The 53,050-nt window shown below is 36.1% G+C and overlaps 2 long non-coding RNA genes across 2 annotated transcripts; one reads left to right on the top strand and one right to left on the bottom strand.

Moving 5' to 3' along the window:
- The first annotated feature begins 23,024 nt into the window (after positions 1-23,024).
- LOC148780538 (uncharacterized) lies at positions 23,025-37,049 on the top strand. The gene is made up of 2 exons (XR_016041731.1): positions 23,025-23,250; positions 36,743-37,049. It is a non-coding gene; the product is annotated as an uncharacterized LOC148780538 (long non-coding RNA).
- On the bottom strand, positions 23,755-26,334 carry LOC148780539 (uncharacterized). Its single transcript, XR_016041730.1, has 2 exons — positions 26,035-26,334; positions 23,755-24,070 (listed from the first exon to the last, which is right to left on the bottom strand). It is a non-coding gene; the product is annotated as an uncharacterized LOC148780539 (long non-coding RNA).
- Positions 37,050-53,050: the final 16,001 nt, after the last annotated feature.

Here is a 53,050-nt window from a genome sequence, read left to right on the forward strand (position 1 = left end):
TTCCATCTAAAATGATGGAACTTAAAATAGGAACTTGATTCCTCAAACCGTATTATGCCTACCTCCTTATATTTATATTATATTTGTATTTGTATTATATTTTATAATTATGTAATGTAAGTTATTTTATTATATATATTAAAAAATAAATATAAATTATACTATATTATATATTATAGGATGTTCTAAATAGCATGTTTAAATTATTACCATATATTTATTTTATATTATTATATTATTAATTTAATTATTTTTTAATTTTATGTGTCATTTTATATTATATATATATTTAATATAATATAATACATATTTTATATTATGTAATCAATATTTACAATACAATATATACTATCTATTGTTTTATGTCTAATATATAAATAATATTTAATATATAATACTTTAACACTATTTAAATAAACATGATTTTATATTTTAACAGGCTGTCGGTACCTAGAACTTCTTTAATATTCCAGTAAATTATCAAACATATACACTAAGAACTTCTTCAAATAACTTCTTTCTTCCCAGTAAAGCAAGAGATCACTCAACTTAAACATGGTGAGTCGACTCAAGGAAATGTAAATTAATCAAAAAAAATTACAATAGTTATGGTCAAAGTTCAAATATTCAGATAGGGCTCGTGACTTGGCCCTTGAGGCAAGTAACTCAAGAGAGTCCATATGTGGACTTGCATGAGTACCAGGCATGAAAATGCCTAAAAGATATGCAAAATACAAAATAAAAATTTTCAAAAACTTTTCAAAAAAAGGAAAGGGATAAATGGAGAGAGAGAGAGAGATATTTTGTTTTTTTTTCAGTGGTGGAGAAGGGAGAGAGATTAACTATTGGGTAGTGAGATTGAGAGAGATGAAACAAGAGGATTTCCATTGTACATTAATAGAGACTTGTATGTATTTCTGGCGTAATATCTTCTTTCCTTTTCTTTATAACCAAATTAAGAAGGTACATTCATTCATACATGGTTTGTAACCCTACAAGTTAGGGCTTATACATAATTCTATATACAGAAAAATATTGGGAAATACAGTTTGCTCCCATGTTGTCACAGCACGGTTTTGATCTACTAGTTTGATCTTACTTGGTTAGACAAAGCAATTTTTTTTTTGGGAGAAGGAGTTTTCTGATCTAGGGTTGTTTGTTTTCACACCGTCTTGTCAAAATACTGCTGGCCACTGCAAATAATTTTTCGGTGCTATATATTTCCAGTGACCTTGTTTTTCTCGCGAAATCAGAGATTAAGTTATAGTTCTGTCTTAATCCATCGATTTTATGCCTTGAAACCCCATCCTCAGGCTTCCTCCATTGTATTCAAGACCACTCCAGTCACCTCTACCATCTCTATGTTATTCCAATACCTCCGAAAAATATTTGTACAATGTAAACGGGGCAAACTCACCTCGCCCACAGGGTGAGTCTGAGTAGACTTGGCCGAGTCTCAAAATGTTGATGGTTAGCATTGTTGGACTGTAGATCGCTACTGGGCCAAGTCCAAGTAGACTTGGACGAGTTTCCAAATGTTGATGGGTAGCGTTGTTAGACTGTAGATCGCATAGAGCTAGAGCTTTTCCAAAACGATTAGCTTTTTATTTGTCCTTGTTTTTCCAAAGCCATGTAACCCAATTCATAGAGAGATGAACAGAGATCCTTCTCCAAAGCTTTCTTTTTTAGAATCTTGGAGAAGTGGCCCTAGATATCTAAGAAATAGAGAAGTTATCCACTATCTATTGAAAAATAGGTTTTTTCTTTTTAAAAAATATTAAAGATAAATAATAATTATTATAATTTTTAAAAAATATTAATCAAGATAAATAAATAATAAAATATATGGTATACGTGAGGCCCCATAGCCACACATTCAACGACGTCCAAAAACCCAATTATTTCGCCATTAAAGAACTTCCCTTGCTTATATATCCATGTCGTGAATTCATGTATATGCACATAAATGCTCACACCTGGCTTTGAATTCATTTTGAGAGAGGGACCTGCTATTATATTTCGTAGTTTGCACTAGCATTCAGGTGCTCTTACTCGATATCTATCGTCCATATTTCCATGGTCACTAGAGTTGAGTGGCGGTTCTACCCAAAAAAATTTGAAGTGGCTGTAAAATTGGGCAACGTATTACAAGTTGTCTTTGGACGGCAGATGTTGGGTTTGAGTACCAATTCCACACTTGTAATGTGTATGAAATATTTTTGTAGAGAAGAATGTGGAAGGATATCAACCATTCTTTCTTTATTCAATTGTGCTATAATTAGCCTATTTACAAGATCTTTCATTATTTTGTGTTAGCCTATTTACAAGATCTTTCATTATTTTGTGTTTATATCATGCGATTTTCTTTTACTCATGTTTTATCCTGTATCTATATCCTCTGAAGAAGATAAAGTTACGCCTCTTTCGTGGATATAGGCTGAACAGCTGAACCACGTATATGTATCTGTCTTTCTTTATTTTTCCCATCTATTTTCTAACATGGTATCAGAACAAGTCATATGGATGCCCTACTAAATTGTGCCAATAGAGATAGCTGCTGCCTTCGTTCTTGTGCTCGCAAACATTGCTAGTGAACCTGCAATCATCCACGGCTTTTCTCTCTTTAGAATAGATACCCCACAGCCTTTCTCTCTCTAAAAAAAATCCCTCGGCCTTTCTCACTCTAGAAAATATATTGTTAAAGCTTCCTCAGCAAAGCCTGTGTTTTGCAAAAGTTTTTTTTTTAACGAGTTTCTTTTTTGACGATATTTACAAAGCTTATGAGCTCTACCAAAGCAGAGCAACCGCAAGATCGATATCCAAAAAATAAAAAATAAAAAATAAATTGGCGCAGCCAAATTTTTTCATTGCAAACACAGTTCCTCTAAATGGAAGTGTGCATCTTTAGTTGATGCTCGCGAAATCATCGCTGCTGCGAATATGTTGAGGAGGCCGCGCAGCCCAACTCTGCCATCTGAAAGTGTGCTCGGGTTCAGCTGATAAAAAATGGGAAGAAGATAGCAGCCGTTGTCCTGAACAATTGTTGCTTGAATTACATCGCGGAAACTGATGTGGTACTGATTGCTGGATTTGGGCGTAAAGGTCACACCGTCGAGATATTCCTGGTGTGAGGTTTAGAGTGGTGAAGGTTTTAGGTGTTTCACTATTGGCTCTCTTCAAGGAAAAGCCAAGTGATTTGCTTTCATAGCAAATCCTTATACTAATAAAAAAGTGGTTGTCCATGTGGGAATGAATCTCTTGAGTTTGATCGGACAGGTCAAACACCATTGAGCGGGCTTCTATGTGAAGCCAGCCTCACACATTGATATTTGATCGGACAGGTCAAACACCATTGAGCGGGAGGTAATCGCTGCTCTGTGAAGCTAGCCTCACATGTTGATCTACTAAACGTGAATAGCAGGTGGATCGACTCTGAAGTCTAACGATTTGTTATTTTGGTGGTTTTCTCTTAAAAAAAGGTTGTAATCTTTGGCTGGTACGTGGCTATTCATATTTTATTTGTTTTTTTTTTATACTATGGATGAAAAGAATAAAGTAGAACCTGTTAAAATTGTGGTGCATGAATCCGAAAGTAACACCTCTATGAAATTAGCTTAAACACTCTTCAATGGTTTTAATTATTTATCTTGGGCCAGAGCCGTCCCTCTTACTCTTGGTGGTCAGGATCGATCAAAACTCGAGCATATTAATGGTAAAAAAAAGGCTCCGAGTAGTGATGACCCTGAATACGAAGATCGAGAAACATATGATCAACTAATTATGTCATGGATATTAAACTCAATGGATTCTAAGATTGCTGAGATATTTACTCATGCTGAGAATGCTAAGGATCTATGATATTCTATAAAAGAATTTTATGGACAACAAAACAATATTGCTCAAATATTTGAATTAAAACAAGAGATATACCAAACCAAGCAACAGAATAAGGCTGCTACTGAATTGTTGGGTATTCTCAAACCTATGTGGGATGAATTATCTATATATTGCCCTGCTACTATTGATATTTCCACTATTCGAAAGAGAGCTGAGCAGGATAAGATCTTTCAATTTCTTGCTGCTCTCAAACCCGATTTTGAGCAAGTAAGGACCTAAATTTTGATGTCATCTGAATTGCCCAACTTCTCATCAGTTTTTCTACTATATTGTGTGAAGAAACTAGGAAAAGAGTGATGAATGTTGAAGTAAAAATTGAAATTGAGAGTAGTGAGAAATCTGCTATGACTCTTGTTAAAAAGAAGAAACATGCGAATAGCAACTTTGAATAGAGATCTCTAGGAGGATAGCATGGTAGGGGAAGGAGTCGTGGAAATAAAGGAAGACCACCTTCCCGTTGTGAGCATTGCAAACATCTTGGCCACATTAAGGATAGGTGTTGGGTTCTCTATCCTCATCTTAAACCTGCACGTGCCAAGTTTTTTGAAAGGTCGTTGGCTCATAGTGCGTTTTTCGACTCTCATATTTTCATTGATAAACTTACCCAAATTCTTCAGCAATTGGGTAAGAATGGTGCATCCTCTTCTCACGATTTCTCATCTAATCAAGGTAATCAGTTTGCTTTCGTGTCTTCCTTCAGTTCTAATACTTGGGTGATTGACTCAAGAGCAACTGACCATATGACATGCAATCTTTCTTTCCTATCTCAATTTCAACAAGTGGTCAATAAAACTCCTGTATCAATTGCCAATAGTTTTTTAATTTCTGTTCATGGCACTGGAAGAACAAATTTCTTTTCTAAAACCCATAATTATGACGTTCTTTATTTACCTTCTTTTCCTTCTAACCTATTGTCAGTTAGTAAATTCATTCAAAATTTGAATTGTGATATTATTTTTTCTCCTCATTCCGTTATCTTTCAGGACCGGGTCACGGGGATGAAGACTGGTGAAGGGAAAATGGATCATGGTCTTTACCTTTTCGATCAAAAGAATTCTGCTATGATTGCGAAAGTTAATAATGGTAATATTGGTAGATTATGGCCCTCTAGAGTTGGACATCCCTCTGAAAATGTTTTGAAAATTTTGATGTCAAACTTAACTCTAGGATTTTATGATTATGAGGTTTGCAAATATTCCAAGTTGGCTAGGTTACTTTTTAAATCTTCAATGCATGATTATGATGAACTTTTTTACTTGATATATTCTGATGTATGGGGACCAGTTCTTGTTGAATCCTATAATGGCTACAAATCCTTTGTGACATTTACAGATGATTATACTCGTGTCACTTGGGTACATATGTTAAAAGCTAAAAATGAGGTTTTCCCTATGTTTAAAGAATTTCATAATCTTATATCAAATCAGTATAATGTCAAAATTAGGATTTTTCGCTCAGATAATGGAACATAGTATGTGAATAATTCATTCACAAACTATTTCTCTGATTAGGGCATTATACATCAGACATCTTGTATTGGAACACCTCAACAAAATGGTGTGTCAGAAGGAAAACCGCCATATTCTTGAAGTTACTAGATCTCTATTATTTGAAATGAATGTACCAAATTTTATTGGTATGATGCGGTCCTAACTGCTTGTTACCTTATTAATCGACTTCCGAGCAAAATTCTCAAGAATAAGTCTCCTCTTGAGTTATTGAAAGGAAAGAAAATTGACTTGTCTCCCTTACGTGTGTTTGACTGCATTTGTTATGTATATAATATTGATCAACACAGGGACAAACTTGATTCTAGGGCTACTAAGTGCATATTTCTTAGGTATTCCTCTACAAAAATGGGATACAAATGCTACAATCCCACAACAAAAAAAGTGCACATCTCACGAGATGTTAAATTTGATGAAAGAGAATCTTATTTTCAAAAATCCCAAGAAAACATGATTCAGGGGGAGAATTTAGGTAAAATTCTATTGCCCATTCCTAGTAATTTTTTTTTAGGTGCAAACAAATAAAGAAAGAATTAAGACTAGAAACCATTATGTCGACGATAGAAGAGAGGAAATCCAACAAGAAGAAAGTGAGAGAGAAGCTAATCAGATTGGTGAAAATGAAGATGTTACTCATGAAGATGTCCCTGTGGCCCGTCTCCCTGATCACGCTCTTGCTCTTCGAAGGTCTTCTCGTATTTCACAACCCCCTTCTTCCTTAAAATATTTTGTTACTTTTCATGTTGTTTCGCATCCTATTGAAAGTCAAATTTGTTATAAAAAATATCTCATCTAAATATTGCACCTTTCTGAGTTCTATTTCCACTCATGAGCCAAAAAACTTTCATAATGCTAATTCACAACCTGTGTGGAAAATGACCATGAAAGAAGAGTTACAAGCCTTGGACAAGAATCAAACTTGGGATCTTGTTCAACTCCCTAATGGGAAAAAAATCTGTTGGTTGCAAATGGCTATTTAAAATTAAGTATAATAGTGATGGAACTATAAAAAGACACAAGGCTAGGTTAGTTGCTAAGGGCTTCACGTAGACCTATGGTGTAGACTACAAGGAGACTTTTGCTCCAGTCGCAAAAATGGGTACGATTCGTGTCCATTTATCTGTTCCTGTGAATTGTGGATGGTCTTTATATCAAATGGACGTTAAAAATGCCTTCCTTCAAGGAGATTTGATGGAAGAAGTCTATATGGATCTACCTCCAGGTCATCCACACGAAGGAAAGCCTGGTCTTGTTTGCAAGCTAAAAAAGGCCTTCTATCTTTTAAAGCAATCTCTGCGGGCTTGGTATGATAAACTTAGAACTGCTCTCCTAAGCATTGATTTTAAAAGAAGTTATGCTGATTTTCTATATTCACTAGGAAGAGTAAAAATGAGACAATTATAGTGCTCATCTATCTTGATGTTATTGTCATTTCTAGAGATGAAAAAGAAGGAATTTCAAACTTAAATGGTTTTTTCACAAGAAATTTGACATCAAGGATCTTGGGCAACTTAATTATTTTTTGGGAAATGAAGTTGCATATTCAAAGAAAGTTATTTTTCCTTCATAAAGAAAATATGTGCTAAATTTTGTAAAAGAAACTGGAAAATTGGGGGTCAAACCAGTCGAGACACCTATCAAATAAAATGCAAAATTAACTAGTTCAGGGGGAGAATTACTTCATGATGTTAGCTGTTATCAAGGACTAGTTGGGAAATTGATTTATCTTACTATTACAAGGCCTGACCTTACTCATGCTGTTAGCCTTGTAAGTCAATTCATGCATTCACCTCGAATTGTTCATTTGGAAGCGGTTAATAGAATACTGAGGTACCTAAAAACTACCCCAAGAAGAGTTATTTTAATGCAATGTAATGGAAATGTTGATATTCTTGGATATATTGATGCTGACTGGGCTGGTAGCCCTGACGATAGAAAGTCCACAATTGGTTGCTGTACAATGGTAGGAGGAAATTTGGTCACTTAGAAGAGTGAAAAACAAAGTGTTGTAGCTCACTACAGTGCTGAAGCTGAATACAAAGCCATGACATCAACAATAAGAGAGTTGATTTGGTTAAAATATCTTCTTCATGATATGGGCTTTTAGACAAAGTTACCAATGAAGCTATTTTGTGACAATCGTGCTGCTATCCATATTTGTCTCTAATCCGGTCTTCCATGAAAGAACAAAACACATAGAGATTGATTGCCATTACGTTCGAGAGAAGGTTCAAGCTAAAGTCATAGACACTCTGTTTTTTCGAAGTGAAGATCAATTGGCAGACATATTTACTAAAGCTGTCACAAAGTCGAAATTCTCTGAAATTTAGTCCAAGTTGGGATCCTTTGACATTTTTCAATCCCAACTTGAGGGGGAGTGTAGAGAAGATTGTGGAAGGATATCAAACGTGCTAGCCATGCCAGTTGTGCTTGGTCAGCGCCTTTGATTATTTCCTTATCCAGTTGTGTTGTAATTAGCCTAGTTACGGGATCCTTCATTGTTTTAGGCTTGTATAATGGGATTTCTTTTTACTCATGTTTATCCTGTATCTATATATAAGGGTGAGGAACTATTGTAATCCTATGAAGATAAGGTTGTGCCTCTTTTATGGATGTAGGCTGAACAGCCGAACCACGTATATGTCTTTGTGTTTATCTCTTTAGCCTTATAAATAAATTATAGTATAGTATTGTTTACGATAAAAATTTGACAGAAGATATATCGGATTTTAACACCTTAAAATAATAAAATAGATATAAATAAAGTGGTAGAAAACGTGGTACTGATCAAATTCAGATCTGAGGCTAGATCTGCCCGAAAACGAGCAAATCTACTCTCAGATCTGTGGCAGAGTAGTAGATCTCTAATGTAAAAGGATTAGATGTAGAATTGTTGTGCCCTAAGTCTAGTTTTGATCTAGTATTGTTGTGCTCTAAGTCTAGTTTTGATCTAGTGTTGTTTCTCTTAGGTATGGAGGAGAATTTCTTTAGTTTTCTAAGGATTTTGGGTTATCGTTGAATATGAATTATGAGGTTTTCTCTAATTTTTTGGGATTTTTGGAGATTTTTCCTAAATTGTTTAGGATTTTTGGGGATTTTTCCAAAATTTTTAGAAATTTTCCAAGGGCCTGTTTGGATAGGAAGAAATTAGAAATCTTAGATATTTGAAATCCAAAGAAATCTATGGATTTTCAATATCAAGGATTTTTATTATGGATTTCTCAAATCTCTTGTTTAGATAAACTATACAAAATTTATGGATTCCTTGCAATCACTTCCATGTCCATTGTGCTTTATACAATTTCTCTCTCTAAAATTTTTATATGCTTCTCTCCAAAACTCAAAATTTGGGGTAGTGTATCTATAGAAATTTTGAGATAGTTTATCTCTCTAAAATTTGATATGGGTTCTCTCTCTAAAATTTAATATACTTTCTATCCAAAATTTAAAATTTGAAATTGTCTATCTAAAAATTTTGATATAATTTCTCTCTAAAATTTTTAGGTGCTTTACTCTCTAAAATTTAATATAGTTTCTCTCTTTAAAATTTTAAGATACTCTCTCTCTAAAAGTTAAAACTTGAGATAGTTCCACTCTTCAATAATTTTGAGATAGTTTCTCTCTCTAAACGTTTTTAAGTAGTTTCATTCTCTAAAATATGATATAGTTGTTCTCTCAAATTTTAAAATACTCTCTTCTAAAAGATAAAATTTACAATAATTTCTCTCTAAAATTTTTGCGAGTGTTTTTTTTTAAAACTTTTTTTATGTACTTTCTCTCTCTAAAATTTGATATAATTACTCTCTTAAATTTTAAGATTCTTTCTCTCTCCAAAACTTCAAGTTTGAGATAGTTTCTCTCTCTAAAATTTTGAAATAGTTTCTCTCTTTAAAATTAGATATAGTGTCTTTCTAAAATTTGATGTACTTTCTCTCTCTAAAGTTTAAAATTTGAGATACTTTCCCTTTCTAAAACTTAAATTTTGAGATAGTTTCTCTTTAAATTTTTTTGAGATATTTTCTCTCTCTAAAAATTTCATGTATTTTCTCTATCTAAAATTTGATATAGTTTATCTCTCCAAAATTTTAAAATACTTTCTCTCTCTAAAACATAAATTTTGCAATAGTTTCTCCCTACAAAAATTTTGCGATAGTTTCTATCTCTAAAATTTTTTAGGTAGTTTATCTCTCTAAAATTTGATATAAATTGTCTTTAAATTTTAATATATTTTCTCTCTCTAAAATTCCAAATTTGAGATAGTTTCTCTCTAAAACTCAAAATTCGAGATAGTTTATTTATCTAAAAAATGAGATATTTCTCTCTCTAAATTTTTTTGACAGTTTCTCTTTCTAGATTTTATAATAATTTCTCTCTAAAAATTTCATAATACTTTCTCTCTCCACAATTTTAAGAATACTTTCCCTCTCTACAATTTTAAGAATACTTTCCCTCTCTTAAACTTAAGATTTGATATAGTTTCTCTCTTTAAAAATTTGCATGTACTTTTTCTCTCTAAAATATGATAGTTTCTCTCTAAAACTTAAAATTTGAGATAATTTCTCTCTCTAAAATTTTGAGATAGTTTATCTCTCTAAAAAAATTAGTACTTTCTCTCTCTAAAATTTCAACATACTTTTATCTCTAAAAGTTAAAATTTGAGATAGTTTTTCTCTCTAAAATTTTGAGATAGATCATCTCTCTAAAAAAATTGGTACTTTCTCTCTCTAAAGTTTTAACATACTTCTTTCTCTAAAAGTTAAAATTTGATATAGTTTCTCTCTCTAAAATTTTGAGATAGTTCATCTCTCTAAAAAAATTTGGTACTTTCTCTCTCTAAAATTTTAACATATTTTATCTCTAAAATTTTAACATACTTTCTCTTTCTAAAATTTTAACATACTTTCTCTCTCTAAAAGTTAATATTTGAGATAATTTATCTCTCTAAAAATTTTGAGATAGTTTCTCTCTTTAAAAATTTAGGTAATTTTTTTCTCTAAAATTTTCATACCTACGAATTACTCCTTATGTTTTGGGTCGAGGGAGCCAATGAGTGAAATCCATGGGCCTTGGAAATGCAAAAAAACAGGTTTTGGTGGGGAAATGAAATCATGGAAAAGTAGGTCTTATTTCCATGATTTTGACTTTCCTGATTTTAAGTATCTTAGTCATTAAGCAATCCAAACGGTAGATTTTGGCAAAATCCAAGATGTTAGGAATCCATACCTTAAAATCTATGTACCCAAACAGGCCCTAAGGTTTTCCTATTTTTGGTATGTTTGGATAATTTCCTTAATTTCAAAAATTTTTAAGATTTTTTTTCATCTCTTTTTCTCTCTCCTTTTGGGTTAGGGAAATGGGGTATTTATAAGATTCAATTGGTGATTTTTCCTAAATTGTTTGGAGTGTTTTTTCGAAATTTTTTTGATTTATCTTGAAGTTTTAGCCTTATCTAATTAAAGAAAACATGTTTACTACATCATCAGATGCGTTGACTGCATCATCAGCCCACGTCTGGGCCTGTCGAGCTCGTTGCAGCCCGGCCCGCAACCCGATAGTTGGGTCTCATAGGGACTAAATTGTCATTTATTATATCATTTTATCCGTATATCTGATTGAGGTAATTCTTGGACCGTTGGAAAGATATTGGGCTATACTTCAAATTGAGATAGGACTTGGATAGTTTTAGGGTAATTAAATAGGGTCTACTAGGATAATGTAGTCCGAATGGTTCAGAAAACCATAGAATTTGCCAGATTTTAAAATGGGGTGTCTATAGTTGCTCCTCTTTGGCACTCCTTGTCATTCGAGAGACAGGTACGTGGCAAAGAAGTAGACACTTTGACATTCCCTGTCTTTCGAAGGGCAGTGAACATCTTTGCGCTACCGAGCTTACCCACTTAGGGCATTTTTCCTCCTAAGGTTTTCGGTGTGAGATGTCGGTGAGTTATACAAGCTTGAAACTTGAGTTGGATTTTCTAGCCATGCCACTAAACTTCAGGGGGTTTTGTAGTTTGAATTTTTAATCCTGGTATTTTCTTTGATCTCCTTATGGTTTCTTAAGGTTGTCTATAGGACAAATCTTTCTATAAGAAGAGACTTGTCTAGCTGAATCCGAAGTGAGAGACGAGGCAGCAAAGCGGAAATCACAGTAACATGGTAATCATCATATACGGGTGTCCAAGCTCGTTCATTTTTTAAGACTTTTTTAAAATTTTTGAAAGTAGGGGGGGATTTGAAATAGAACCAGGAGCAATGACATGTTACGATTTTAACAAAGAACTTAAAATTTTTGGAAAAAACAAGACATATAGTGAAAATTTTGAAAAGAGAAAGATATTTCGAAAAACAAGGTTGGTCAGCTGATTTAACTTCTGCAACCATAGAACCCTCTACGCAGTTTACCGTTATGCAATGATGGATCATACACCCGACTCTTTTACATCAATACGGGGATAAACGGAATCCATCGAACAGGGTGGCTGTGCCTTATATACACCTGACCTTTTTGTGTTATACGGGGCTAGATAGTACTTGTCTCGGCTCTTTTACGTCGGACGAGTTTGACATTTCTCCATCGAACAAGGTGGTTGTATCCTAGATACACCCGACCTTTCACGTCATACGGGGATAGATGGTACCTGCCGCGACTCTTTTATGTTGTACGAGTTTGACGTTTTTCCATTAAATAAGGTGATTGTGCCCTGAATACACCCGACCATTCACGTCATATAGGGCTAAACGATACCTGCTCGGCTCTTTTACGTCACACGAGTTTGACGTTTTTTCATTTAAACAGGGTGGCATATGGGACTAGATGGTATATGTCTCGGCTCTTTTACATAGCACTAGTTTGACGTCTTTCCATTAAACAGGGTAGTTGTCCCCTGAAACAGGGTGGTTGTGCCCTGAATACATCCGACCTTTCATATCATATAGGAGTAGACGATATCTGCCTCGGCTCTTTTACGTTGCACGAGTTTGACGTCTTTCCTATCTCGTCTCTTTAACGTCGCATGAGTTTAACGTTTTTCCTGTCTCGACTCTTTAACGTTGCACGAGTTTGATGTTTTTCCTGTCTCGGCTCTTTAATGTCACACGAATTTGACATTTTTCATGTCTCAACTCTTTAACGTCGCACGAGTTTGACCTTTTTTTTCTTGTCTCGACTCTTTTACGTCGCACGAGTTTGGCGCTTATCCTGTCCCGACTCTTTTACGTCGCACGAGTTTGACTTTTATCCTGTTTAGGCTCTTTTACGTCGCACGAGTTTGAAGTTTATCCTATCTCGGCTCTTTTCCGTTACACAAGTTTGATGTTTTTCTGAATTGGACTTTGGGACATCATACGCACACACGGGGATGAGCTTGCCTCATTTCGCCTCAAGGGATCCAGTCGAGAGAAAAACACTCCCAGACTAGCCAATATCGTCATTGACGAGGTTCACCCATCTCCGATATGTGGTAGTTGGTAGTTATGCTCATACAACCATGGAGTCCATGGCTAGTTTCAAACCTTCATAACAAGCGTAGGAAGTTGGCTTCGAGAGCGAGGCCAGATCGACTAACAGTGTAACCTCTTGTAGTGATGGAGGAAGTCCTTTCTAAAAGGGTTTTGGAAAAAGAGGGTTTTAACAATCAGATTGAAAAGTCGCTTTTAAAAGGGACGAGCCTTACAGTTTTGCCACCTGTGGTCCCTATGTGAGCGTATTGGATCCTTGCTTAAATCTTCAGGACGAGGAATCATCAAGTATTTCTTTATTTTCTAACCTCAGCTCTTGTATTGCAATTCAATGAGAGTTCTCTAGAGTTTCGAGCGAAACAGAGTATTGAAAATACAAGATACTGCCCCTGGGTATTCAGAATCTCTTTGGATTTTCGATTTCGTTCCTCCACCACTCAGCTTTTAAAGTTTCAGACGATTTAAGTTCTTAACAATGTTCCGTCAGGCTAATGTTTATAGATTTTCTTTTAACACCACTTTGACGCAGGGGGAGGAAGAGAAGATGTTTAGAGAGAAAAGACTTTGGAGAGTAGAAGGAAGGAGAGAACTTTTTTTTTTTTATCGCCCCGGGGTCCCTTTCGAGTGTTCAATTCGATAGCCTTTGTTTCTAATGCTTGGGGTTCCTTTCGGATTTTCAGCTCAGCAGATTTTTTATTTTTTATTTTTATTTTCATTTTTATTTTTTATTTTTAATATCGCTTCGGGGTCCCTTTCGAGTGTTTAGCCCAGTAGCCTTTTTGCCAATGCTTGGGGTTCCTTTTGGAATTTCAGCCCAGCCGAATTTTTTTTTTTTTTTTTTAATGAAAACAGTGACAAGGAAAAGGGGGAGGAAGAAGAAGAGTCAAAAGGTGCCCCCCTTTTTTGTTTTGAGCAACTCATCTTAAGATCATGTAAGAATTCGATCATTTTTCCCTCCTCCAAGTGGCAGGGAGGTTCAAATATCGGTCTTCCACTGATTTCCCTTAACCCAGGTTGGCATCCAAAATCGATTTAACAATAGTTGTTGAGTCTCCATTGAACTTTTTCTTTAAACAACTCCACTGGAACCTTGAATTTGGGACTAACAATCACTCTCAGTTTCCTAATCCCTCAGCCTTCTGTATAGACGGATACGCTCATCAAGGTTTTCCCGTTAGTGGAGTATTTTATGTTACACATTAGCCGTTAATGCCTTTTGAAATATGAGGCATGAATGCCTCATTTGGTTATTTGAAAGGGGAGAGTGATCACCCAACTCCTTTTCGATAATTTTTTTCATTGCAAATTTCGAATTCTTTTTCGGAGGTTAACTCCGTAGTAGGCTCATGGTCAGTGCTCGAGCTTAGGTGATACTCTCACACCAGAAGAGTGATTAAGTTGGTATCAGACGACCTTACCGCATGTTGGGATTCAATGAAGAAGGGTTCAATCTCATTAGTTGCCCCTATTGTATCCTCTTCATGAGTGGAGTTTGCCCTTATTGAATATTTTGATGGGGTTGCCCCTGCAGGGCTTTCTGTTCCATTGGGAACTTGTTCTTCACATGATGAATTCTCTTAATATGGTGGTGCTCCGGTTATCAGAGTTGTGTTCATGTTGTTAATGACTTTTAGAGACCCTACCTCTTGAGGAGGTAACATGGTCGGATTTTCAATATCCAATTCTTGATCCCAGATTGGTGGATCATTCAAAAAATCTTGTGAAGGTGGTTCAGGTAGGTCCCTTAGAATTTCCCAAGGCTCGAGCTCTATCAACTCTAGTGAAGATGCAAAATCTTTGAGAATAGTCAAATTTGGGCTCTTTGATTCTCCATCATTTATAACTGGGTTTACCTTGAGAGGTGATTTTGTTAAATCTTCTAAGCTTGGCTCCTCATTCCATATAGGTAGGTTGGCAAAGAAGTCTGGTGAAGGTGGCCTAGGTGGGCCCCTTAGAATTTCCAAAGGTTTGACTTCTTTTGATATTTGAGGTGTTGGCCCCTTGTTTGGAAGCGTAATGGGAGACTTTGGAGTGTTGATCTCTTGTTTGAAAAATAATCCCTTTTTGTTGATTTGGATCACATCAATTTCTAACACGTCATCCTTATCATATTGATCCCTCTTAGGTAGGTCGTCAAGGTTGTGGGGTGAATGACTTCCTTTTAACACTTGCTCATTTGCCCCCTCACAAGTTATTGTCCCAGAATTAAGATTTTTCTTGTCGTCATGAGCTTGAGAATCTATAGCTTCAAAACCTTGGTTGAACTTATGCTCGCGTTCATATTGCTCTTGCGAGTTTGATTCGTTGCCACGCACATGTGAACCCTTTATTGTGTTAACTTGAAAGAACGTGTTGAAGGGTTCATATACCCTAGTGTGACTCTCGATGATGGGGATTTCTTGTGTCACTTTTAGGAGTGTATATTGAAGTAGAATTCTATATGCAATACCCCTTTCTTTTTCCCTTTCTTCAGTTATGGGCTTGGAGCTAAGATCATCCTTGCTGCTTTGATCATTAGTCATTAACTCCTGGGTGAGATTATGCTCGTTTTGTTCTTCATCTATGGACGTTCTAGTTGATTTCTTCTTGTACTCCAAGTCCTTTGTGAATGGTTTTCGGGTTTGGGGACAACTTTTGATTCTCCTGAGTTAATCAGGTTGGCATTATATTTGTTTGTCGAAGCATCTAGAGTTTCTGGTATTTCTATGTCATCAGCCTCTTTCTTTTTGACGCTTATCGTGCCATTATCAATGAGGCTTTGAACTCTATGTTTGAAAGCTCGACATTTCTTAGTATTATGGGCATAGTTTTGATGCCAATCGCACCATTGAGATGTATTGCCTCAAAGGGAAGGAGGAATCTTGGCTTCTGTTTGTAATTCTATGAGCTTTGCCTTAAATAATTTCTTCATGACATCGGTCATAGGCTCATCAATGGGAGTGAATTCCCTTGGTGTAGAAGTCTGCATTCTCAATGTGGTAGAATGAATTTTAGTTTTTCCCTATGAATGATTTACAAAATGATTGCTTCTCTTGATAATATTCACTTCTCCTTCTTGAGAGGGTTTTTCGGCTGCGGCCTTATCTTCCTTGGCTCGCTCATACCGCGATACTCTTTTAAGAATAACATTAAGTGAGTAAGGGACTGCCCCAATATTGAAGAATGTGAAATATTCTGGAGTCATGTTCTCTAATGCCAGGCTTACCTTCGTGGTCTCAAGGAGTGGAGTTTCAATAACCCGCATAGTGGCCTCTCTGAATCTGATTTTAAACAGAGAAGGAGACTCGCCTGACTTCTGTTTGGTGAAAGTTAACTCACCAAGGGTGACGGGTCTTGGTCTTCATCTGCTATAACAGGCGGAAAATTGCCTAAACATTTCGTTAGGAGTTGCTTGAGGGTCATCCTTCATGAATCGTCGATGCCACATCAAGGGTTCTTCTAATAAGCTATGCGAGAACATGACTTTAAGTTGGTTGGGTTGGTCTCGTAATGTGTGGACCATCAATAAGAGGCGTTGATGTGTGCCTCATGATCATCTTTTCTTGGAAATTGGTTTTTGAACTGTGGCATCACAAATCCCACTGGTAGATCTTCTAGGTGTCCTAGAATTTATTGTACATGAGCTTTAGGAGTTGAGAAATCCTATATTTCCATTTTCTCTAAAGAGTCTTGAAGGTGTTTCATATGAGCGAATTGAGTCATCGTTATTGCTGTGAGCTAGCTCGATTGTATGGTTTGTTGAACCTGACTTTGTGGTATGTAGCTCATATAAATTGGCTGTTGGGCCCATGTAGTGAGTTGCCTCAAGGACTGAGCCTGAGGTTGAACTTGAAGTGTCGATTGTCGACTTGTATACTCACCCGAGTTGAGTTGAGTCAGAGCATACCCATTACTCTGAGGTTGCACAACTTGGCCACGCAAGGAGGCCTGCGAGATATGATCACCACTTAACTGGGATGGACGACTCAAGCTGCTATGATGACTGGACCTCTGACTTTGGGTGGCTAGGTCTACTTGACTCTGACCTTGGTTGGATGATCTATCCCTAGGGTTAGGGTATTCTTTTGCCTCAACAATGGACTAAAAGAGTGAAGGAATGACATAGCTACTGCCAGATGGAGTTTTCCCTCTAAGTAGTCTTAGGCTTAAGTGATGGTTAGAACTAGACCTCTGGCTCGTAGTGGATTGGATTGGCAGGTTAACAACCTTAGGATTATCCTGGTTTGAACCAAAATGTTGGACTTGGCCAAAGGCTTGAGCTTCTAACCTGACTTTCATGGATTGAGTGCGCTGGATGATATATCCTCTATTGAGCAGGTCTTGAAAGTAAGCATACACTGTAGGATTGTCTTTATATCGAGTTAGGTCGAGACCCTAATCTTCACTGGTGATGGGTTGCTTGGGTAGACTTTCCCTAGTTGTATGTGCTCACTCGCCACTAACCGGCTGATTGCCAAGACTAGAATGTTGGGCTGCTAATTGACCATCGGGGTTCACACGGCTAAGATCGGCTTACGCAGAGATTTGGGTCGGGGCCTTACTCTTGTTGTGTCGACTGGATTTGAAGTTAACCCCTAGGTCTTGGAGGATTCCTTGATTATTCAGGGTATTACGAACCTTATCAACCTGTTGGCTCGTGACTTCTAAAGGGTGGCCTTGAAGGTGTCTTAGACAGCTAGGTTTGGTTCTATGCGGGTCGAGAATCGGCTCACTTACATGAGTGCTATGGATGATTTGTGAGGGAGCATTGTGATGGTGCCTCTCGGACTGACTAGGTTCTCTGAATCTAAACTGAGCTGGGGCCATAGGGTTGGACCTTGCTACGCTATGATCTTGGGTTATGATTCCTAGACTCTGTGAGATCTAGACTCGACGCCTCATGGTAGACCTAGTATGTATGACTTTAGGGGCAAGAACCCTAACTAAGACCTAGGCTAAGACTAGACTGGAACCTAGACTTGCTAGACTCAATGGATTTTGGTTCAGACTTTGAACTAGACTAAGATCTAAACTAGATGGTGCATGAGTCTCGACTCGGACCAAGAGTGGGTCTAGGTTTGGAGGGGTAAGCAAACCTAATGTATTTTTTTATTTTTTTATCTTTTAACTTTAATGAAACACATTTAAACTAAACATGGTGAAAGCAGGAAAAATATGATTTCAGTCAAAATTAACAAACTAAAATAAAATCAAAAGGGCAAACACAAAACAGATATATCTAAAGTAAAATATTTTTTTTATATTTTTAAAAATTTTATTTTAGATAAAAAATTGGTCAACAGGAAGTCAAAAATCCTTGGAATGGTCTTGTGGGGTCCCATAAGTTTTCTGGGACACTTGCACTTGGGTGACACGGGTGGTGTCGCCCAGGTGGCATTACTGGTGTCGCCCATGTACGGTAGGCGACACGGCTGGTGTCACCCAAAAAAATATTTATTTATTTTATATTTTTATCTTCTTAATATTGATGAAATAAGACTACTTTAACCTTGAAAGAAGGAGGAAATAAAAATATTTATGATGAAATAAATTAAAATAAAGTAAAAACAGAAAGCCAAGATTGAATTGAAAAATATTTTTTTTGTATTTTTAAAAATTTTATTTTGATATGAATGTTTTTGTGCAGTCACAAAAGAGAACCTAGAACAAATCCACAAAGTTTTAGTGGTTTCTGAGACCTTTGAATTTGGGCGACACTGAGAGTGTTGCCTAGAAAAAGTAGGGTTTCAGATAACCGAAACCCTGGATTCTAGTCACAGTTGACTTTTGAGACATTTTGTGACTGAAAACAGTGAAAAATAGTGAATAAAAATTGTATTTTGATGCTTGGATCAAGCTCGAAATAGCCCCACGGTGCGCGCTAAACTGTTTACGATGAAAAATCTGACAGATCTTCCAATGAAGATCTCTCGAATTTTAACACCTTAAAATAATGAAATAGAAGTAAATAAAGTGGTAGGGAAAGTGGGACTGATCGAATTTAGATCTGAGGTCAGATATGCCCAAAAACGAGCATATCTATTCTCAGATCTATGGCAGAGCCAACATAATCCAAAGTACTAAAATGCGATTTTAAGACAAAGTTCACAAATCAAAATAAATAAAAACAAAAATAAAACAATAAAAGAATAAAAGAGAGAGAGGAAGAAACAATACCAAACCGGGCCGGACGGCCCGGGGTTCCTAAGCGTTCGAGGGCTCGCCCGGATTAGAACCGGTCATCTTTGCCTCTTTGATTTGGATGTTGACCAGCAGATCTCTGGTGTAGAAGGATTAGATCTAGGGTTATTGTGCCCTAAGTCTAGTTTTGATCTAGGATTGTTGTGTCCTAGGTCTAGGTTTTCTCAAGCTTGGGGGTTAGGGTCTCAGGAGGTTAGGGTTTCTGTCTTTCTGAAGCTCTAAGACTTCAATCTCTATCTGTTTCTCTCGGGTCTGGAGGATAATTTCTTTAGTTTTATAAAGGTTTTATGATCTCCAGAGGTTGAATATGAATTCTGAGATTTTCTCTAATTTGATTTTTGGGGATTTTTTGTAAATTGTTTTCAATTTTTCCTAAATTTTTAAGAATTTTCTAAGGTTTTTTCTATTTTTGATATTTTTGGGTAATTTTTCTAATTTCTAAAATTTCTAAGGTTTTTTTGGTCTCTTTTTCTCTCTCCTTGTAGGTTAGAGAGAGGGTTTTTTATAAGATTCAATTGATGATTTTTTCTAAATTTTTTGGAGTTTTTTTTCGAAATTTTTTGGATTTATTTTAAAGTTTTAGCTTTATTTAATTAAAGAAAACATATTTACTGCATCATCAGATGTGTTGACTGCATCATCAGTCCTTGTTTGGGCCTGTCGGGCCCGTTGTAGACCAGCCCGCGGCCCGACAGTTGGGTCTCACAGGGACTAAATTGTCATTTGTTATATCTTTTTATTCGTAGGTCCGATTCAGGCGATTCTTGAACAGTTGGAAAGATCTTGAGCTCTACTTAAAATTGGGATAGGATTTGGATAGTTTTGGAGTAATTAAATTGGGTCTACTAGAATAATGTGATCCTAAAGGTTCAAAAAACCATATAATTTGTCAAATTTAAAATAAATTGTCTACAAGTATAAGATCCATTTCATTAAATGTAAAATTATGAGAAGCTCATGTCCATGTTCATGTGTGTTTGTGCGGTGCTCATATGCATTGTGTTCTAACTGTTATGTCTATTACAGGCTCATGAGAAAGATGTTATAGGCGTCACTTATCATCCTCACCAGAACCTGTTAGTGACATACAGTGTCGATTGCACCATGAAAACATGGAAGCCCTGAAGTCTTCCTGGCTCTGTGGCCTTTCCGATATCCATTTTAAATTTTTGTTTTATGCCTATGAAACAGGAAGCGTCATCAGTTCATTTATGCAAATGTAATCCCCCTGTTTCATTGTCTCAAAGAGCTTGGAAATCGTATGGTGTCGAGATTTTGACTTCTACTGCACCTTGTACATTGTATTCACGCACTCTCTCTCAACTTCTATCATTGGCCTGCAACGTCTCTCTCTCACAACTGGTATTAATTCCCTTTCTCACTGCGTATCCATTGAGTGCCCCCCGAAAGAGGTTGGTAGGGATTAAGAGGAGAGATTTGTAGGGTTAAAAAAGTAAATTATTAAATCATTTCTATGCCACAATTACCGCTTTTAAAACCCATGGAATAGGAGAAACGTATTATTATTGCTATTAAAACCTATGAAGATAGTATCATCAATGCAACTAAATGGAGGTTCTTATTGTCCCCCACACAAGAAAAAGAAAAAAAAGAAAAGAAAGAAAAATTAAAACCTATGAAGATAGTAGCATGAATGTAACTAAATGGAGGTTCTTATTGTCCCCATAAGAACAAGAAAAAAAAAGAAGATTTCGAGTTCAAAATTTGAAAAAAACAAAAAAAGAAAAATTATATCATTTCTTATCGTCTAAACTAGTTTTTTACAACCTGGTGATTTCTATTCCCGATCAGTGATCTTGTTGGGAATTGGTCAGAACTGAATCAGTTCTTGGTTGGTGTGCGTCCTGGCCCGATTACCACCATAAATTACTGATTCAAACCCGATCCAAAATAGATTTGTGGTGAATCTCATGTAACTTGTTTAAGGATTATTTTTTTTATTTTCAATTATATACCTCCTCAAAAAAATATTAAAGATATCCAATGTGGCCCTACTCAGGGTTGGGAACCCAAAATAATGAGATCATTCTAGTTATTTTAAAGGTATTCAAATATTTGTATCATTTGTTTGGGCCTCTTAGTTGGGTTAAATTATTGAAATGCCCCTAAAGCAGTTTTAAAAATATTATTTTGATGAAGCACTTGAGTGAAAAAAAAAAAAAATTCTAACACCTTTGATTTTGTATGGAACTTCAATCCTTAAAAAGATATTTTCCCTCTAACCCCTTTGATTTTGTGTGGAACTTCAACCCTTAAAAGATATTTTCCCTAGTTTAATTCAGTCATTTCTTTCGTAAATAGAACTCTTTACTCACCATAAACTTACTTCCACAAATGGAATAGCCTTCAAAATCTAAAACAAGCATATCTGAGCAGACAATTCATTATCATAACCTTACTTTTCCAAATCTGGAAAATCCCAAACCCACATATCCAAGCACAAGTATCAACAAATTAACAAGGCCAAGAAACTTGGTCTCAACACAAATTGGATCGAGAAGTAGCCACTTACTCTCCAAAGACACAAGCAATCCTACCTAGGCAAATGCCTCACACAATAAACATGCAGCCACTTACTTTCCAGACACACGAGCAATCCTACCTAGGCAAAAGCCTCACACAAGAAACATGCCTCTGGTCCATGGATTCGAACCCTTATATAATTATGATTTAATCAAAGTTTAAGTATTACTCAAGAGCTACAGTAAAATAACTAATCTCACCATACAACGCCAACCGATATCAGAAGCAACGCCAGAAAACCACATATCCCACATACCAACAAAGACTCCTTACAATTGTAGGGGAAGGATGACACAAATTATTTGCTTGATCCAAAATGTGTAAAAGACTTGGCCAAAATTTAAAAGCAGGCGGAAGCAAGACAGGCTCAAACTTGGCCCTCCTTTCAAACTCATACTCAACCCTAGAAAATGCCATTCTGAGTCCATTAAGAAACATAAAAGGAGACAAAATTTTCAACTATTGGCTCTGGATACATAATTCAGAAAGCATCAATTTATAGTAATGTTAAGGAGCAAGAGGGAAAATCTAAGAGATCAATTTTTTAATATTTTAGCTCTTTGCAACTATTCCAACCCATGCTCAAGGGTCTATTGATAGGGAGTTTGAACTAAGTAAAAAAGTATGTGTAGAATGTTAAATAGTTAATCTCTTATAACTGTTTGGATAAATTTTTCACACACACACATATATATATATATATATATATATATATATATATATATATATATATATATATATATATATATATATATATATATATATATATATATATATATATGGGAATGGATCCTGTCAGCCCACGAGCTGACAACTACAATATCAACCAACGGCCCTGATTGAATCTGGGCCTAATCCAATAGTTACGATATCTTTTCATATTTGAATTTTCATTTTTTTTTATATAAATTCAAATAACTTGAAATTTTGAGCGTCTAATATTAAAAAATGAGAAAATATAATAAAAATATAAAAAAATAATTCATAAAAAATAAATTGATCAAAATATTTCCAAAACTTTTTTGGGGTGTTTTGGTTTATTTATATTTTACTTATTATTATTTTTTATATTTTTATTAAGTACGTCTTTGATGAGTAAAATGTATATCTAAAATTTCAAGTGATTTGGATACGTAAAAAAAAAAAAAAATTCAAATACAAAATAAAGTGATGACCGTCATATAAGCCAATATTAAATCTAAAACAATGTAGATATCAGCTGATGAGCCATATATATATATATATATATGAAAAAAGATTTGATAAGCAGCCGAGGCTGGTACGCCAAGTGTGGGTATGGATTGTAGTTTTAATGGACGGTTGCAAATGAGTTCCAAAGTTTCAAATTTGGGATATTTAGTGCCGGTAAACCTGGGGACCCGTACACTCTATCCCATGCTCTTTAGGCTTGCAACCTATGCCTCTCTCCTCGAAATACTCTCTTTCCCCCTTCGCACGGAATACCCTCTCTCTCCCCCTTCGCACGGAATACCCTCTCTCTCCCCTTCCCATGGAGCAGCAGTGCCTCTCCCCATCCCTATTCTACCTCTCTCTCTCTCTCTCGCTCCGCTGCTGCACCAAACCCATCTCTGTCAATCTCACTCTGCAGCACCATATCCAGAGAACTAGTAGTGGGAAGGCAAGGCTTGTGCTTCAACACCAGGTATGGTATTTCTCTCTATTCTATTTCTCTCTCTCGGCCCTATAATTCGATTTTAATTCGGATTCGGATGAGATTTGAGGCTAAATTTGCAAGGGGTGAGGCCATACACAACTCATGTAAATACTTACTTAATTCGGATGAGATTTTTAGTGTCACATACAGTTTCCAATAAACTGTAAAACTATATAAGGCCCATCAATTGGATTTTAATTCGTATGGGATTTGACGCTAAATTTGCAAGGAGGCCATGCACAAATCCTGCAAATTCTTATTTAATTCGAATGAGATTAAAAGTATTTGATTTGAATGAGATTTGTGGTGCCATATATAAAGTTTCCAATAAACTCTAACATTATATAAGGCCCGTCTCTGACATGGTTTAATGTCTTTTCAAATAAACTGATATCCACTTATATTTTAAACAATGCTCTTGGGTCAACCCAGTATTATCAAACAGCTAATTCTGAAAGAGAAATGGCAAGAACAACATATAACAAAATTGCCTTTGATCCAAATAGAAGTATATTAAGATTGAGGAGTACACCTTACTATGATTACACGCTGCTCCTTTTTTATGAGGAGAAAGAAATATACATGTAAGATTGTGCAGTACACCTTACTCCTTTTTTATAAGGGGAAAGAAATATAAAACGCGAATCACTAAACTCATAGCTAATATGACTATGATTACACGTTTCTCAGAATTCCTATGGGCAATCGAATGTTGTTGATTGTCTAATAACTTGATCAATGACTCAAAGTTAGATGTTGTTGGCTCTAATATTGTGCAGTCTTGTAGATGAAAGTGCCATCTTCCCACCTACGCACAAGTAGAACACAATTTTGTGAATGACACTATCACACAATCTTCAAAAGCAAGAGCCCAATAACTATTCACACCAGTTAACATCCCATAGATAAAGCAAGTAATTTTAACAGCAATTATATTCTTAAATAATAGACATTGTGCACTAGAATCTGCTTTCATTTACAAGTAGGCCCGTCACACTATTTTAATAAACTAAAGGATGGTTCAAGTTCAATTGCAAGTAGGCCAACAAATATGAGGAAAGCTTACACAACATTCCCAGATCTAACAACAGTCACACCCACCATATGGCTATAGCTGTTACTTGAGTGATACTTTCTTGCTTGCTAAATTGGGATATGAATTTTGATACTTATTTTGATATCTTTAACTACTTCATCATAGATAACCTCATCGAGGGAGAGAGAGGGAGAGAGAGAGAGAGAGAGAGAGAGGAACACAAAATGTAAAGAAGAACCATGAGTATAAAAAGTTGAGGAAGAAGTGACGAGAAAAGAATAAGGATGAATATGGAGATGATAGTCTTGACATATTCACAAGGAATTGAACCAGCAAACTGCTACACACATGTTGACACCCCTAACAGTTAGAACAAATGACTGGCCCCCAAACATGAGCGAATATGCTAGAGAAAATAGTAACCCTCACAGAAGCATGAACTGGCCCTACATAAGTGCCTCTCAAGTTTCTACATGAAAATGACAGGCATAAACTATTGTTCCATGTAGATGCTACAAACTATTCACAATACGATCTTTTCCCTGGTTCTATAATTCATCCAAAAATTAATGAAAGCCCTAAGAAAATGATTATAACCTAGAGTAGTTCCATAAAAAATGCCATGTTCTGCTCATTAATGAAAATTTCTGCAACCACTGCCAATCCATCCATCATAGTAGGGTTAAGAGCTTCATGGGCAGACCAATCCAATGCTACCCAACTAACAATACCCAGAATTCTTACTCGCTAGGGACCATCTAATCCAATGAGGGTAACTAAGCAATGGCAATGGAAAATAAGGCAAATCACCTACCCCATTTTCTTCACTAAAACAAAATCCATTTAGCATCTAGAAATGGCATAAACCAATAACATTGCAGTATAAACCCACACCCTCAAACCCACTAAACAGTCCATATGAACCCCATATCCTCTGTTTCAAAGAAGTACAAAATCATAGAAGTCCCTAGAAGCATTAGAACATTTCTAGAGCTTTAAATTTCATAACTAGAAACATATATGGATTTTCATGGAAGAAATTTTTTGCACTAGAACTACATCTTCCTTTAACACAATAATTTGCACACAAAATGGAAAAATAATTGCATGCTATCAAGTTTACTGTGGAGATAGAGAGAGAGAGAGAGAGAGAGAGAGAGAGAGAGAGAAAAGAGAGAGAGAGAGAGAGAGAGAGAGAGAGAAAGAGAGAGAGAGAGAGAGAGAGAGGACTGTGTGGGGCGAGTGTGACTGTGAGAGAGAGACCCACCAGGGGGGAAAAAACTTTGGGCTGCCCCAAATTGAGAGAAAGAGAGAGACCCCTTGGGGCGGCCCCACATTGAGAGAGAGAGACCCCTTGGGCCAGTACCCTAACAAACAGATAGAGAGAGAGAAAGAACCAAAGCAGGGAGAGAACCAGAGAGATAGGGAGCCCCTTTTGGGCTGCCCCAAATTGACAGAGAGAGAGAGAGAGGGCCAATGCCCTAACAGAGAGAGAGAACCAGAGCAGAGAAAGAACCAAAGCCGAGAAAGGGAGAACCAGAGCCGCGAGAGAGAGATGGCCAATGCCCTAATCGAGAGAGAGAGGGCCAATGCCCTAATAGAGAGAGAAAGAGAAAGAGAGAGAACCAGAGCAGAGAGAGGGCTAGTGCCTTAATCGAGAGCAAAGAGAGGAAGAGAGAGAGAGTGAAAATCAGAGAGAGAGGGAGATCCAGAGCCGAGAGAGAGAAAGACCATACCTGATGTTCAAGCACAGGCCTTCCTACTGGTTCTTTGGTTATGGTGTAGCAGAGTGAGACTGATAGAGCTGGGTATGGTGCAGCAGCGAGAGCGAAAGGCAGGATAGGGATGGGGAGGGGCACTGCTGCTCCATAGGAACAGGAGAGAGAGGGTATTTCGTGCGAAGATGGGAAAGAGAGTATTTCGAGGAGGAAGGCATAGGTTGCACGCATAAAGAGCATGCGATAGAAAGTACGGGTCCTCAGTTTTTGCAGGCACTAAATGTCCCAAATTTGAAACTTCCGAACTCATTGGCAACTGCCCATTCAAACTACAATCCATCCCCACCAATGGTTTAGAAAACCGATCGGTGACCTGGATCAGGCACCCAAAAAATCGATCCGGATCTACGAATCGGCGATCCGGATCGAGAATAGGGTGAATCCGTCAGAATAGAGCTTAAAAAAAATTCGAAAAAATTATTAAAATTCATTATAAATATTTTTTTTTAGGAATTCAATAAGAAATGAGGGTACTCCATTAAGAATTTTCATGTTTTTGAATGAATATGCGAATATTGATATGTTCTTTCTCTGCATGAATCGCCATTCAACATTTCATTTACATCACACAAAAGGATAAACATAGAATTATCATGGAATAAGTATATCAACGTACATGGACTACAATAAAGCATAAAATTAGTAACATATGATCTAAAAATAAAATGATAGACGACGTTATTGTTCTTCTTGGTCACGCTGGTGCCATTGATTGAATTCGTTTAACAATTCATTGATTCGATCTAAAAACGAATCATCGATATTAGTAGGCGTCTGACTATTCCCAAATCCCTGAGTGTTAATGTTTTGTTGTGTTTCCAATCTAAAATCCCGAAGCTTTCCATCCTTCATGCTCACCTGCACTGTCGTGCTCATCCCTACACTGTTGCTGTTGGGACTCGATACGTGAATAATATGGCTGGGATAGAGTGGCTTCAGAATCATCATCTCTCTCATTTTCTCTTTGAATAATATGGATTAAAAAAAAAATTAACAAATTTTCAAAAAAATCGATCATGGATTAAAAAAAAAATATCACAAATTTTCAAAAAATTCTATCATGGATTACAAAAAAAAATTCGATCATGGATTAAAAAAAAAAAATTACAAATTTTCAAAAAATTCAATCATAGATTACAAAAAATTCGATCATGGATTACAAAAAATTTGATCATGGATTACATAAAATTCGATCATGAATTACAAAAAAAACATAAAAAAACAAAAAATTCCATCGTGGATTACAAAAAAAGAAAAAAACAATTCGATCATGGATAACAAAAAATTCAATCATGGATTACAAAAAATTCTATCATGGGTTACAAAAAAAAACAAAAAAACAAAAAATTCAATCATGGATTACAAAAAAAAAAACGAACATTTCGATCATGGATGACAAAAAATTCGATCATGGATTACAAAAAATTCTATCATGGATTACAAAAAATTCGATCATGGATTACATAAAATTCAATCATGGATTACATAAAATTCGATCATGGATTACAAAAGAAAGCAAACAAAAAAAAACAAAAAATTCGATCATGGATTACAAAAAAAGAAAAAAACAATTCGATCATGGATTACAAAAAATTCAATCATGGATTACAAAAAACTCTATCATGGGTTACAAAAAAAAGAAAAAACAAAAAATTCGATCATGGATTACAAAAAAAAAAACAAACATTTCGATCATGGATTACAAAAAAAAAACAAACATTTCGATCATGGATTACAAAACATTCGATCATGGATTACAAAACATTCTATCATGGGTTACAAAAAAAAAAAAAAAAACAAAAAATTCGATCATGGATTACAAGAAAAAAAAACAAACATTTCGATCATGGATTACAAAAAATTCGATCATGGATTACAAAAAATTCTATCATGGGTTACAAAAAAAAAAAAAAAAAAAAAATTCGATCATGAATTACAAAAAAAAAAAAAACAAAATTCGATCATGGATTACAAAAAAATCGATCAAGTATTACAAAAAAATCTATCATGGATTACACAAAACAAAAAAATAAAAAATAAAAAAAAAAATAAAATAAAATAAAATAAAATAAAATAAAAAAATTTGTACGAGACTCGCTGATTTACTGTAGGGGACTCACCGATTCCGTACAGTGAATAGGCGAGTCACTGTGCAGAATCGTCCGGTTCTCTCTAGAACGGACGATTCCCGTTTTTTTCGCCGACTCTATCTGTCCATGGCGATTCCCGAGTCGAACCGGGCGAGTCCGGTTCGACTCGGCATTTTTTTAAACACTGATCCCCACCATTGGCGTATCAGCCTCCTCGGATAAGGTTTGTATAAGAATGCCTCCTTATACTGTCTAATTCAAGTCAAAATAATAAAATTTACTCAAAGATGTCGTTTGGGCGTGGAAGATCTAATGATGGCTTTAAAATATCTTTTTATTTTTTATTAGAAAATTAAAATTTTGAAAAATGATACAGATCAAGCAGATCAATGAACATTTGAAAATTTTGAAAACAGACGGGTCAGATGTATTTTACCAGATATACTATTTTTTAAACTTGAAATTCTTTTTCTTTTTCATGTCCATTCATATTAAGGTCGAGATGATCAGTTGGAGGGTTCTCCTATGTGGAAACACTTTCCACTGTAAGGTTCTTGAGATGCACCTTTCCTCAACAATATAAGGTTGCAACCTTATATACAAACTTTTTCAGGTGAGTCAGTGGGGAGATGGCCCCTACCTTTTGTATGAATTGAGCTTGGGACGTAGCGTTGCAAATCGTTAAGCGCTAACCAATTCAGCTCGAGATCTTGTCCTTTTGGCCTATGAGTAGTGCACTAACATCGTATACGAATAGCACGGTCGTCAACATGATCCCTCGAATTAGTTTTGAAAGTCAGCAATTCATCTCTCTATATGTATTTTCTTTAAGTTTGCCCTAAAGTGACTTATTTATAGAGAAAAATGCATAGGTATCCTAGAAAATTAATCCTGGCCATTGATTTAATTAGGTATGTGATATGCAACATTGGGTTTTATGCCTTCATCCCTGCAAACCACCTAAGATCTTAGATGCCATATTTTCCGACATCCATTCCATTTGTATTGGATTTGTTAACAAATTTCTATTAGTACAGCTGGCGAATATATACTTTCACATATTTTGTCTCCTTTTTCATTTTATTTTCATCAATTTTGGGAGGAATTAGCCTAAAATTGGTGATTCAGTGAACATTTATTACATACTCGGTGTAAACCACAGTCTGCCGTTGACTATGGTTCAGTGTGGAGAGTGGTGCATACTAGTATATTGGGTTGAATTGAGGTTATTTTCTAAAGTTATTTCCTATGGTTTTAGGATAAATGGATCTAGGGATAACGTCGAATTCAAAATGGATGTCTGCATGGTTGTCAACAAGGTGTTCCGATATCTCTAGAAATTTGTAAACTATTCATGGATCATCTAGGAAATGATCTCTGATTGCAGGATGATATCAAAGCCCATGACTAAGCCTAGACCTTGAGAGAAGTATCAGACTCAGGGTCAAGGAATTAGGAACTGAGTGTCCTTATTGCTTTCTTTCACCCAGTGTTGATTGCTCTCAATTTGGGACATTGGAGGATGATGCACGCTTGAGATATGTATTTCCTTGATGAGAAATCGAGATGAGATTTCATAGTTGGAAATTGGCATGATTGATATATTGTCCTATCGGATCATGTAGCATGTTTGATGGTCCAACTAGAGAATCAAGGATATTCAAGCTAGTTGTTTGGGTGCATTCCAATGGTAATTAAATATGACCATTATTATTTTATGTAGAGGTGTATAAGATGATCCCTATTCCGTGTTACATCATATGAGAAATAGCCGGGCACCATGTGATGCTGAGTCCCTATATAGGCCCTGAGATTATAATAAGACATATGCTAGACGTTGCTACTTTAGCATGTCAGCCCCATGGTCATGTATGATTCAGTTGGGTGGAAGTAGAGCTACAATAATCGACAGGTAAAACCGGGGAAGACCATTGGCACACTATAATCGATGCCTTGAGAACCAGTGTGCAATATGACACTCCTAAGCTACAGAACAATCTTAAAGAGTTTTACTGAGGATGTTCCTTTACCAAATTATTTTTTGAACAGATGAAATATAATATATTATAATATTTACAAATGAATTTCTTGACTTCCATGTAAACAATAATTTAATAGATGAGTTGGACACGTGTGCACAAGAGGGTTAACTAGCCTCTTGAGTATAGAAAGTTTATGAGGGACTAGTTGAGATACTCAATCTAATGTTGCCAAGTGAGTTTAGTATAAGGTGGAGCATTTTTGGATATGAGAGAACAAGAGTTTCATGCCACTTTTTTTAAAAAAATTATTATGTGCTCCTTAAGGTTTGATGATTCATTTCTTTTGGTAACTCATTTGGGAGTTTCAGGTAGATCAACATGCAAGTGGGATAAGTGAGATTATGGTTTTTTGTTTTCTTTTTGTTTTGGTGGGTCGATCCTTAAGGACTCCACCCATTTGTTGGTGGAAGTGCCAATGTGAGATTTTGGACTTTATTTGTGGCATAGATATGCGATGAGAATCCTAATGACTTTAGGAGGAATTTTTTGGATAATAAAATATTTAGAAATGAAAAAAGTTTATATAAGTGGTAAATCTTATAATATAGAAATAAAGTACACCTCAAAAATCCACGGGAGAAGACTGTTTTGGTGCAAAGAAGCACACCAATTGATCAACTGGACTTCAAAATATATGGTTATAAAAAAAGATAATTCAAGTCTTAAAAATAGTATATCTTGTGATACATTATTTAAACTGTCCATTTTCAAAATTTTCAAATGTTTATAGATCCACTTGATATGACTATTTTTGCAACTTTAAATGTTATAATTATAAGAAAATAAATTTTCAAGTCATCATAAAACTTTAAGCACCCAAACTACATTTTTCAATAGCCTTTGAACGTGCATCTTACTTTGATTGTTAATGTGGATATCAAATATAAACTTTACTCTTTAGAAATATCCTTAGAGAGAGTTATCTAAATCTAGGACTTATATAAGGGAAAAGTTTATATAGAGCCGAGGCTCTAAACAATCAAATTTTAGCCTACCCGAAATTTCACTGGAAGAGTTTGTTTTGATGCTCAAATATCTTCAAATTGACCATCTCGACATCAAGATGCATGGACATTAAAAAAAAATGGATTTCAAGTTTTGAAAATAGTGTATTTTGTAACACAATTTTGGACCGTCAATTTTTAAGATTTTTAAGTTTTCATAGATATGTCAGTCTACACTATTTTTGAAGTTCTAAATTTAATACATAAATATAAAAATATATCTTAAAGCTATCACAAATATTTTCCATATTAAAACCACATTTCTCTACACTATTTGAAAGTAGGTTCTAATTTGATTATTTAGAGCCAAGGCTCTATACAAACCGCGCGCCCTTTATATAAACATATACAACGTGACGTGTAGGAGTCCTTCCATCTATATAAAATGGAAAATTATAGCGACACAAGATTACAACTCGTTCCAACCCTCTCTCTTTGTCACTTTTGTTTATGTTCTTCCTAACATAAGTTTCCCACTTTAGAAAATTAAACGTTCCTTACATCCCTTTGCGAGAACTCTCAAGCCATCTTCATCAAAGGGCTTGAGGATTTGAGCTATGTAAATAGTACTTTTGATTCTATTAATCAAAAGTAAACATGAGATTGTGCATATCAAACTTTCGAACTGTATGGACCACAATCAAAAGGATCGGAAGGAATAACAACAACCTCAAGAGGGTAATTGGGTTCGAGAAAAGGTAAGTCACCTTTACTTGATCAATTATTGTTTTTTTCCGCTATGTTGCAATTTGCCTGATGAGTCCAATCATAGTAGCCTAGTTAATGAATTTATCAAGATATTTTAAAGCATCCAGTTATTATCATTTTAAAAACCTTGGCGGATAATAATGAGTATGTAGTCTCAAACCAAAATTAGCTACGTAAGCTTAAAAAAAAACATTTCAACTGCCAAAAAGTAGCTCTAAAAATATCATTAACGCAATCAAGGAGCGATTTACAATAAAATGATAATAGATATGTAAGTTACAACTATCATGTTGGATAAGATTTTTAATAGTTGTCAACTTTGCCTTTTTTACATTTTGAACAATTTGTCTTTATTGTGTATAATTTTTTTTTGAATTCATTAACTTCAATATTTTACAATAAATAATGTCTTTAATTTAATATATTACAGTTTGAGAATTACCGGTTAAAATTTCTATTAAAAAGACAAATGCGATAATATCCAGTTAAATCATATTGATAATATCCCAATCAAGATAATTGTCACTGAGATAGGACTAGTCTGAGAATTTCTTCGTAAGAAAACTCTCCCAAACTAGTTTTTGGGGTGCTAGACCACCGAATTATATGGCTTCGCATGACCACCCAAGACGTGAGCATATCAAAAGGTCCCCATTCAATAGTGCAGTGAGTGGGATACTTCACATCTACTTTTTTAAGAAGGGTTTGGGTGTGGCGATAAACCTATTGCAGTTAGTGTACTATTCCAAAATCTATGTTGGGGATGGATTTCGATCTTCGGGTTTATCTTGAAAACCTTGAGGGAAGAGATGGACCTCCTCCTAGGATTACGGGCAGTATCTTGAGACTATAAATCACAAAGATTAGGTTTTTATCAGAACTGTGAGAACTCTATAAATTTATGTATCCCTTTCTATGGCTATGAAACCCTTCTTAAAGAGGGATGGAGGAGGTCGTTCTCCAACGTTCGACTTCCTCCTGAAATATCTAAGAAATCGTGAGCCTGTAATCTTGGGAAGTGGGTGGTTACTTTCTAGCCGTTCGATAACGGCAATTTCTCTCTTTAAGAAGTCTCTCTTTTTTAATGATAAGCATTAAATTATAATAGAGAAATATTGCACGTTTAAAGGCCCCATAGCCACACACACATACCAACATCTCTCACTTGGTCATGAGGGCCAGATATATTGAAATATCATAAAATCTTTACCACTTAATGAATTTAACATTTATGTACATATTTTTGTCATGAGGCTTTCAGGCAAGTGCGGTTATACATCTTATAACCAAAAATATCTAAAGTTATATCATAGTTTTTCACGCTAATGCGGTTTTTCCTCTCATGACCAAGACATAAAAAAATATCATATTTGGAAGTTCCTGACTTACATATTTCTAAGTTCCATCAAAGCTACATGCTTTGATAATATTTTTGCACTCAATCCCTTTGTTAAAGGGTCTGCAATTATATTTGAAGACGGCAAATAACTTACAGTTATTTTATTTTTTCTAATAATATCATAAATATAATGATAATCAATTTCAATGTGCTTACCATTGGAACTATAAGCTCCATTTCTAATTAATGAAATAGCAGTCTGATTATCACAAAAAATTTTAACAGGTTTGTCGGCTATATTTAGCTTCAAATCATTTATGAAGCGTTTTATCCAGATGGCATAAGTTGTAGCAATGCTACAAGCAATATACTCGGCTTCCATAGTATACCGAGCTGCACAACCTTGTTTCATATTAGACCAAGAAACATATCCACCTCCAAAGAGAAATACAATTCATGAGGTTGATTTTCTATCATCTGGGTCTCCTGCAAAATCTGCATCAGAGTACGCAGTAACCTCTAGGTTGTCAGCTTGGAAGTACAACTTGTAATTTTTAGTTTTCTGAATATATATGAGTATCCTTTTTACAGCTTGCCAATGAGCCATCTTAGGATTACTCTGAAATCTACTTACAAGACCATGTACATGACTCAAATCAAGTCTTGTACAAAACATGACATAATTTATGCATCCTATAACTTGAACATATGGAATTCTTTTCATTTCAACTTTGTCACTATCATTTAATAGACATATTTTCTTTGATAATTTCAAGCTTTTACAAACATATGTATCTATGAGCTTGCAATTTTTCATCTTAAATCTCTTTAAAACACTTTCTAAATAATTTTCTTGAGATAAATATAGAAGTCTTGAACTTCTATCTTTTGTTATCTTAATGCTCAATATATATGAGGCTTTTCCCATATCTTTTATCTCAAAATTGGAACTTAGCCATGATTTGGTATGGTTAATCATGCCAATATCATTACCGGCTATCAAAATATCATCTACATATAGTGACAATATAACAAAATTGCTCCCACTATTCAAGACATATACACAATGGTTTAACCTATTGGCTATATAACCAATTTCAATGATTGCATTATGAAAAGTAACAAAGTACCATTGCCTAGAAGACTGTTTTAGACCATATAAAGATTTCTTAAGTTTATATACTTTGTCTTCTTGGCCTTTAATTATATATCCTTCGGATTTTTTCATGTATATATCTTTTTTTAATTCTTCATTTAAGAAAGCTGTTTTGACATCCATTTGAAATAATTCTAGATCATAATATGCAACTAATGTAAGGATGATCCTAATAGATAAAAATTTTGCTACTAGAAAATAAGTTTCTACATAATCTATGCCCTTCCTTTGGGTAAATCCTTAAGCTACCAACCTAGCTTTATATTTATCAATGGATCCATTTGTATTAAATTTTTTCTATAGGACCCATTTGCAACCGATGGCTTTTCTATCTTTAGGGAGATCAACCAACTCTCAGACTTAATTTCTTTTAATAGAATCAAGTTCATCATCCATGGTTTGAGTCCAGTCTGCTGTGTCATGTGAGCTAGAAGCTTCACTGTAGCTACGAGGTTCATCTATTGTATCCTCACTCATTGAAGAGTAATTATCTTCATTCATAAATACATAAAATTCTTCTACAATCGTAGGTGGGGCTTTAGTTCTTTTAGGCCTATCTGGTATACTTGATTTAATTGAATCATTCTCACTAAATATAGAGGGAGTCTGAGAAACAGGGTCTTCCAGACCCTTATCTTTATCAATCTCATGTAAGTCAATAGACTTATTTAAAATATTTTCATCATTTATATTTTCTAAGAAATGAACATCACGATTCTCTACTAATGATCTAGTATAATGGTTATAAAATCTATACCCTTTAGAATTTTCTGAATAGCTTCTAAAAGAGCATTTTTATAGTTTTACTTTGTAATTTATCTCTATTTTGTGGTGGTATAAACACATGTGCCCAAGAACTCTAAACTTTCAAGATAGTAAGGTCAGGTTTCCTACCTGTCCGTAATTCATATGGGGTCAAGTGTATAAATTTAGTTGGAACACGATTAATGATATATATTCCAGTGTTGAGAGCCTCACCCCAAAAATGAGGTGATAAATTTGAACGGCTCATCATGGACCTAACCATGTCCATTAGAGTTCTATTTCTCCTTTCAGCTACACCATTTTGTTGTGGTGTATATGGCATAGTTGTTTGGTGAATTATACCATGCTCCTTACAAAATTCAGAAAATAAGGCAGAGCAATATTCACCTCCCTATCTGTTCGAAGAATTTCAATATGTCTGTCTAACTGATTTTCTACCTCAACTTTATATTCTTTAAATATTTCTAATGCATCTGATTTCTTACTAATTAGGTATACCTATCCCTACCTATCCCTAATGTGAATAATCGTCTATAAATGTTATGAAATATTTCATACCTCTATGTGTTTTCACATTTAATGGGCCACATATCAGAGTGAACAATACTAAGTAGTTCACTAGACCTTTTCCCTTTAGGGAAAGGCTTCTTAGTTAATTTACCAGAAATACATGGCTCGCATGTTTTGAACACAATTTCTCCTAAATTGGGGAACAAGCATATTTTAACCATTTGATTCATTTTGTCTTTATTTATATGTCCTAATTTTAAGTGTCATAAATATGGATTATCCGTGCACATAAAAGTATTAAAGCATCAATATAACCAGAAAATGATGAACTTTTATAATATTCAGCCGGTACAAATTGTCAACTTTAGTACCGTACACCAAAGCTCTAGAATGCTTCTCAATGGGAACTCGACCAGACCTGAACCTTATTTCATAACCCTTTTCGTCTAGCCTTGGGACAGAAATCAAATTGCGCCTCATATTGGGGGCATACAATGTATCAGTCAATAAGATATTTATTCATCTATGTAAACACAGCTTAAAAGTACCAACACCTAGTACATCGCAGCAGGTGTCATTTTCCATATAAATCCATTGGTTACCGGCTACAATATCTTTCAATTATGTGAATCCATTCTTGGTCCTTGAGACATGTCGAGTGGAAGCTAAGTTGACCCACCAATTTCTCAGGTCATGATCGGCAACTATTGATTCTAGGACTACGCAGATTAAGTCCTTTCTCTTATTTTGATTATTTCGAACAAGGTTGTTATTTTGGTTCTTATGTTTATTTTCCAGCTTAGGACAATTAAACTTGATGTGCCCAATTTCCTTATAATAAAAACAGGTCTTCTTAACCTTATTCTTTTGATTTTTAAAATTTCTCCTCATTCCCTTATACCTATTATTTTTCTGATAATTGAAAGGTTTCTTGAGGATCTGAGAAGATGAACTTTGGGCAAAGTGGAGCTCATTTGACTTCTTTCTCATTCTTCTCTCAGCTTCAATACTAACATACGTGGGAAAATTTAACATGGATATCCCTTGTGCAGAATGATTCAATGCAATTACAACAGACTCCCAAGATGGAGGGAGACTATTAAGGACAATGGACACTTGCATGCGATCGGGGATTGGATTCCTAGCTGCAGCAAGATCCTTTGTGAGCACTGTCATTTTATTGACATGCTCGGTCACTGAGTCCGTTTCTTTCATTCTGTAAGAATTATATTTTTCTAACAACAATTGCACATGGGTCTCAGAAGTGGTCCCATACTTTTCAGATAGGGCGCCTATCATACTTTCAGCTGTGGTGTAATCCTCAAAGACTCTAATTAAATCATCTTCCATAAAGCTCAACATAGTAGTCATAGCTACTTTGTCATCTTATAACCATTTTTCAAGTCACCTTCTGGCTTGACCATTGATATTAGGCTCTAAAACTGATGGTTATGTTTCTAGGACATAATCTACTCTATCTTGAAAAAGAATATATCCAATTTTTCTTTTCCACATAGAAAAATTGGTCCCATTGAGTTTTTCAAGTTTGGATAATTCTGACATGACTAGCCTATATGCTATTTTAAATTTTTAGATAATACCTTAAAGTTCAAAAACAAATTTAATTGTGTTTAAGAAAAGGTTATCTACTAGCTAAATCAATAAGTTTGCTGACTCTCAGTGAGGTGCAACTACAAAGAAAATTTTTCTCAAACTGTTTAAGTTCGCACTGCTGTGATGCAACAAAAAATTAATAAAGTAAGGCAACAACTACTTTATTTCATAAGAATAATTTTCATAAATATGTGAATATGTCTTAGCACAAGATAGAGAGTCTACAATGATATTTGATATTTTTCAACAAAAATATGGCATTGCATAATCACAAAAAAAAGAAAAATTCACAAAATCAAGATCATGAAACTTTCCAACTTAAAGTGACCAAAGCATAGGATAATTATGCAATGTAGCTACAATTATTATGCAAATAAAATATGAAGAAAATCCCTAAATTATAGGTCACAAAAATAAAATAAATAAATACTTGATAATAAGATTCAATAAAAAAAAATGCACTAATTTTCAGCAACAAAAAGATGGAAGAAAGAAGATGCCAGCAACCTGATTTTCAGCAGTCCATAGTCAGTAAAGAAAAATATAACAATACACAAATTTAGATGCTCAGCTACCGTGCATAGAGTAGAAGAAAATTTTTTTTTGGACAGTCTTTACAAATTACTATTATTATTATTATTATTACTATTATTAATTTTATTAGAAAATAGAGAGAAGAATTATTTGCCTTATTTTCTATTACTTGACGGTGGGCTCAAGTATGTACTGCATCAGCAACGTATTTTTTTTTGGACAGTCTTTACAAATTACTATTATTATTATTATTATTATTATTATTATTAATTTTATTAGAAAATAGAGAGAAGAATTATTTGCCTTATTTTCTGTTACTTGACCATGGGCTCAAGTATGTACTGTATCAACAACTTGATCTTATAGAGAGAGAAAATAACTACACAACTTGTTCCTACTCTAGAGACAGAGCTAATATTGAGGCGTAGAGAGAACCTAATATTGAGGCATATGCTAAGTCAAGATAACTCTTCTGCAACAATTTTAAACTTATTTTCTCTTTCTTCCTATTCTTTTGATGATCCTTCCAGCGTCTCTATCTATTTAAACTTTCTTTACAAAAGATTAAACAGAGGACTTATCCGAGTACGCTATATCACGTAAGCCGAACACAATCTAGAGAGAGAAAATATGGCAAAAGAATTTACGGAGAGAAAATGTTCTAGAACCAACAATACAAGTAAAAACAAATATTGACTCGCAAATGAGGAGCAGTAAATTAAGAGAGAGAAATTCATAAAAAATAAATAAATAAATTTAGACTATTAAATTAAGGTTAGAAAAAATTTACAGCAAGATATATGTGAATGACAAACCATAATATCAAAGTTACTGTAAATTAAACTCAGGAAAAAAATAAGATATGAAATTCCAAAAAAATTGGGACCTGTAGGTTATGAGCCCACCACGCTTCCATAACCTGCTCTGATACCAATGTTGAAAAACTTGAGGGAATAGATGAACCCACTCCTAGGATTAGGGGCAGTGTCTTGAGACTATAAATTGTAAAGATCAAACTTTTACAGGAACCGTGAGAACTCTATAAATTTTCGTGTCTCTCTCCATAGCTATGAAACCCTTCTTAAAGAGAGATGGAGAAGGTCATTCTCCAACGTTCGGCTTCCTCCTGTAATCTTTGAGAAAACGTAACCCTATAATCTTGGGAAGTAGGTACTTACTTTCTAGCCGTTAGATAACGACACTTTCTCTCTCTAAGAAGTCTCCCTTTTTTAGTGATAAACATTAAATTATAAGAGAGAGAAATATTGCACGTTGAAAGGCCCCATGGCCATACATACGTATGAACAGTTTATGGGTGTCATCTACACCGCTATATTCATGAATCTAAAAGAACCCCAGAAGAAATATGATGACTGCATGTTTAAGCCAAAATAGATGAAGATTATTTCTAATTTTTGTACACCTAGATAAGGAAGAAGTTTTTATAAGATTGTAGCCTTATACTGTAGTAGTATGGCGCTTCTCAAAATCCCGTAGAAAAGAGTATGGGCATGTACACTATGCTCCATTGCAAGCATAGTTTATTTCTACTCCCTCAATCATAAGATGTACTATGTTGGAGGATTTTTTCAATTGAAAGCTTGGGAACAACCTAATTATTACTAGATGATTATTCAAAAAAAAATTAAATTGGAGTTTTTTAACACTAATATCTCACTGTCTAAAATTTCGATGGTCTCTATTTAATCTGTAAACAGCAATTTTTTTCAAGTACATAGATGGTACAAATAGAAAGTTTTTTTTATTGAGATTAATCTATGGGTTCCCCAAAATTTGAGTTCCCAAAATTATTTTTAGGTGAGATTTACCCAAGGGAGTAAATGAGCATTCCACTCCTGAGAGAGTACAATATCTTTTGGCAAAGAGTACTTCGAAGTTGGAAATATCTCAACTTTGAGATGTCAGGATAAAAAAAAAAAACGTTTCAAGTCCTAGAAATAATGCATATTGTAACAAGTTACCTCGGCCGTCTATTTTCAACTTTTTAAAGTGTTCACGGAAGTTGCTTGATTTGTACTGTTTTGAAATTTTAAATTTTATAATTATGGTTGAACATAAACTTTCAAGCCATCTTAAGATTTTTTAGACCAAAATTGCATATTCCAACAAAATTTAGATGTGCACCTTACTCATACATATTATAAGATACGCACCTTATACAAATCTCACCCCTTCGATAATGAATATTTACAACATTCGTTTCCCTGCATATGTCTCATGTGGTGAGTTTTGTGATTTTTTTCCCTAGCTGCCGCCTATTGTCTTAGTGTCAATTGAGGTTTGGCAATGGGCCAGGCCGCATAAGGCTCGGTCGTAAAATATCTTTTAGTTCCGGGCCTTGGCTACCCATAAGCTCCGGGGCAAGATCAAAGCCTTGGGTTTGGTTATGTGTCACCCGATCTAACCCAAACAGGGTCAAGGCATGGGCACCTGACCCAACCAGGAGAGGTCAAGCCCTAAGGCAACTCGCCCGACTCTGTTAGGGTCTAGTTCAGGGCTTGAGCAAGTGCCCATTCAGCAAGTCAAGGCCGCTGGGCATCCAGTCAACACACATTAAGACCATAGTTACTGGGAGAGGGAGAGGGAGCGGCTTCGGTTTTGGGAGCGGAAGCATGGGATCGATGGCTACCCAAAACTCCGGAGCTTGGGGAGCGAGATCCGGTGAGGGTAGAAATCACAGATCGAGATCCCATATGAACAGGGAGCGAGATCCCGATACATTGGGATTGAGATCCCTCTTTAAAGGGAATGCGTTCCATGTATTTACGGAACCAGATCCCGTTTGAATAGGGAGCGAGATCCCATTTGAATAAAGAGCGTGATCTTGAGACATTGGGATCGAGATCCCTATTTGACAGAAACGTGTTACATGTAAAATGGGATTGTGCTCCCATATCTATTAGGATCGCGCTCCCGTCGACAACAAGAACGAGATCCCATTTAATGCTGAGTCTCCCTCCCATCTAAACAATACCACGATCCTATTTGGATAAGATCGAGCTCCATTCATTGTAGGATCGCGGTTTCACACAATAATGGTCCGCGCCCCCATCGCAAAACTCCACTTGTATGAAGAATCCAATTCCATTACGCATGGCTTCGTGCACCAACTAAGTACGGCAACTTTTTATATTTAGAAACAATCGAACACGATCTCAATTTGGTTAAATTTAGAAACAATCGAACACGATCTCAATTTGGTTAAATTTTGAAACATTTGTTCTATCTAGCAATGGCCCATGTGGCTAGATCCATGCACAACCAATCCTAGATGTCCATGGATTAATTAAACCCCATTATTCTAGTATGAAATAAAGTCTTCTAATGCTATGAACGATTAATGTTAATATTGTTCAAATTCACATACATGATACGAAAATGAGCTTTACGTTGGCATTTGTATACATGGAAATATATTGCCTAGGATTTGGGTACCCTTTGGAAGCAACCTAAGCATATATAGTTACTGTTAGGCTTAAATTCGAGAAATGCATCACCGTTATTTTTTAGTAGAAATAACTATATGAAAATTTTACTAAAAATAAAATTTTATTTAAGAAGTTTCTTTTGGAAAGTTCTTTGGAAGAATAAAATGGTAAAATAAAATGGTAGAATAAATTTACCATTTGAAGCTCATTGGAAGAATAAAATGGCAAAATAAATTTATTCAAAGTTTTTTTTTAAATTATTGTCAAAGAAATAAAGGTAATTTTACATATATATATATATAAATCCAAATTTTGGGAATTATATAATATTTTATAAAATCAAAGATAAAGGAAAAAGTTTATATAAGGTTCCAACGATAAAATGTAGAACTAAAGATGCACCCCAAAAATTCATCAGAAAGGTTGTTTTAATGTTAAAAAAGTCCCTAATTGATCATCTCGACATCAAGATGTATGAGTGTATGAAAAAAATAAAAAATTCTGAGTGCCAGAAATTGTTCATCTTGCAACATATTATCTACACCATCCATTTTAGGAATTTTCATATTTTTATAGATCTATATGATTTTAACCATTTTTGGAGCTTAAAAGTATTTAATTAGACATGAAAATAGATTTTCAAATAATCCTATGATTTTTTTACACAAAAACTACAGGACATGATAAAATTTGGTGGTGCATCGTAATTGCATTTGTTAAGGTTGCAACCTTATAGAACCACACCCAAGTATATATGAAACTAGAAATAATAAATTTCAAGATTGGTAAGTTAGGGTAGACCCTGATGGATCATGGGCGTGGGCACACTCGACAACATAACGCGCAATCTAATTTCCATTGCTAGCGGTATGATAAGGTAGACCTTGATGGGTCATGGGCACGGGCACACTCGACAACTAACCGTGCAATTTAATTTCCATTGCCAAGTAAGGGAATAGTTCAATTTTTGTTATATTTGCTATTACTTAATGACCATTTTGCTCCAGCATTACCTGAGAATAGTTCAATGTTTGTTATATTTGCTATTACTTAATGGCCATTTTACTCCATTGCGAATTGAAATAAAAGCATGTAGGTGAATTCTGGGGAAATTTTTAGTAATCTCATTTCATTCCCACTTACTTCACATATGCTGTAAATAATAAATGTCCTTGTTTACAATGATATTACAATAAAGAAATAACAATCATAAAAAAAGCCATAGAGAGTGTAAGAGAGAAAAGTGTCAGTCTTATTCAAGCACGAATTCATTCAAATGTTACATAGAGAGAGAGAGAGAGAGAGAGAGAGAGAGAGAGAGAGCGAGAGAGAAACACAACTCTAGGTTCATCCGGTTGGGAGCCCTCTGGATGGTTCGCAATCTTTGCGCGACAGTCGTCGAAGGAGAAGCTTCACCTCTAATAGGTGGGGTCGCAATCAACGATTGCATTGGAGTATGGGGTTGCGAACCATGGTCATGATGGAGATCTAAAAAGCTATCATGCTCTTCTACAATAGGTGGGAGAATGGCCGGTCTAGTACGTGGTGGGGGAGAAGCCAAATCACCTTCCGCTTAGAAATGCTCATTCATCGCAGCTAAGGCATCTATGTCATCAACAAGGTGGTCATCTTCAGGATGAGTATCCCAGTTCTTGTAGTTGATCTCGTAATCAGTCCTCAATCTGCTCAGTAGCCTGTCATTATAATGAACATACACTAACGACTCAGATCGATCAGCATTTAGTCGATTATGTGTAAATATACGCTCTCCAACATCTCTCGGTGTATAAAGAGTTAATGCTTTGGGACAACACCTCAACTGCAATTGAATACAACCCTGGGGCCCCACCACCATACAAGTCCCACCACGACATTGATGACATTGTACCTCTATCAGCTATGGATGCCAGTAGTGAGAAACTTCCCTTGCTGCTAACAAAATCACCTATTTTGTTGTTGTACCCTGCTCTGCTCAGCCTGATCCCTTACTTTCGCATCAAGAGCCTCATAGTAGGATGCAGACACCTCAACATCTTGATAGGGCTTGACCCTCCTCTCCCCACCAGGTGTAGGTACTGTCAACTATTCAAGAGAATAATATTTAGTGCTAAACAGAAAAGCAAGACAATAAAGTGAAAGGTCTGCCATATTCCATCTGGCCACCACTAAGTCCCTGACCTTTTGAAGCAACACTGGATCATCATATAGAGCAACCGATATTTCTCCCAACATGGTATCCATATGCTCATATGCATCTCCAATTACAGCCTTATCACTATTTGCAAACTTTATTATCTTCCAGATTGGCCTTGTGAACCCTAATATTTTTTTGTTTGTTGCTCAGAAATTATCATCCATCAGTATTCTGTGAACTTCACCATGCTCTGCATCTCTCGGACCACGTCTGAGTCCTTCCCAATGGTCGCCCAAGATGAGGGCTGTCAAGGCGAGCCTCACTTCCTTAAGGCGCCTTAACATGATGTAGTGATAACTGAATTTGATCTTCTTGGCTTTTAGAAGCTCGAGTTTCGAAATAGTTCGAAATATGTACAAACACCTTGTGTGGTTGCATATATATGTCACTAACCTTTTACCCTCTTTGCAATGATCCCTAACAAAAGCAAATGTTCGGTGCCTTTTCATTTTGTCCACAATATCCTTCATGAGAAGGCTCAATATGTGAGCTAAGCAACCTGACCAAAAAATATGGGGATGATGTCTATGAATTATTGAACCAGCTCCCTTGGAATTCGATGCATTGTCAGTTACGACTTGAGCAACATTATAAGGTCCAATACGGTCAATGGCCTTTAAGAGTATATCCGTAATATCCTGACTAGTATGCTCAATTTCGGAGCAATCATAGCCATTCACAAATATAGCCTTACCCCCTGATACAACCATTATGTTTATCAAGGATTGATTCTTCACATTACTTCATCCATAAGAAATAATAGAAACCTCATAAGTTGGCCATTCATTTCTCAATGCACCTAGCTCACGGTTAATCCGACTCCTCTCTTTATCTAACACACTTGTCCTCAATCTCTCATATTTACAGGGCACATAACCATTGGGAGCATTGTTTCTTGCATATCATTTCTTGAAGCCGAGGACCCTTGACCACATTAAAAGGGATCCCATGAGCATAAAAACACCGAGCGATAACAGCATCGACATCCCCCCTCGCATGAGCTTCAAACATATGAGCTATAATGCATCGAGCCCTTTTATTGAACTTGTAGCATTTTGTTTCAACCCTGATCACTGCGATAATGACGTAAATATAGTTTTATCAAGTGACCTAATGCTTTCTTTTCGACCTGAACCAAACAAACATTTAGCCTCAGACTCTTCTAGCCTCAACGCATCTCGTTCGTCTATTGATATTTTTAGGCACAGAATTATCCCCTTAGACTTCTCCCCCGGTGAAAGGCCTAATAAATGTGCACATACATGTACGTACGATCCTATGAAAGGGACATCTCGACAGCTTAAATTACATTTCCATTTCCTTCCCCCACCTCCTAATTTTGTATCACCACTTACTAAAGTGACATAACGCCACAAAGGCATTCGTAATAATTCATCAATCTCTTCATCTTCAACTCCTGTATTATCCCCTCCAAAATATTGAATGACTTCATTTGATTCCATAATATTACAAAATGGGATACACTGCACAACAAGAGAATATTACTTTATTAATCTCATCTCTCAATAGTCAATACATCATCCTTACTCACATCTAAATCTTATCTCATTAGGCCTCTCTCTCTCTCTCTCTCTCTCTCTCTCTCCCCCACACTATTTCACTCTCTTTATATGTTTTTCCTTCTCTCCCTAAACTTAGTTGAAGATAGACTTGTATAATAAGGTCAAGAACGTTCATAATTTCTTGCGCGCAACAAACTGTTAATAATTTCTTGCATGCAATGAAAATGATATAACTAAATAAAAGTGATGATAATAAATTTAATATCAACATGGTAACAAAACTAAAAAAAACTCACGTATAAAAGTGACAAGATAAGGAGAGATATATAATGCACATGACAAAAGTGCAATAAATAACCAAGTAAAAGATATTGAGAGACAGAGAGCATGAACAACAAGTGCATTAACCCATAAAGATTATCAACAAATAAAATAGAGAAGAGTGAGAGAGATGATAAATTAAAGTGCAAATAATTAATGTTAGAAGAATATAAAAGATAGAGTAGAAGTGTTCACCCAATGGGCCCATAAAAATCCAGCATGAAGACGGCACCCTCCATCAATGACCACAAACAAGGAGCCTCAAAGTGTCATGATCCACGGCTGCATGCACCGACAGGCACCGACCAACTCCACCCTCTCCCACTCTCCAATAAGGGAGCTCCAAAAAATAAATAAACCGTAAGCTACTCAAAAAATAAGGTGGCATCAAGAAAAAATAAGAATATCTAAAAAGGTTGGAGATTCTCCATATACAAATCAAGAGGTGGGAGAGGACCAAGCAGATTATTACGATATGTCGCAAGGTCGGTGCTAAGTTGGACATTTGCATCCACAACTCGAACATACTCTCAAGATAAAGCCTGCATCGCATTACGAACATCAAGTAGCTCTCTCTTTGCTTTCCCGAAAGTGGCATGTGTGGCATCAAGGGCAGTTAACAATTCAGCCTGATGCAATCGGAGGGCCTCATTATCTCGAACAATATCAAATAAAGTATTGGCTAAAGATGGGAGGAGGTTAATGAAAACAAGAGCCTCTCGGGCTGCAAATTTCTCTGCATCCTTTTTGGTGCGAGAGGCCTCTCCTTGAACGTGCATCCACACACACTAACAGTGGCCTGGAATACTGTCTCTCAAGGAGGACCGTAACTACGTACTACATATTGGGGGAGGGGTTCCCCGGCTTGCATTAGAATTTCTTGAAGCCTAGTTTTAAAAAAAATGGGAGGGAAGTACAAATTAGGAGCATCAAAAATAATTTCCAGATCAAGGTGTTGCATGTCAGGCTCTGGGGGAGGGGGAGGTGAAGGTGGAGGAAGGGGTGCCTCATATTCAGGCATGTCATGATCATATGCCTCATGATTATCGTACGGTACATTTGAAAGTTGGGAAGAAGCATCGCTCACTTCACTTTCCATTTTTTACCTACAAAATACTAAATTCTAATAATGGATTGGAGCTTCTAATATATAACACAAATATAGAAAAGAAGCACCGTGATTCATTTCCCAGTTATACAAAATTCCAAAATGTAGCAATTAATTATTGACATTATAAAAAGATACAATACAATTGATCTAGTTAGAAAATAGGGAAAAGTTTATATAAGATTGCAACCTTAACATGTGGAACTACGGATGCACCTAAAAGAGCAAACGGAAAAAGGAAGTTTTAATGTTGAAAAACCCTTTGATTGATCATTTTACCATCGAGATGTATGACCATGAAAAGTAAAAGATTTTAAATCTTAGAAATAGTGCATTTTACAACATATTATCTACACCGTCTATTTTCAATATTTTCATATGTTTATAAATCTACTTGAAGGTGCATCTTACCTCTACAATTGCAACCTAGAAAATATACAACACTTGTAATTATAGCATCATGGATAGTCCGGTTACCATAGCACATTGTTACATACAAATTACAAAACGCTAATAACAGAGCTTCTAATATATAGAAAAATATAGAAAAGAAGCATCGTGTTTCAATTCTCCTATTTTCGGAATACCAAGAAACAAGACATAATTGACAAATAAAATTTTTAAAATGTAATGACTCTTGCAATTATAGCATCATGTATAGCCCGCTTATCATACCTCATTGTTACATACAAATCACACTTCTATTATAGCATCATGGAGCTTCTAATATATAGAAAAAATATAGAAAAGAAGCACCATATTTCAATTGTCACATTTTCAAAATACCAAGATACAAGACATAATTGACAAATATATTTTTAAAAATGTAATGGAACATTCCACATGTGCAATTCAATATACCACACAATTCAATATACCACATTTTTAAGGAAAAACGATGAATTTATGCAAAACTATCATATATCTAAGGAAAGGAAATTAAGAATAATATTAGTAAATCTTAACACCAAAGGTAGCAAAGAACTGAAGAGAGGATAACATGAGTGGATAATACGGTACATGCCTTAAATTGTAGGGATTATGAGAGGGCGGTGAGTATCAGAGTACCCATCTATTGTCTCACGTAATTTCGGGTGGATAATTACATGTTTGTAAATTGAGGAGCTCATCATAAAACAAACAATAAAACAATAAAATCCAGCAACAATAGCTAGTGCAGGACTATGGCCAATGACGAAAGACCCAACTAGTACTTGTAGACCGAGGAGCGAAGCTCCTCAAGGCCATCTTCAACCACTTCAAAGTCGCTAGCAATCATCTGGATATTATCTTCAATTTTCGTAAGCCTCCCATTAACTACTTCAAGAGTGGAATAGACTAGGTCAAGACGAACCTTTAGGTGCTCATAATCAGCTCAAACCCGCAATATCTCTTTCATATGACCATCAAACCTCACATTGAAGAAGCTACCACAAGTTTTTAGGTAAAACTCCCATTGAGTGTTTTTTTGAGATCTTCAAAATTGTTTTGTGGAATTTATGTCTTAACGGTTGCATTGCTTGTTCTAAAGCACTATTTTAGTGGCCTCACTCTATCAATAGATCATCTTATGTCGAGAAAATTTGTTTCCAATAATAATAATAATAAAGCAGTGAGTATGAGTATGATAGCTATTTGGGCCCTTGAATGTTAACTTCTACTATTCATTTTTTCTTTTGATACATTTCTCCTTATAGTCCTGTATAGAAAGTTATTTTAGGTGTGCCATATATGTGCGAGCCATGATGTAAGGACAGAGCTAACACGACCCAATATGTTTATTTTTTTATTGGTTCTCAATTATTTTTGGTACTTAAACTGATGAGTAATGACACTAGTACCGGATCTCATCTTCTTTTTCCCTAGTCTTATTGCTTGAAGGAAATGTCTGCTCAAAGGGAATGAAGTAGTTCTTTAATGTGTTGAAGTAGTGCTTTAATTGTTTCTCATGTTATGGTTTGATAAACTCAAATTAGATTACTGATAAGTACATTGTAACAAAGAATCAGAAATTTATAGCAAACAATGATCATCAATTTCTTTTCGTAGTTCAAATCTTAATTTGGTATGTATCTTCTTGCTTGAAGGAAATGTCAACTCAAAAGGTGACCATATTTGAAGTCAACAAGCATGACATTTTGCTACAGGATGCTCAGGCTCTACCATCATTGCCCCTGGAACATTAAAGAAGACCTTGTTCGAATGGGAATTAGAGGTTAATTGGGGCCATCTATCGTTAAAGATGTCGTCCCAAGCCGCTACCCCAAAGCATCTCCCCGAGGTCTCGTGATGGCCTCCTCCCCTAGCATCCCTCCCACATTAGTGACTGAATCCTCTTCCGAGGAAGAAGACCTCTTTCCGAGGTCTTGGAACTGGTCCCAAAAGTCGTATAGGAAGATGGAGGTCATGGGGAAGAAGGACAAAGTGCTCAATGCTATGAAATTGGAATTTACGAGGGAGATTGTTGTGGTGGAGGAAGGCATTCCAATAGGGGACTTGAACTAGAACCAGGCGCCAAAAAGAAGGAGGCCTCGAAGGAGAGAGGTCCAAAGGTTACTTGCGGAATTCCCTTATGACCTGCTTACTGCTAGCCACTCTGATGTGACTATGGGTGGGACAGAATTCCACATGCACCGATGATTGCTCCTGGAACATCAGGGGTCTTGGGGGATTCTAGTAAGAAGAGAGCTTTGATACGATTATTGGGGGCTTCTAAACCCATATCTTGCTTCTTCTAGAATCCCAATTATCTTCCCCTGATGTGATGGATGCGTGGAGTTCTTGTTCCTTCTTTGTTTGCCTGGTGGTGGTTTGCTATGGTGGCCTTTCAATCCATTAGATTTAATTTCACAATTTGAAATCGTGGCAAGCATGAACTTCATATTTTTGAGACCATTTTTTACTGGTCCAACAATTCAACTTTGAACTTTATATATGTATATGTTTAATTTTGATGTTTAGTATCAAACCTTTTTTTTTTCTTATACATGTGTTGTCCAACCCACCAACTCCAAATATTTTGCATTGAACATTTGATACATATATGAAATCTGCACTGGACATTTTGATAGTTTTGATATTACACCTTATTTCAATTCTTCTTAATCTTGATGACTGGGTAATCTCTCTCTCTCTCTCTCTCTCTCTCTCTCTCTCTCTCTCTCTCTTTGCCTTGGAGATTAAATTTGTTGAGGTAATATATTGATTTATACTACTTCATTTTATTGGCACAATGAGTTGCTTGTGTGCTTTTTTGTTTATTTTTTTTCTTTTTTACATATTATATTTTTAACTTTTTCAACATTATTATTTTTTTCTTTTTTGAAACAAATTGGACACATTATTTTAGCAATTTCATGTTAGTGAATGACTCAATGATCATTTACTGTGAGCTTTTGAGCAATCTCATGTCAGAAAAAAATATTCATATAGAAAAAATTGCAAGTTTTTTCCTCCTTAATTGAGAAATATTAACGTCTTATTTTATTTTTTGGGACTGTTTGGATGTTTATTAGAAGGGAAAAGTGGAAACCTTTTCAACTGAAAGCTCCTTAGTGGTTTTTATAGGCGATTTTTAGTGTTGTCAATGGTAGTTTATTTGGCACCCTTACTCTCTTATTTCAGGCACCTTGTCCAAAGAAAACCACCTTACGTTTGCTGATCTCTTTGCATAGTGACCACCACCTAGGTGTGTCTCAGAAGATCATAGAGATCCTCTTATTCACTCGTTTCCTCTTAAAATTCATAGGCCCTCCATTAGAACCCGTCTGCAACCCTTCTTCGTGCATTAGAGAATGCATTACGAAATCCACAATAATTATGCGAAAGTGTAGAGAAAATTAAACTACAATGGCAGAAGAGTGCAGCAGAAATTGAGCACTCCGCAACTCAATTCCCCTTTTTTCTCACCAATTACTTTCTCTCTACACCTTTTCTCTGTTACTTCAACGATTAATGCAGATATGAGAGTAAATGCATCAGGCCTTTTTGTTTGAAGCTATTTTTCAACACTTATATACTCGATGCGAATAAGGAGAAAGCAGTTCGTGACCTAGGTTCGCAGGTACCAAAATGCCTAATGATTATGGAAGTCGTAGGACAATAAGCCCTGATTCTGAAATGAAAATTTTAAAAGTCTCAGAATGGCCCAAGAAGGTTCAAGATCGTGCCTAAGAGTCTCCTAAGAATACCTGTCAAGTTTCGTTGCGTTCCGACAGGTTTAAGGCGGTATAGATGTAGAAACAGTTTCGGAAAATCGGCCTCTAGCGCCTCGGAAATGAACCTTATAACTACAAACCTATCATCGGAGCATCAAATGACCGTGAGACCACCACCATTAGATCTAGAACTTTTGAAAACCCTTAGGAACCAAATTTTGACTTGATCGGATGTTTTTGGACTAAATTATAGCCAAATTACTCAAAATAGGTAGGTCACACGCTATTACCGTACACCCTCAGTGAACCCGTTTCCCTTAATGGAAACTGTGTTTTTAGGTTTCGATTTGAACTTTGAAAGGCCATATCTCTCTTGTCCTAGGTCGGATCAACCACAAATTTTGAAACATGTTCGTCTCGTCGACCCGAGTATTTTGATATGTGGCACGACCCATGTCGTGGCCCGAGCCAGGAGAAAAACTGGAGAGAAGATTACCATTCGAGGCAAGGTTGTAGATTTTCCAGCAGGTGCACACCTTGATCGAGTGGCCACATCACGACGCTTGCGTGTCGGATCAGCCTCAAACTAGATCCATTACGAGCACGAGGTCAGAGGCTTTGTACGAGCCGAACCTCACGCATGATGGACGGTCAGCTTCACCGCACGATGGAGTCAAAGATGCTGCAATTTCTGGCCACCGGAAACCAAACTCTAGCCAAAATACCAAATTTTGAAAATGGTCGTTTGGACACCAAATCAAGCCACGTTCATCTCCAAACGCTCATGACGGCATGCTTGTTAAAATACAATGAAGAAATCATGGAAAAACACTAAGAAACGGGGCGTGATCTTGAATCAAAGATCACACGTTTCTCATGATTTTCACGTTTCGTGATTGTGGCCCAAAAGTCCAATCCATGGCGAAAAATGGGTATCAAAACAACCGTTTTCCCAAGCTGATCAAGAAAGTAATAATCTTTTGGCCGGATGAAGATCGGAAGGACCTCGAACAGATCCCGGAAGATCGTCAAGGTTGCATGGCCATGAAAGGGACTAAATTGAAATTTCAGAATTTGTGGGTGAGGGGCAAAATCATCATTTTGCCCCCAATTTCTTTATTTTCTTTAAATCATTTAATTCCTATTGTTCCATAGTTAGGTTAACAATTGGGCATCCACCAATGTTTGGACCTAAAATCTATATAAGCACGTGATACTTACATGTAGAGGACCCCTTCTTCATCAATTAAAAGTTGGCTTTTTACTTGAGTTTTGGGTCACGGGTTGGAGAGAGAGAGAGGAGAGGGAAGATTTGAGTAGGTACCCTTAGGCATTAAAGGTAAATTTCTCTCTCCTCTCATCTTTCTCTCTCCTCTTCTCTTTCTCTCTCCTATTTTCTTTCTCTCTCTTCTTTCTCTCCTCTTCTTCTTCCCATTCTCTCTCTTCTTTCTCTCTTCTCTTCTTCTTTCTTTTCTCTCTCTTCTTTCTCTCTCCTCTTCTTCTTTCTTTTCTCTCTCTGCTTCTTTTCTTTTTCTCTCTTCTTCTTTCCTTTTTCTCTCTTCTTCTTTCCTTTCTCTCTCTGCTTCTTTCCTTTCTCTCTCTTCTTCTTTACTTTCTCTCTCTTCTTTCCTTTCTCTCTACTCACTTCTTTCTCTTTCTTCTCCTCTTTCTCTCTTTTGCTTGCTTGATCGGATGGCAGGCTGAGCCTTTTCCTATGTGGCAAGCTAAGCCGCCGTGCCAGTCTTGCCGCCATGCCAGACTAGCCGCCGTGCTAATCTTGCCGCCGTGCCAAACTAGCCGCCGTGCCAGTCTTGCCTCCATGCCAGTCTTGCCGGCATGCAGTCTAGCCGCTGTGTCTGTCTAGCCACTGTGTCGGTCTTGCCGCTGTGCCAGACTAGCCGTCGTGCTAATCTCGCCGCCGTGCCAGTCTCGCCGCCGTGTCAGTCTTGCTGCCTTGCCAGTCTTGCTGCCGTGCCAGTCTTGCCGCCGTGCCAGACTAGCCGTCGTGCCAGTCTTGCCACCATGTCTTGCTACCATGCAATCGAGCCACCGTGTTGGTCTAGCCATGCCCGTCTAGCTGCTGCGTCAGGCTAACCATCGTGCCAGTTTCTCTGTCGTGCCAGTCTAGCCGCCATGCCAAACTTGTCCTCTCTTCTCTCTCTCTGTCTGGCACGGTGGGGTTCACCGCCGTGCACGACATTTCTCTCTCTTCTCTCTCTCTGCCTGGCACAACGAGGTACACCATAGTGCATGACATTTCTCTATCTTCTCTCTCTTTGTCTGGCATAGCGGGGTACATCGCTGTGCACGAATTTTCTCTGTTCTCTCTCTTTGTCTGGCACGGCGGGGTACACCGACGTGCACGACATTTCTCCTTCTTCTCTCTCTCTGTTTGGCATGGTGGGGTACACTGTCGTGTACAAAATTTCTCTCTCTTCTCTCTCTGTCTGGTACGACGGG

Source organism: Amborella trichopoda, chromosome 9, assembly GCF_054954075.1.
Source record: "Amborella trichopoda isolate Santa Cruz 75 chromosome 9, AtrichopodaSantaCruz75HAP2 v2.0, whole genome shotgun sequence".
Taxonomy (NCBI): domain Eukaryota; kingdom Viridiplantae; phylum Streptophyta; class Magnoliopsida; order Amborellales; family Amborellaceae; genus Amborella; species Amborella trichopoda.